The 72089-nt window shown below is 44.9% G+C and overlaps 1 long non-coding RNA gene across 1 annotated transcript; it reads left to right on the forward strand.

The window, feature by feature from the left end:
* The first annotated feature begins 23764 nt into the window (after positions 1-23764).
* Positions 23765-46747, forward strand: LOC138446542 (uncharacterized). Its single transcript, XR_011259389.1, has 3 exons — positions 23765-23935; positions 24068-24164; positions 46280-46747. It is a non-coding gene; the product is annotated as an uncharacterized lncRNA (long non-coding RNA).
* The last annotated feature ends 25342 nt before the right edge of the window (positions 46748-72089 follow it).

The raw sequence follows: 72089 nt of genomic DNA on the forward strand, positions 1-72089 counted from the left end.
AGGAAACTCAAAAGGGGAAGCTCTGGTTCCCACACTGAATTGCTTGCCAAGCCTTTGGTCAGTCTTGGCAGGCTGCCACCTCTGTCCTGCCCTGGTCTGACCCTTGGAGGCTGTGAGTGCTGGTACCCACTGAGTGCTAGATGGCGGGCATGGCCAGGGGCCAGGGCCATCTGAGACTTCAGTCAACTTGAGACACAAGGTGAATCTCTTTCACATGAATCAGCATGATTTCCAGTTGGTGCAGGTACTTTTTAGCAGAAACCCTTTGCTCTATAATACCTGTTGGTTCAAATCTTTAGAGTTCTCCAGGCAAGAATACTGGAGTGGGCTGCCATTTCCTCCGCCAGGGAATCTTCCTGACCCAGGGATTGAACCCATATCTCTCATGTCTCCTGCATTGCCCAGGCAGGATCTTCACCACTGGCGCCAACTGGGAATCCCCAGCTATGGTTCACAGACCTTTTTAATGTCTGAACTCTCCTTTTTTTCTTCTTAACTTTTTAGTAGATCTTGTCAGTCCTCAGCCTTGGACAGATTATGTTCATGGAGTTCTCTAGTGTGAGATGTTAACGTATTTTTCTCTTTTAAAAGATTGTTTTAATTTTTATACAATTTTAAAGGTTACTTTCTATTTATAGTCATTACAGAATATTCACTGTATCCTCCGTGTGGTACAAGCCTAACTCACACCCACTAGTTTGTACCTCCCACTTCTCCACCTCTATTTGCTCCTCTTACCCCTGCTGGTAACCACTAGTTTGTTCTCTTTGTGAGCCTGCTTCTTCTTTTTTTTGTTTTTGGTCATATTCACTAGTTTGTTGTATTTTTTTCAGGTATTTCATTTTTCTTGAATGTTGCATCCAGGTCTGGACACATTAACAAGAGAGACAGGAGTTTTTTTAAGATTTTCCCTCCTTGCAAAGGGAATGACATAGAGATAGAATCTCACAAATAGCTTGTGGTTTTCCAAATCCCCCAGGAGGAGGCCATTAGGGTTTTTATGAATGGAACCTGTCTTGCTCCAACTCATCCAAGATGATCAAAATGCTCACTCAGAAAAGCACAAGGGGCTTTCCTGGTGGTCCAATGGCTAAGGCTCCATGCTCCCAATGCAGGGGGTCAGGGTTTGATCCCTAGTCAGGAAACTAGATCCCACATGCCGCAGCTAAGAGTCTGCATGCTGTAACTAAAGATCCCATGGGCTGCAAGTAAAGACTTGGTGCAGCCGAATAAATAAATGTAAAAAAAGAGAAAAACACAAGGTCAGCTTGGGTGAGTCCCTACTTCAGTAAAAGGAGCATGGTTTCTTTTCTTCCTTCCTTTCTCTGTTCACAGCCTTCTTCTCTTCGAGCTTGGGTCTGATCTGATGTTCTCGTGGCTTTTAGGTCATTGTAGGAGCTAAGGTGAGAGGGGAAATTGGTAGCAAATAGTGATGGGCAACTGCCTTCTTTACATTTCTCCATAGGAAATTGGAGACTCCCATCAGAAGGAACTGTTGGGGTGACTTTTATCTGCAACGTTACCCCCTATGACTGTTTCCCTGCCCTCCCTGCAGGAGCATGGAGTATATCAATCCTTTCCAGAATGTGCTAGAAAGATGCCCCTGTCACACATCAGTGCAGAGATTACTAGCATGAGCCTTAGGGCAGGCAGCCCTGGGTCTGAGTCTCATGTCTACCCGATACTTGTCACCCAGTATCCCAAGGCAAGTCTCTGAGCCTCATGAAGCCTTAATATGTAATGTCTTTATAATGTGAATGATGACTCTCTTCTTATAGGTGGCTGTGAAGATTCAATGAAATGATTGCATATAGCACTTAGCACAGGGAAAACCCTAGGACATGCTAAGTACTTAACTGTGTGTAGCTCTCTGCTCCATGCAGTACAATTGTCTGGCTTCCCTTCTGCAAGTTAAAGTGGTTTCCTAAGCCTGATTTGCAAAATATTGAGTCCACTGTTTTGGGACCAGGAATATGTTTTTTTTTTTTTTTTTTCTGTTTGCTATTAGTCACTAGCAGTGGGAGATGTTGTTAACTGGCCAAAGGGAACTTTGGGCATAGATAATTCCAGTCTAACTCAAAGTGTAGTGGAATGACGAGTGAATAATTAAAATGTGGATTTAATTGCAATCATATTTTTAAAATTGTAACTATCCTAGAATAGTCATCTCTTAACATTTTTAATAAATTTGCTCAACTGTAGGTCCTGCAAAAATAGAATATATAGGAGGGTCTTAGGTTATCAATTTGTAGAAATAAGTGCAGTTCAAATGGGATTTCTTTTAGAAGATAATTCATGTTCATGCTCACAAATTTAACTGCTAATTTCAGCAAACGAATGTTAAGGAAACAGATTTTAATAAGCTTCTACAAAGTCAAAGAAAATCTATGGAGCCTATTTGCCTAAGGAGCAAAGGAGTTCTGAATAACTGGATTTATTTCTAAGGAGCAAAAAAAAAAAAATAGAAAGAGACTGCTTTCTTTGGATCCAGTGAAACTGAGCCAGGAGGAAGAAAACAAGCTCATGTAAGAAAAAGATGAAATAAAAACGTGAACATGGCAGAAAAAGGAAACTGGGTCAGACTCTTAAGCAACATGACTGTGGTGACAAAGCCTGGGAAAAATAAGGTCAGACTAGCCGAAGCTGCTCACGAGACCCCACTTGTAGAGGACAGGAGCAGGAAAGGGCCAGAGAAAACGCCACCTCTCTTCTTATTAGCCTGGGATGAAGAGCTAATAACAAGCCATCAAAAGAATGGAGATGTTTAATGCTCCTTTAAAAAAAAACCCTCCATATTTAAAAAGAAGAAGAACAAGAAATAGGAACAGAAGACACATAAATTTGGAGGGTGGAGGACAGCTGTGTGGTGGATGATGTTTTAAATGGGTTGAAGGTATTAAAGTCAGAATGCTTGGTGTGCTTGTATTCCAGGGCATGAAAATGAAGTTGCCAGCGTCATTTCAAGAATGAATTTGTGCAGTTAGGGAGGAACCCTCAAACTGTAAAGAGCTGTCACGCCTATACACACCCATACACATTGGCATATGCACACACACACACAGATTTAGGCAATGACCCCTAAAGAAGAGTCTCCAAATAAATAAACAAGCATATTGAATAAAATAATGCACAGGGTAAACTCTTTCATACTTAAAATGAGCATCTCCATCTGGTCAAGGCAGATGCAGAGGGACTGGCTTAGAGATCAAGAGGACTTACTGGGTACAATATCTTTGGCTTCAGAGAGACCCTGTAACTGTCCAAAATGATCAGGCAGCTAAGCAAGCTGACCAGCCCAGCTACCATCTGTGTTAGTTCTGAGCTGAACCATTTTCATGCATTCTGGACTCTGTGTCTGAGTTTCCCACTTTTTCCCAGTATAATTTTATAGAAGAATGTATTTGGAGACAAATAGGTTGGACAACAATTTACCTCTATTATGAAAGGTATTGGAATCTTTGGTGAGATTTGAAATGAATTTTGATTTGACAGTATTTTTATTGACTCTCAATAGTAACCTGAAAACCAGCCCTCAGTTTTTATAGGCTTGAAATAAAGTAGTACTTTTTACAGCTCAGTTGTGTTTATAGGTATCTATTCTTTGAAAAGACAAATAGGACCAAGTGTTTATAAGAATATTTAATAATGTATCCTGAGGGTTTTTAATGCTTTCATTGGGCATTTCATCAGATTTATTATGGAGAAACCCTGCTGTTAAATAATATTGTTATCACTCATGCTTATCAGTGAAAACTGTGTGATCTTTCCACTATGTGGAGGGATCAGGGAGAGCAAAATTGGCATGGTCTTCAGTTTTAGAAAGGCTGTGGGGGTGGAGCTTTCCCGCTGGTAGTCCAGTGGTTAAGAATCTGCCTGCCAATTCAGGGGACATGTGTTTGACCCTTGCTCTAGAAATATCCCCCATGCCCCAGGGCAACTAAGCCCGTGTGCCACAACTAATGAGCCTGTGCTGTAGAGCCCAGGAGCTGCAGATTCTGAAGACTGCAACCTAGAGGCTGTGCTCTGCACCAAGAGGAGCCACTGCAATGAGAATCCCATGCGCTGCAACTAGAGAGCAGCCCCCGCTTGTGCAACTAGAGAAAACCTGCACGGGCGGCAGCAAAGACCCAGCGCAACCGAAACTAACAATAAATAAGTAAATAAATAAATCTTTAATGGAAGGTCTGGGGGCCTCTTGACCTACAATATGAATACAGGATCAATCATGCATGCAGATATACATCAAATAATTTCTAAATTTCTGCTAAATGCAAGAGAATATGCACCCTTTTTCCCTCAAAAAGAGTGGGAACTCATTTACCATGGAGCCATGTTGTAATGCTAATACTGCGTATTGTGACCTGGATATCATGGTGCTTAGTACATGCTGGAGGACTTGAACACTTAGCATTTACTTGACACTATGTTAAGCTCTGGTTCCCACCCTTTTGATTTTCTGCAGAAGACTAAGAAGAAAGCTCAGATGGGGCGGGGACAGAGGAAGAGCTGCTAACAGAGTAGAGGAGACATTTACTTGAACCACATCTAACAAACCAGAAAAATAAAGGCAGTGTTTTCCTGCCTGAAGCTCCTCACTTTTATCTGCCCAAAGTTTATTCGAGAACATAGATATTTAACTCATTGTTCAGGCTGCTCAGCTCTTCAGTTTCTAAATGCCACCATACGCACCTGGACATTCAAAACAGCCAATGAACGGGCCTGAAGGGGGGGGGGCAGTTTTGTCTTCCTTGGTCACTGCCCAGCTTCACGCATGGAGAAAAGTGCTTAGAGCATTGTCGTTGGCATCATTAGGCCTTCTTCTTTCTCTCTGCTGCTGAAATGGCCTGTAAAGAGAAGTCTTGCTGGCCAAAGTGATATGGGCTGCAATGGGTCTCAGTTGTGGCAGGCGGGATCTTTAATCTTTGTTGTGGCATGTGGGAATCTTTAGTTGCAGCATGTAGGATTTTTTTTTTTTTTTTTTTAGTTGTGGCATGCAAACTCCTGGTTGTGGCATGTGGGATCTTGTTCCCAGACCAGAGATCAAACCTGGGCCCCCTGCATTGGCAGCATGGAATCTTAGCCAACTAGGGGAGTCCCCTACTTTACTTTTCTGAATCTGCCCTGGGACAGTGTCAATGCAGACAAATCAGTAAGACCTGAGATCCTCGATTTGTATACATTTTGGGCTTCTGTGAGAATACTCTCTCTCAATATGCTCATTCTCTGAGGAAGCTTGTATGAGCCAAATAGGAAAGGATTAGGAAGTCCCTTCTTTCCTCCCCACCCCATCATGGCTGATGGTTTAATACCCAGCTAAAGGTTCCAGTTTGCTAAGGGCCCCAGGGAAGATAAGAGTGAAAGTCATTCCCATAAGATGTCAAGAGTAGCTGAATCTGGCCTCATGTCAGTGTTCCTCAGAGTTAAATGTGCCAGGAATCATATTCGTAATTAGCATTGATGGAAAGCATCCCTTGGTCATGCTCTGGAAAAAGAGGTGAAATATATATTTTTAGTATGGGTTTCCCAGATGGTTCAGCAAGCAAAGAATCCACCTGCCAGTGCAAGAGACACGGGAGACATGAGTTCAATTCCTGGGTCAGGAAGATCCCCTGGAGGAGGGAATGCCAACCCACTCCAGTGTTCATGCCTGAAAAATCCCATAGACAGAGGAGCCTAGTGGGCTTCAGTCCAAAAGATAGCAAAGAGTCGAATGCAACTGAGCAGAGCACAGTCATATATTTTTAGTAGAGAAAGGAGGGCCTCACCAGCCACAGTTGGCACATGAACAGATCTGCTAGCAGCTGGAGCTGTGATCTGAATGTTACTCACTGAGACGAAAGGAAGTAAAATTCCAAGCCGCAGACACAGCCGTGCCCTCCCCAGGGGCTGCCTGTTTAAGAGCCATTTTTGGCTTCTTTCCTGACATTCAAGGATGAGTGGGTCTCTCTGGGCTCGCAGGTGTGAAACACTTTCTCTTTTCAAGTCCTTGGGCATTTTCTCCTTTGGGGAGTTACTTGGGTTGTGATGTATCTAGAGGGCTCAATTAGGTGGCTGAGCTGGGGAGTACACTTTTTCTGTTGAGAAGAACTCAGGCAGCTCAGGGCACTGACACTTGCAAATTTTTGACTCTACATTGACTAAGTATTGACTTTTGGAGATGGGTTAAGTTGCTCAGTGTCCTGAAAAGCATCCACTAAATGGACAGATGGCAAATTAATTTGTATCTCTTTTTGAATATTTAAATTATTTCCTACTTGTAGAGCCTGTTTTGATGCTAGACTCATATGGAGTTTTCTCTTCATGGCCTCAGGACTGGATTTTCAGTGTTTCCATGTTGACTTTATTTTGCCAATGCAGGTGGGCACAATTGAAAGTCTCCTTACTTCAGTTTTCATGTGCCTTAACTTTATGGAAACAGATGCTGAAATATTTCATCCAGGCTGCTTGTATCAACTTATAACCATGAAGTAAAGGATGAAAATTTCAATTCTTATTTTACTGATGCTAAAGAAAGATTAGAACATTCTTATTTGAAGACAAACTATCTGTTATTATTTAGTTGCTAAGTTGTGTCTGACTCTTTTGTGACCCCATGGACTGTAGCTTGCCAGGTTCCTCTGTGCATGAGATTCTCCAGGCAAGAATACTGGAGTGGGTTGCCATTTCCATCTCCGGGGGATCTTCCTGACCCAGGGATCAAACCCTCATCTCCTGCAATGGTGGGCAGATTCTTTATATACAACCACCTGGGAAGCACCAACTATCTGTTAGTGTACCATGAATGTGTACTTGTATCATTTGGTATAGGCCATCTGGAATTTTCCAAGAACTCAGGTATCTAGGTCAATGATCAAATTGCAGAGCTTGGTAGAATGCTGCTGGGTAAGGTTCTGCCCTATTCCTTTTGTATGTAAATAGATTGTTTACATAATAGTTTGTGGTCAACTCTGCTCTTTCCTTGTAGCTTTCTTGGGTCTCCAGACTGTAGGGGCAAAATTGACTTCACAGTTAAAGAATCTAGGACTAAGAGAAGCAAGTGATATGGGGTTTCTGACCAATGAGACACATTTTCAACACCCACAGGCCCACAGGAGTAGACATCATTGCTATGGTGTGCTAATGATGTCATTTGTCATACAGAGCTACGCGAGCCAGCTGAGAGCTCACAAAGTCAGCCTTAAGTGGGACAGAATGGGTGGAGTTGGCCAGGAATTCTCACGCTCAGCTCACTTCCATCCTCGGCTTCCCTGTTCTTCTAGAAACCAGAAGAAATCGCAGTGAGTCTTTTTCTTAACCCAGTTTCTGTGTGTGCATTCACACGTGTGCACATGTGCATGTAGGTGACAGCATGATGGCCAGGAGTGAATGACAAATCCAAGTTCAGTGACCTGGGGTTCGAGCGCTCAGCCAGCCTTGCTGTTCTCAGCGGTGCCAATGTCAGCTCTGCCTCTGTCCCCATCTGTCTCTCTCTGTCTTACGTACACGTGCACACACACCTGGAGAAACACGCAGCTCGACAGGAGGAAGTGAAGCGGGTCACCGTCTGCCACACACATACCTGCACAGTCACTGGGCTCTGACTGACTCTACTTTTTCAGTGGGGACGGCAGGCAACATACAATCCTGGACATTTCTGCAGACCTCAAGAGTTCTATGACAAACCACGGGCTTTCATCTCGGAGTGCCCGAGTGGTTCTGCAGAGCCCTGGCCTGGCTTCCCAGGCAGGTGTGGATGGGAACCCTGCCCTGTCCTCACTCCTCCTGTCTACTCAGGCTGGAGAACAGCGGAGGGTTTCTGCCCATCTGGTTTCCTTCAGGCTGAGGGCTTATGGGTAAGGTCCTTTCCCAAGCTTGTGTAACCGCACGGAAACCCCTAGGGAGCCTCTCAACGCAAACTCTTGCCATGTGGGCAGGGCACCTGCCATACCACAAATTCCTCATCTGCAGCCACCTTGCCATTCCCCACAATGAACAGTGTGTTCTGCAGCCTCACGCCATACCTAATTTGTTTTGCATTTAGAATATTCTTGGAAGTGTCCATATAATGAGAAGAAAACACTGTGTATCGAAGCAGAGTCTTGTCTCCACGCGCAACTCTTCCCCTGGCAGAAGTCACATGGATGCTAATGAAATCTGAGTGTTGATGTCCTGTGGTGAGGGATGGTCTCCTCTGTGCTGAGACACGGTTTCTTTTTGTTAGCTCCGCCATCTTTATTAATATTAATAGAAATAATGAGAATGAGGGAGGCTGGCTTCTGGCAGCATCCAGAATTAGAGGAATTAAGATTCATTGGGACAGTGAATGGACCACATCCTTCTGGGACCCTCTTAAAAGGTATTTTGTTCTAAATGAGGAATTTGGTGAATTTCTTCTACCCTGCAGTTTTATCACTAATGGGGAACTTCTCACAGCTGAAGCCCTAGTTTGCTAGAGACTCTAGCTTGTGATGGTTTTACAGCTGGTGTGTATTTGTGTGTGTATGTGTTTAGTTAGGTATTCGGATCTATGATCAACAGCCAGCTTAATCAGGATTTATTCACCATGAGAACATTTGCTGCAAGGATCCATTGTTAAATGCATATCTATAAGCGTTTCATAATCTTAATGTCTTAATGACTGTCTCACCCACCATATGAAATGCTTTAAAGGGAAATACAGTGAAGGGAAGTGGGGGCAGAGTCAGGGAACTTTCATTGCAGAAGAGAAATTTTCACGCTGAGGGAAAGTCAATCAAAAGTGGTAGATGATGTATCTCCTACTGATTTCATTCCCCTTGGAAGTTTCTCTAATTTTTGCTGCTTGTTCAAGCATTGAATGTCACTATGTCAAATCCCCCTACTGTTCCCAGGGATGTTTGTGACTCTGAGAGGGGATGAGACACCTGTCCCCAGGCAGGCGACCTTCAAAGGCAATCTGGGGGTGCGGCAGCCAGGGGTCCTGTACAATTTCTCAAGAACTGCCAGCTTTCAATTCCTTCAAGCAATTGCTGTGCCAGGGAGATTATGGCTGGTAGCAGGAGAGTCTCAGATGTGGTCCAATCAGCTGGAGGCCATGCCGCTTGTATTAATACTTAGAGGGTGTCTAACTAACACTTGGGCTTCCCAGGTGGCTCAGAGGTAAAGACTCCACCTGCAATACTAGGAGACTTGGGTTCGACCCCTGGGTCGGGAAGATTCCCCTAGAAAAGGGCATGGCAACCCATTCCAGTATTCTTCCCTGAGAAACGTTGTGGACAGAGGAGCCCAGTGGGCTATAATCCACAGGGTCTCAGAAGAGTCACACACGACTTAGTGACTGAACAAGGAACAACAACAACCAGCACTCACTGGGGCAAAGGGAAGGAGTGCATCTCAGGCTGAGCCCTGTGTCTTGTTCTGGATGGAGCTCCCCACCAGCAGAGCTGTGCTCACATCTCCCTCTCCAGTTAGGACAGGGCCAAGGGAGCCTCAGGGCTTCCCAGGTGGTGCGCTTGGTAAAGAACCTGCCTGCCAGTGCAGGAGATATAAGAGATGGTGCTTCGATCCCTAGGTTGGGAAGATCCCCTGGAGGAGGGCATGGCAACCCACTCCAGTATTCTTGCCTGGAGAATCCCCATAGACAGAGGAGCTTGGTGGGCTACAGTCCATGGTGTGGCAAAGAGTTGGACGTCTGAAATGTTTAGCGTGCGCACAAGCAAGGGAGCCTTGAGACTGCGTGGCGCAGGGCAGGGTGTCCCGGCTTACACGCTGGAAGACCCGGGCTTAGGTCCATGTGCTGACGTCATCAGTGGTGGGACCTGGCTGACAAAAAACATAGGGTGCTCTTAGGATGGGTGAACAGAGAGTACATCCAGCGCGGAGAGGGCGAGGGATCCCCGGGGAGGGCTCCGTCTGGAGAACTGAAATGGGTTCTGTGTGCTGCACTGGCAGAACACTAGAGACAGGTTGAAACACACCCAGGGGATGGTGTGCAAGGCTGGGAGGGGATGTGAAACCACATGACATCAGGAACTCATGGAGGACCGAGGCCCTGGCCTGAAGGCGTGATTTCGGGGCAGGCCCCCATCCCAGGCCTCTTCCTGACTCATAGCTCTTCCTTGACCCAGGTCCCATTCTTGATAGATCTGTGGGACCTCCACCCCACCCCTGGCACTTGTCCCTTTTGATTTGCTTGAAGATGGAGATATGGTGATATTGACGATCAGTGACGGGCCTCTGGGGTAGAGCTGGGGTGATAGTTGAAAACACTGATTCATGTTTTTGAATTCTGGAGTGGCTGGTTTTTTGTACCGTTACCCAAAAGCCTCAATTATCATATTATACTCCACATGTCAAGTGGATGATCTGAAGCGCTGTCATGAGGAAGAGGAATCAGTTTCTTTTGATGAGGCCCTTTTGGTGAGATCTGGGGTCTTGGCAGAAGCCACGGAGATATACATCTTAGGTTTCCTGGTAGCTCAGACGGTAAAGCGTCTGCCTACAATGCGGGATACCCGGGTTTGATCCCTGAGTCGGAAAGATGCCCTGGAGAAGGAAATGGCAAGCCACTCCAGTATTCTTGCCTGGAAAATCCCGTGGATGGAGCAGCCTGATAGGCTACAGTCCATGGGGTCGCAAAGAGTCGGACACGACTAAGCGACTTCACTTCGCCCATAGGGAAGATCTTTCTAACAGTTACAAAAATATCTAAAGTGACTTTCGTTGCTATTGTTCAGTCGCTCAGTCCAAATCTTTGCAAATCCATGGACTGCAGCACGCCAGGCTTCCCTGTCCTTCACCATCTCCTGGAGTTTGCTCAAGCTCATGTCCATTAGCTGTTATTGTCCACTGACCATCCAAGAGGCTTTAGATGATTGTTATCGGGGATAATCATATCAGATTCTGCAATCGACACAACCATCTTGATGTTATGGAGACTTTCATGCAGTGTTGCTGTGAATTGTCACCACGGCCATTGTGATAAGCCTTTTAGGAGAGAATCAACACTAATTGATTTTTTGGCAATAGTAGAACATAACTTGCCTAGAGAATCCCATGGACGGAGGAGCCTGGTAGGCTACAGTCCATGGGGTCTCTAAGAGTCGGACATGACTGAGCGACTTCACTTTCACTTTTCACTTTCATGCATTGGAGAAGGAAATGGCAACCCACTCCAGTGTTCTTGCCTAGAGAATCCCAGGGACGGGGGAGCCTGGTGGGCTGCCGTCTCTGGGGTCGCACAGAGTCAGACACGACTGAAGTGACTTAGCAGTAGCAGCAGCAGCAGAACGTAACAAGTGATTTTAATCCTACTTATTAGACTTTGATCTGTTTTGAACTGAGTGTGAAACAGATGCCTTTGGTCCATTCCCTCCCCGTCTCCGCCCCCATCCCAGGCCTTTTCCTGACTCATAGCTCTTTCTCATAGGTCTTCCCTGACCCAGGTCCCATTCTTGATAGATCTGTGGGACCCCCAGCCCACCCTTGGCACTTGTCCCTTTTGATTTGCTTAAAGATGGAGATATGGTGATATTGACGATCAGTGACAGGCCTCTGGGGTAGAGCTGGGGTGAGAGTTGAAAACACTGATTCACATTTTTGAATTCTGGAGTGGCTGGTTTTTTGTACCGTTACCCAAAAGCCTCAATTATAATATTATACTCCACATGTCAAGATGTCCATGTGTCAAAATGGTCTGATCGGAATGTTATTCTTACAGCTAGCTGGACACATGCTACTCAAGTATATTACACAGGGGACTCAAGCATCGTAGGGCTGGTTGAACATGGTTATTTGAAAGATATTTTGTCATTCTAAAATTGTTTGCTCTAACTCAAGAGTTCCCTGCCACACCAGCCTAGGACAAAGTTTTCACCATCTGCAGAAAAACGCAGAAAAAATAAGAACAATGGATTACATTTTGTCTAAGGCTAAACTTATTCAATTTTAAGGACTTTATTCTAAGATAAGGGTCTTTGTTTTCTTTTTGTTATTGTTGTTGTTATCCTTCTTTTGTTTTTAGATGGGGATAGGAGGTGGCATTTAAAAATGTCAATGGACAAGATAAATAGCCTGTCTCACCATTACATTTTTTTTTTTCTTTTACTGATACATAAAATCTCAAAGTCTGGGAGCCCTGATTTAAGTCCAGTCTTTGGAACCTTGTTTATTCAATTGTTAAATGGGCATAGATGCCTGGGTTCCCTATTAACGTTGTTGTAAAGTCTCATATTGGGTACTCTTCTTCCCAGACACAAGAGTCATATACTTTGTATGATATTGGGTTGGTCAAAAACTTTGTTCAAATGAACTATTTGGTCAACCCAATATAAATGCCCTGATCACTGAGTGTATGCAGTTGTGATATTGCCCCTCCTCTCCTAGTTTTTCCTTGGCTGGAGTTTCCTTCTCAGCTTCCAGTAGCGCAAATGAATGCAGTCCGGGAGTTTGCTGTGTTCTTTCAGGATCCCTGTGACAAAATTTCTGCCGGGGCACCCGAGGAAGACTGGAGCCCCTGGGGCAGCCAGCACGGGCCTTTCTCTTCGGTCCAACCTGGAATGGGTGGGGTGGGAGTGCCATGGGGGTGGGGAGGAGAGAGTTCCTGTCTGTCCCAAGGTGGACGTGGACCCGTGGCATGTTTACCAGGGCAGGGCTTCCAGCCAGCTGTGAGGAACCAATGGTGCCAATGAAACCTGCCCACACCAATGAAATCATTTCCAGTGATGCTAAACCTTTCCAGGCGGTTCTTATCTATGGCCAAGAGGGCTGTCCTCTCGGCTCTGAAACTTTGAGGAGATTAACCAGGTTATGGCTCATTTGTGCTGATATCTATCAAATGAAGCAAAGTCCCTTCAGTTTTCAAGGACTCATCAGTATAGGTAGGAGGGGTTTTCCTAAGTGCTTGCTCTAGGGCACCAGCTGGCTGTACCTGATCTCCATTTTTTGTCTTAATATTTCTCTAGGGAATTAGTAAATTCCCTGGTAGCTCAGAGGTAAAGAATCCACCCACCAATGCAGGAGATGCAGGTTCGATCCCTGGGTCAGGAAGATCCCCTGGAGAAGGGAATGGCTACCCACTGCAGTATTCTTGCCTGGAGAGCCCCATGGACAGAGGAGCCTGGCGGGCTACAGTGCATGGGGTTGCCAAGAGATGGACATGACTTAGCAACTGAGCATACATGCAGGGGATTAATAACATATTAAGGTGAAAAGTTCAGCTTCTGAAGAAATTCTTGCCTTGTTTAATGATGTTCAGAGCAGTAGTGTTACTGGTGGTGGGAAGGTAGAAACAGCTTAGTGTTCATCAGTGCGCTCCTCACCACCAACACATCTGCAGAGGCATGAGACAGAATACTGGGAATCCAATCTCTCAAGTCTTATCATATCACATGCAAAGTGTAATATGGTCTGAAAACAGGCAAGTTACAGAATAACTTTCCCCATAGGGAATGAGACAGTTTACTGCTGCTGCTAAGTCGCTTCAGTCGTGTCCGATTCTGTGCAACCCCATAGACAGCAGCCGGCCAGGCTCCCCCGTCCCTGGGATTCTCCAGGCAAGAATACTGGAGTGGGTTGCCATTTCCTTCTCCAATGCATGAAAGTGAAAAGCGAAAGTGAAGTCACTCAGTCGTGTCTGAGACAGTTTAGGTGGCTATTTAAAACACACAGTACAACTTTGTTACTTATTGTTACAGCTCTCTTACTCTTTCTGGATACCTACGCATGTGGTCCAATGAGAGCTGAAGCGTCACAGCAGGGCCATGTAGAGGTGATCTTTGGGGAAGGAGAGCAATGGAATTGGAGAGAAGTCCAAAGAGGCTATTTCCATAGTGTTTTGGTGCCTTTACAAAAAGTAACTGAAGCACATATGAAAATGATTATAAGAATTCCAGGTTGAGGGTACATGCGGATTTATACATTCTTTGTTCTTTATTGAAGTTATATCTTTTAATTTTTAAAATTTTTTTTAAAGATTAAAAAAAAAAAGTGGACCATTTAAAAAATCTTTATTGAATTTGTTACAATGCTGTTTCTGTTTAATGGTTTTTGGCCACCTGGCATGTGGGATCCTAGCTCCCTGACCAGGGATTGAACCTGTACCCTCTGCATTGGAAGGTGCAGTCAGTCTTAACCACTGGACTGCCAGGGAAGTCCCAGAAGTTATATGCTTTTTAAAATGCCACCATATAATGACTAGAAAAAACTTAGCCTCTAGATTAAGATGCCCTTGGCTTCAGGTCTTAAGATGGCATTAAGGCCCTTGGTCTTCCACTTGCTGTGCTTGTGACCTTTAGCTGTTAGACCTTTTGGGGCCCCACCTGTGAAATGAGGATGGCGCAGCGCCTGGGGCACAGTGAGAACACCAAGGGGGCTGGCCGTTGTTATCAGCATCCTCCAGCTGAGACGATGGGGACTGATTCTTCCTAGTCAGCCTTTGGAACCCGGCTCAGGCGTCATTTCCGTTTGGTCATTTCCCAACCACCTCAGCCAGGTGCTCCTATACTACTTCATTCTACCTGCAGGATATCCTACGTGCATCATCTTCTAATAACGATGATTCATATTTACTGAGTATTTACTACGTGCCAGGCACTCTTCTAAGCATCTTGCATGCTGGCAGATTCTCTCTCTTAATTCTCTCATCTCGAGTTTTATATCATTTCTAATTTCCATTTTACATTCTAGTGCTTTTTTGTTGTTGTTGCTGTTAATTTTTATTGGAGTAGAGCTGATTTACAGTGTTGTGTTAGTTTCTGGTGTTTGGCAAAGTGAATCAGTTACACATATACATATATCCACTCTCTTTTTAGATTCTTTCCCCATATAGATCGTTACAGAGTATTGAGTAGAGTTCCCCAAGCTATACAGTAGGTCCTTATTAGCTGTCTGTTTTGTACATAGCAGTGTGTATATGTATCAATCCCAGTCTCCCAGTTTATCCCTAATACTCCCTGGTAACCATAAGTTTGTTTACTACATCTATAACTATTTCTGTTTTGTAAATAAGTTCATTTTTAAAAAATGATTCCACATGTAAGTGACGTCACATGATCTTTGTTTCCCTCTGTCTGACTTCACTCAGTAACCACAATCTCTAGGTCCATCCACGTTGCTGCAAATGGCTTTATTTCATTCTTTTTTGTGACTCACAGTCCATTGATTATAGGTGCCACATCTTGTTTATCCATTCCTCTGCTGGTGGATATTTAGGTTGCTTCCATGTCCTGACTATTGTAAATAGAGCTGCATTGAACATTGGGGTGCATGTATCTTTTCCAATTATGGTTTTCTCTGGGTTAGGCCAGGGAGTGGGATTGCAGGGTCATCTGCTAGCTCTAGTTTCAGTATTTTAGGAAACCTCATACTGTTCTCCATATACATTCTAGTTTAGAATGGCCTGTTCGTGTGTCTCCCCTAATAGGTGGTGGGTTTCTGGAACCTAGGCGTTGTGAATGATGAAGCTTTGTGCCCTTCAAGCTTGGCACCATGATGGAGAATAAGAGGTCATTCCATATGCTTCCTGACCCATGTTGATTATAGCTCTTAGGTGGCTGTCTGTGGAATATGACTGCTTCCTGTTCCTCTCCACTGGAACAGCACCTGCTAGAAGGGAAGGACTATCTCTGTTGTGTCCTGGGGCCTCTGCTGGATGGGGCCTGGTGCTCAGTACATCTTTGATGAATGGATGGAGTCAGGAGAGGCTAGGAGTGGGAGGAGAGGGATATCGAAAGCCAACTCAATACTCAAATTCACAGCTGCTACTGATAAAGACCTTGACTAATGTCTTCAGGCCAATATTTTGGGGTCTTGTGAACCTCTGTAACTTGGAGCTTTGCACAGCTGATAAGTGACTCTTCTAGAAGGAATCTTGCTCCGTGGGCAAAACTTTCTGTGGCCAGCGTCAGTTCAGACCCTCTTCCCCATTAGGGTGGTTCACAACTTATACTCTTTCTCTGTCTCTTTTGTGTGTGTGTGTGTGTGTGTGTGTGTGTGTGTTTTATCCCCCATGCTGGATCTTAGTTTCCTGACCAAGGATTGAACCTGTGCCCCCTGCAATGTAAGTGCGGACTCTTAACCACTGGACGGCCAGCAAAGTTTCGACTTACTCGCTTGACTCATGATTTCCCAGGGGCATTAAAAATACAGACGTTATGCCCTCCCCTGCCCCCGCATTATAAATACACCCATGCATACCCTGAATCAGGATTTCTGGGCTGAAGCCCGGGAGGGCATGTGTCAGGACACTCAGTCGATTTCCGATGTCCTTAATTTATAGGTAGGGAGTTCCTACCTTTCAGGTGGAGAAAATGGATCAGGTACTGAAAGCAAAGAGATGGATTTTTTTTCCCCCCTGGTACAAAACCATACCCTTTCTCTCTCCCTTTTATTCTCGCTCATGTCCATTCTCTTTCTTGTTGTCTTTATAGAATCATTCTTACGTGAATCTTAAGAGACAAATGGACACAGCCTGAAACAGGCAGAGGTGAGCTTGGGACTGTGTTGTGGCCAGAGACGGCCCAGTGACTTGAGCTCAGCCCTGGGCATGCAAACGGGAGATCTGTGGCGTGCTGGGAACCGCTTATCATACAGCGGGGCCTCCCAAAAGCTCATTTACTAGCTTAATGGTCACATTTCCTTCTACTCCCCTTTTTAAGCTTAAAACAAAAAAAAGGACTCTGTCAAAACAACAGGAGGCGTCACAGATGCAAATCTTCAAGTCTTTCTGAGCAGGCAAACCATTCATTGGCTCTCAAGATGACTGCAAATAATTTCCTTCCACCTTCCTATAAGCATCAGCTCCTCCTTCCCCCTTGCACAGGGAGGGACTCTGTCCGCCTATACTGAGTGGACACGTGGTCGGACATCTTCATCCACACTCAGGCTGCAAGCTGCTTGCCCAAACATCACTTTGTTTTATTGTGGCTCAGCAGTAAAAAGAATCTGCTCCTGATGCAGGAGGGCTGGCTCAATCCCCTGGGTTGGGAAGATTCTCTGGAGAAAGGGAATAGCAACCCACTCAGTATTCTTGCCTGGAGAATCTGCATGGACAGAGGAGCTTGGTGGACTACAGTCCATGGGGTGCAAAGATTCGGATGCAATTGAGTGACTAACACTTTCCCTTTTCAAGGACACCAGGGGTTGTGTTCTTTTATTTATGAAACACCTATGAGATCTGAGAGGGTCAGTGATATGCAGGCTGGGAGCGGACACAGTTCCCAAGACCCAGTGTCCTGTCTTGGGGGCCAGGGCCCCCTTTACCACCTTCTCCCTCCTCACTGGTCTGGGTGGTACCACCTTCACTGTTCTCCCCCCTCCCAGTCAGGTGCAGGGAGGCACCTGCCAGGTGGCTGCTCTTCCTCTGTGGGACTCTCAGGCATTTCCTTTGGCCTCTGGTCGCTCTTGATAAATACCCCTGTCCTGCCTTTGAGGAAGAAGCCAAGCTGAGCCTGAATTAAACCTGAGTGGAGGTGTTTGGAATGAGAATGGGGTCTGAGATATTTGTTAAGGTCCATAGGAGGAATGGAGCTCAGCCTCTTAGGCTCTTAGCCTGTAAACCTCATTTTTATCTCACTTGATGTTCTGATATTGCCATTTATTAGCAGCTTCACTGGGGCTTCCCAGTTGGCTCAGTGGTAAAGAATCTGCCAGTCAGTACAGGAGACCCAGGAGACATGGGTTTGATCCCTGGGTTGGGAAGATCCCCTAGAGAAGGAAATGGCAACCCACTCCAGTATTCTTGCCTGGGAAATCCAATGGATAGAGGAACCTGGTGGGCTACGGTCCATGGGGTCGAATAGAGTTGGACACGACTGAATGACTAAGCACGCACAGCTGCTTCATGAACACACACGCCTTTGCTGAGGGCTTGCTGCATGCCGGGCACTGGTGTGGGGCTGGGGGCGAGGCAGTGTGGACGGCTCACGGTAAGAGCAGCGGGGCCTCTGAAAGGCCAGAAGGGCACGTGTGGTGCTCTCGAGACAGGAAGGAGGCTTGGGTTCGGTTGCGAAGGCAGGAGCTGGGAGGAGTGGTCGGATTCAGGGTTTGTTCTGGAGGCAGAGCTGATGGCATTTGCTGATGGCATTGAGTATGGGGTCGAGAAGAGATGAGTTTGGACTGGTAACAGCATGTCTATGCGTGTACACCTGGAAAGCTTCTGCGATCTTCGGCACCTGGGGAGATTCAAATGCAGGAGGCTCCTGGCAGGAGATGGGCCATCGGAATCAGGACCTTCTCTGGAGCCACTGCAGCAGCTTCCTGGCTGGTCTTTCTAAAGGAGGGTTGGGTACTTTCCTTTCCCCCAGACCCGCAGGTTGTCCCTGTGGCTTTTAGACCAAAGTTCAGACCAGCCCAGGGGCAGTCACGGCCTCATGCTAACTTCCCACCGCTTCTTCACCTGCATTTGCTGATGTTCCAGACACATCAAACTCCTCCCTCCTGCTCCCCCACCCATGACATCACAGTCACACCCCCTGCTTTCCCTTATTCTCTTCCCATGCCTCTGCCTTTCAGGAGCCTTTGCAAGCTTAGTCAGAATTCTGCACTTCCCAAGCTCATACCCCATATTCTTCCTGATGGAATTATTTCTGTAATGAAACTTGATTCGGACATTTAGTCACCATTTACTTTTCCTCTGTATTATGGTTGTATATCTTTAAACATGTATTATATAGTCTTCTCCAAGGGATCTTCCCGACCCAGGGATTGAACCCATGTCTCTTATGTCTTCTGCACTGGCAGGCGGGTTCTTTACAATTAGTGCTACCTGGGAAGCCCCTTGGATCCCAGCTCCCTGATCAGGAATCAAATCCACATCCCCTACATTGGAAGGTGAAAGCCTTAACCACTGGGCCGCCAGGGAAGTCCCTCTATTCTCAAGGGTGAAGCTGAGTCTTACTCTGTATTCCAGTCTAACCTAGATTTTTAGACCCTCAGTAAATGACCTGCATTGTATTGATTCAGTGAAGACAGAGAGGAGCTAAGAGGGCAGTTCAGAAGCATCAAGTGCCTTCTGTTTACAACTGTTGCTGGTATACATGGGTGACAGTGAAGAGCTTGTAAAAACCTGGAAATCAGGTAGCTTTCTATTTCAGAGGCAGCCAGCTCTCTCCAGATAATCCAGTGGCCTACCGCATTTCCCAGCCTCCTTTGCACTTAGATTGGTCACATGACTGGCTCTGGTCCATGAGATGTGGACAGGAAGTCAGGTGTCACTTTGAGGCTCTTAGGAATCAGCACTCTCCTCCATCTTTGTCTCTGGCTGCTGCAGTCAGCCCGTTCAGTCAGTCCAGTCACTTAGTCGTGTCCGACTCTTTGCGACCCCATGAAACGCAGCACGCCAGGTCTCCCTGTCCATCACCAACTCCCGAGTTGAGTTCACTCAGACTCACGTCCATCAAGTCCGTGATGCCATCCAGCCATCTCATCCTCTGTCGTCCCCTTCTCCTCCTCCCCCCAATGCCTCCCAGCATCAGAGTCTTTTCCAATGAGTCAACTCTTCACGTGAGGTGGCCAAAGTACTGGAGTTTCAGCTTTAGCATCATTCCTTCCAAAGAAATCCCAGGGTTGATCTCCTTCAGAATGGACTGGTTGGATCTCCTTGCAGTCCAGGGGACTCTCAAGAGTCTTCTCCAACGCCACAGTTCAAAAGCATCACTTCTTCAGCACTCAGCCTTCTTCACAGTCCAACTCTCACATCCATACATGACCACTGGAAAAACCATAGCCTTGACTAGATGGACCTTAGTCGGCAAAGTAATGTCTCTGCTTTTGAATATGCTATCTAGGTTGGTCATAACTTTCCTTCCAAGGAGTAAGCGTCTTTTAATTTCACGGCTGCAATCACCATCTGCAGTGATTTTGGAGCCCCCCAAATAAAATTTGACACTGTTTCCACTGTTTCCCCATCTATTTGCCATGAAGTGATGGGACCAGATGCCATGATCTTAATATGTAGAACACAGAATGGATGGAGCCTGGATCCAGACGCATCTGATGGAGATGGGTCCTGCCATCTCACATGAGACCTTGCAAGGATATGACACAAATGTTGTACTGAATCGATGAGGTTTGGATTTGCTTGTTACCTCAGCATAGCGTATTGTATCCTGACTATCATATCCTCTCAATGTGGAGCTAGTAAAATCTGCATATGATGGTTTGATTAGCGATCTGAGAAAATGAAGTCAGAAATGGTCTGTTTGTAAACTTGCAGGCATCAGACATCACACCCAGGATGATTCAGTGAATGAGCTCATGGAGGCAGAAATAGAATATGATTGTAAACAAACACACAAACAAACAGCTGAAGTTGAATCCACTGTGATGTACTGTGATTCAGAAAGGGGGCACAGAGAGGGCGATGGAGAACCAGAAGTCAGTCATGTCCTTGAGAGAGGATGTCTTGGCTGCTTGGAGGAACAGCATCTGGGCCTTTTGGACTATACTGCAGAGATGCAGGCATCAGCCTGTTGGGAACCAGATGTCATTTCACATTCAGGTTATGTAACTTCCTGCTTCTGATGTGAAACCATGCTTGAGTTTTTGTATGCTCAGTCGCTTCATTTGTGTCTGACTCTTTGAGACCCCATGGACTGTAGCCCACCAGGCTTCTCTGTCCATGGGATTCTCCAGGCAAGAATACTGGAATGGGTTGCTATGCCCTCCTCCAGGGGATTTTCCCAACTCAGGGATTGGTTCTGAGTCTCCTATGTCTCCTGCATTGCAGATGGATTCTTCACCCACTGAGCCACCTGGGAAGCCTGTGCTTGAAGTATAACTTTCAGATAATACTGAACTTGCCGTTAATTTGTTCAAAAGGAGAGGGGACCCTCTGTGCTATCACACATACTAGCTGATTTAATCGACAGATCATTTTCACTGCCAATGAATTCTCTAGCAGCCTAGTTATGTGCATCAGCCTCTGTAAGGCAGTAAGTTCATTCATGGAAATCAGAATGAGATGGAAATCAGAATCAGTCTGTTGAATCTGTTGAAATTAGACCCAATTTGCTGGTAAGCCACCTTGTGAGGTCTTTAGGCAGCCAGGTGGGCAGCCAGGCATCCAGGTCTCAGACCCCCTCTGGTTCTACCACTCAGCTTTGCTGTGGGAGTTGTGCTTGCTACAGTGTGTATCCTTCCCATGTAACCTTCAGGGTCTTCCCTGGTGGTCTGCTGGTAAAGAATCTGCCTTCCAACGTAGGGGATGCGGCTTCAATCCCTTGTTGGGAAACTAAGATCCCACTTGCCTCAGGGCAGCCTGTGTGCCACAGTTACCAAGCCTGTGTGCTCTGGAGCCCAAGCACTGTAATGAGGAGCCACATAAATGAATAAATCAAAAAAGAAAAAACATGTAACCTCCAGATGCTTCCAGAAATGGAGCTGACTGGGAAACACAGTTAGCTTTGTCTGTATGATATAATGAATCTTAAATGTACATTCAGTTCAGTTCAGTTCAGTCGCTTAGTCGTGTCCGACTCTTTGCGACCCCATGAATCGCAGCACGCCAGGCCTCCCTGTCCATCACCAACTCCCAGAGTTCACTCAGACTCACGTCCATCGAGTCAGTGATGCCATCCAGCCATCTCATCCTCTGTCGTCCCCTTCTCCTCCTGCCCCCAATCCCTCCCAGCATCAGAGTCTTTTCCAATGAGTCAGCTCTTCGCATGAGGTGGCCACAGTACTGGAGTTTCAGCTTTAGCATCAGTCCCTCCAAAGAAATCCCAGGGCTGATCTCCTTCAGAATGGATTGGTTGGATCTCCTTGCAGTCCAAGGGACCCTCAAGAGTCTTCTCCAACACCACAGTTCAAAAGCATCAATTCTTCGGCGCTCAGCCTTTTTCACAGTCCAACTCTCACATCCATACATGACCACTGGAAAAACCATAGCCTTGACTAGACGGACCTTTGTTGGCAAAGTAATGTCTCTGCTTTTGAATATGCCATCTAGGTTGGTCATAACTTTCCTTCCAAGGAGTAAGTATCTTTTAATTTCATGGCTGCAGTCACCATCTGCAGTGATTTTGGAGCCCCCCAAAATAAAATCTGACACTGTTTCCACTGTTTCCCCATCTATTTGCCATGAAGTGATGGGACCAGATGCCATGATCTTCGTTTTTTGAATGTTGAGCTTTAAGCCAACTTTTTCACTCTGGAGACCCCCAAACACCCCTTTAAAGAATCTCCTTGAAAATAAATTTGATTGCTGACTTGAAAATGATAGATCCAACCATGAACAGAATTGATTCTTATTTGCTTAAATAAATTTCAGGGAGAGGAGTCATACAAACATACTCTAACTCTGCCGTTTCCCCCAGAAATCTCAAAGACAGTTTTGGATCATCAACAATATATATATCTGCAGCTGTGTGTTTGAAAGCTACCAGCAAATTCTTATTCAAATAGTTTCTCACATAAGAATCATGTTTTGGAGATTTTCAGTTCCCTTTAGTCTCCTTTCTGGTTCTAGACTTGAAGTACTGGTTATGTCTCATATCCCAAACACCCAGCCCCAAACTAAAAATAGAACACAAATCTTTGTTAATTTTTTGGATTTATTAAAAAATTTTTTTTAAATTTATTTTTTGTTTTATTCATTAATTAATTTACTGGCCACAATGCCTGGCACGTGGGATCTTAGTTACTTGACCAGGCATTTAACCTGAGCCCCTGGCATTGGCAGTGTGGAGTCTTAACCACTGGACTGCCAGGGAAGACCCTGTTAAGTTTTTAGAAAAATTATTTCTTTTTGGCTGTGCTGGGTCTTCGTTGCCTGTGGGCTTTCCCTAGGGCAGCAGGGGCTACCCTAGTTACGGTTCTCAGGCTTCTCTCTGTGGCTACTCTTGTTGCAGAGCAGAGGCTCTAGAGGATACAGACTTCAGTAGTTGCACCTCCCGGGCTCTAGAGCACAGACTCAATAGTTGTGGCGCATGGGCTGAGTTGCTTTGCAGTATGTGGCATCTTCCCAGATCAGTTATCCAACTCATGTCTCCTGCCTTGGCAGGAAGATTCGTTACCACTAAGCCACCAAGGAAGCCCCCTTTTAATTTTTTTTTAATGGTAAAAATAGTCATATAAGAAGAATTTCTAGAAGTATAGAAATAATAAAAAATAGAAGGTAGGACCCTTCCTAGTTCCATCCCCCAAAAGCCACTGTGACTAGTTTGGTGGATATTATTCCAGATTTTCTCCCTACACATATACAACCATATGTTTTATTATTTACAAAAATGGAATAATTTTATGCATGCTGTCTTACAATATGTTTTTTTTTCCTCTCAGTAACATATCTTGGGCATATTTTTTATGTCAACGCACATTTGTATTTTTTAGTGGCTGTGGAATATTCCATTTTATATGTGTACTATAATTTATTTAACCAGTTCCTATTGCATTGCTCTCAATTTTTCACATTTATAAACAATCCTGAAATGAATGTCTTTATCTACAGATTTTTGAGTACCATATGGCCTTACTATAGTTAAGTTTCTAGATGAGAAAATATTAGGCCAAAAGATTTCTATATCTTAAATTTTGGCAGCTCTTGCCCAAAGGTCTGTACAGTTTACATATTCACCACCACCATGCTGACCTCTTGGTTGGATTTGCATTTTGATAGTCTTCGGTAATAGAAATCTCAGGGCTAGAGTCTCCTGTGCAAGGTAAAGGTATAATTTTTTTGAATTACTAAAATGCAAAAATTACCCCATACAGTGCCATTTTGGTTGTGGTTTCATAAGCACAAAAATGGTAACCATGACTCATGAGTGAAAGGAGAAGTGTAGCCCATTCTGACATTCTCAGTCGAGTTCCCGCCTTGTGGCTCCCCCACCCCCACAATGACAACCGTACACGTGTGACGAGGTTTGCTGGGCTAACAGGAGTAGGAAGTGCTCTGCTTTAAATCTGCCTTTTACAGAGAAGTCAGTGGGCTGAGATGGAAAAGTCCTTCACTCCCACATTTGCTGGCTGTGCACCCTTGGTGCGTCACGAATTCTCTCTGAACTGATTTCTTTATCTGGCTTATGGCATTTTGTGAGAACTAACTGAGAAAGTAGACGGAAGTTCCTAACCCAATGCCTGACATGTAGCATTTGCTTGTTTTCTCCATCAGCTGAGCATCCTCCCTCTGCGGAAAATAAAGCTTCTGTTCAAGGACCAAACTTCACCATGACAAACGACTCTGGTTTTAAACCATTTTCACAAGAAGGGTAAGTCTTACTTGTTGGGAAACTCTATTCCTCTTGATTTGTTTGCAGTATATTGGATGTTTAGATATGTCGTTGAACAGGATGCTTTTTTGCTTGTATTTTCAGAGCAACTTTCTCTAATGGTCTTGTTGTTGTTCAGCTGCTAAGTCGTGTCCGACTCTTTGCGACGCCATGGACCGTGGTCTTAGCCATATCCATTTGGTTTTGCCAAGTGCGTTATGAAATAGATCATATTGCTGTTTGGCCACATTATGTAGATACATACAGCTCATTATGTTTAAAGCTGCCTATTGCTCTGTTGACAGTGGTTCCAGTGGGAGTGACTTGAGCTCAGTGAGACTGGTTGGGTCTATGAGGCTTTTCACTCTGTGCACATGTGAACTTATTTCCTGGGTGAGCTGCTCTACCTAAGATTGGAAGAATCTGTCACTCATGGTAATTTCCTTCTACCTAGTGGCTTAGCTAAACCCTTGCTATGTTTCTAGCCACTCAGACTACTCCTGCTGCTGCTGCTGCTGCTAAGTCGCTTCCAGACTACTCCAGAGTGTTCTAAACTACATTGCTGTCCATCTGGAATATCCACAAGGTGGATATGTGGGAAATGCCTACAGGGGGGATCACTCCTGGAGAAATGAGAAGAGCCCAGAAAGCTGGTGGCAAAAATAAGCCCTGGATTGAAGAGAGGCAGCACAGCTTAATTCATTAGCTTGCTTTTATTTAACCACCATCAAAGGTGGGGCAGGTAGTGAATAGTAACCTTAATTTTCAGATGAGGAAATGGGAATTCACAAGTTTAATGACTATGTTTAATGAGATTTGTAAAGTTCCAGATTGAACTCAAGACCTGTGGTCCAGTTCTCTCTCTATTGGGGAAGACTGGGATGGTAGTAGCACCCCCCAAAACTGTCCCTGGGCTGCAGATCCGGGAGGCCCAGATCCAACATCCGCAGCAAAGTGTCAGGGTTCAGCCAGGTGAAACTCAACGGGGACATGACCTGGTGGTAAACTAGAGGGAAACTAAGGCAGACACCGAGTTCTATGAAGTGTGTTGCTGAAGCCAGAGATGGAAGGACCAAGGATGTCCAGGGGCTCACCTCCAAGATAATCAGTCACTTTCAAGATCCATCTGGGAGAGGCTGGAGGCCGTTAACTTATCCCAGTTCATCAGATTTCACTGGGTATGAACCCTGGCAGAGCTGAGGGGAAATGAGGCTTCATGATTTCTGGTCAGAGGGGCTGAGAACAGCAGAGAATGCATGCAGGGTCCACAGTTTAGCCCCCAGAATTGCCCTATTCTAGGTGCTTCTGCTGCCTTCCTTGCTTCCCCGCGGCACTGTTGATTGAGTGTGGCCAGCAATGCCAATGATGTCAGGCTATGCTGAACTCCATGCAAGTGTTCTGAGCCCTCTTGACCGCTTTCTCTCCTTTTCTGCTGGACTCATTCAGCTCTCCATTGACATGTGTGTTGTTCACGTGACAGATTTCTGTTTCTAAGGCCGAGTGAAGTTTAGGCTGCTGCATGGCTTCGGCTTCCTTCAAATTTATGCCTGTTCATAGCTCTATTTAGTTTGCATCACGGTCTAGTTACTCTAAATCTCTCCATACAGGTTCATGATCTCAGATCATGCTCATGACCAATCCATGGGGAGAGTTTCTATTACCCTCTCTTCCCTGCCCCTACTCCTGCAATACTCTAGCCTCAAATTAATATCTGACATCTTTTTTGAAGGCTGATAACAAAGTATTTTTGTAAAGAACAAAGGCTTTTTTTTTTTCTTTTCTTCTTTTTCTAAAGCTGACTTTTGGTTAACCACATTTGTTTTCTGTTGGGGCAGAGAATAACTACAGAAGGCCTGGATGCTCAAATTATTTCTCTTAAAATGAATGTTTTATTGCTCTAGAATAGAATATGCTGAGAGTGATAGAGTGGGAAGGTCCAGGCAGGGCCTGCTGTTTAGCTAATCTGTCCAGTTTTTGCAGTGCTTTGGAGAAAAAGAAAATCATGTGTTGAAGGGCAAGGGGATCTTTGCAGTGGATGCTGTGCCATTTTCAGTCCTGTTTATCTCCTGGTTCTTGTTTTTATTTTTAAGGAGTTAAAGATTAATAATTTATGCTGAAATACTTAAGGATAAATATTGGGTGGAGCTTCCCTTGTAGCTCAGTTGGTAAAGAATCTGCCTGCAGTGCGGGAGACCTGGGTTCCATTCCTGGGTCAGGAAGATACCCTGGAGCAGGAAATGGCAACCCACTCCAGTATTCTTGCCTTGAGAATTCCTTGGACAGAGGAAGCTGGCAGCAGTCTATGGAATTGCAAGTATTGGACACGACTTAGCGACTAAACTACCACCAAATATTGGGCAGGGTGTTTCCAGACACTTTTTTTTTCTGAGACTTTTTGATACTTTTGTGTAAGGAAATCAAATATATTTCCTATGTTATATGAACTTGAAGAAATTGAAAGCCAGGGGGGAAAATACAATCAGTAACGTTTGGATTAATCAAGCTTCTAGACCCAGTGATCAATTTTTAGGAAAACAAATTTATAGGGAAACAAGAAAGAGGAGTGTATTAAGAAACATCATGGGATGCAATTAGCAAAACTCAGATATAGGTACTTCTAAGAGCTTCTTGATGAGGGTGAAAGAGGAGAGTGAAAGGCTGGCTTAAAACTCAACATTAAAAAAACTAAGATCACAGCATCTGGTTCCATCACTTCATGGCAAACAGATGGCGAAAAAGTGGAAACAGTGATAGATTTTATTTTCTTGGGCTTCACTGTCATTGCAGGTGATAACTGCCTGCATGAAATTAAAACACGTTTGCTCTTAGGAAGGAAAGCTACAATAAATCTAATTAAAAAGCAGAGACATCACTTTGCTGACAAAGGTCCGTATAGTTAAAGCTATAGACTTTTCAGTAGTCGTGTACAGATGTTGGATCATAGAGAAGGCTGAGTGCCAAAGAACTGATGTTTTCTAACAGTCGTGCTGGAGAAGACTCTTGAGAGTCCCTTGGACTGCAAGGAGACCAAACCAGTCAATCCTAAAGGAAATCAACCTTGAATATTCATTGGAAGGACCGATGCTGAAACTGAAGCTCTGATACTTTGGCCACCAGATGCAAAGAGCCGACTCATTGGAAAAGACCCCGATGCTGGGAAAGATAGAGGGCAAGAGGAGAAGGGGATGCCAGAGGATGAGATGGTTGGATGGCATCACCGACTCAATGGACATGAGTTTGAGCAGGCTCCGGGAGATAATGAAGGACAGGGAAGCCTGGCGTGCTGCAGTCCATGGGGTAGCAGAGTCAGACACTACTTAGGGACTGAACAATGATTCAACAACAAAGAATAGATAATCTAATTTCTTTTTCTTCTTTGATAACAATAATGACAAGAAGACATGGGAAAAAATAAATGGAGTAACCCATAATTTAAAAGAGAATTAAGATCTATAACTAATAATAGTGTATAGACCTTACATGGATCCCAGTGCTAAATTCTACATCATAAAAAAATTTTTTTAAAGGATAGATAAATGTGAACACTTACTCAATGTTTAATTATATTGAGTTAATGTGATTTTTAAAGTTTGTGGTCATTTCAATTTATACATTTAAGAAGAAAAAATAGTTTCAGGGATTTACTTCATATCATAAATCATTGGTGTTTGTGTAGACAAAAATGAAATAAAAGTGGCCACTATTGTGTAAGTTTGAAAATTTCCTAAATTAAAGGTAATATACAAAAAGTAAGCTAGACTGTAATTGAAAATAAGCAAGGGCTGCAGCTTAGAATAATTAATGTAAAAAATGCCTTGTCTCCCTGACTAAGTTGGAAGAAAGCCAAGTGTTCATTTTTATTATTATTTTTCATGCTAAGATTTTGGATCATCAAAATCAAAACCTAAGCTCAAATGCACTTAAAGTAAAATTAATAGAAGTATATAAACCTGTTGACAGTGTTCTTTGTAGCAATCCTGTAATAAAACAAGGAATTTCTCAGCCCCACTCCCTCCCTCTATATCATTTGAAGGTCAGTAATGCTGTTGTGATTGACTAAGATTTCTAGTGTCATCTATATACACTGCATGCTAAATTAATTTCTGAAGTTAAACTTGATGTTTATCAGAGTTAGACTTTGAAATTCATACAAGAGAAATAGGTCAAATCACATATTACAAAAGAGAAAAGATAAGCACTCATTTGTTTAAGCTTTAAAATGTCCTGGAAGGGGCTTTTTTTTTTTTTTTTTTTATTAAAACACCAGGAGCTACAAAAAAAAAAAAAAAAAGACTTGATTATATAAGGTCTTCAATTGTAGATGCAGAAAAGTAGATGGAGGGAGTGGCAGGAAGACATTCAGCAAGGTCAGAGTCAGAATTTGTGGAGTTCAAATGTCTTATTCAGTCTCCATCCTACTCTGCTCTGGTTGGAGATGTTGGGAATCTAAAATTGATGCATGGCAGATGTTCTTGCGGTGAGGATTCTGAATGAGAATTATGTTCTTAAATTATATGCTCCTAGGCTTTGGATTTGGAAGGCAGAATGAGCTTTGGTTTTTCCAGTAGTCATGTACGGATGTGAGAGTTGGACCAAAAAGAAGGCTGAGTGCTGAAGAATTGATGCTTTTGAGCTGTGGTGCTGGAGAAGACCTTGAGAGTCCCTTGGACAGCAAGGAGATCCAACCAGTCCATCCTAAAGGAGATCAACCCTGAATATTCATTGGAAGGACTGAGGCTGAAACTGAAGCTCTAATACTTCGGCTACCTGATATGAAGAGCTGACTCTTTGGAAAAGACCCTGATGCTGGGAAGGATTGAAGGCAAGCGGAGAAGAGGGCAGCAGAGGATGAGATGGTTGGATGGCAACACTGACTCAATGGACATGATTTGAGCAAACCCTGGTGGAAAGTGGAGGACAGAGGAGCCTGGCGTGCTGCAGTCCATGGGGCCACAAAGAGTCGGCCATGACTGAGGGACTGAACAACGACAAAAGCTGGGGATTGTGACCTTCCTGCCTTTTGGTTAGTTAGTAGGAGGCAACCAAGGAAGAAGACCTGGGGAAAGGCTGTAAGGTACGAGTGAATAAAAGGAGACAAAGGGCAGTGGAGGTGAGCTGCTGGTGCTGGTGCTGTGGGTGGCAGAGAGGGCGGCGCCCTGGTGAGGCTCGCTGGGGCAGTGGCAATCCTGGCGGGCCTCACGGTGCTGGTCTGTCTGCTGCTCGTGCTCAGAAGTAAGGCAGGAGGTTGAAAGCTGCTGAAAGATTTGTTGTGACACAGCCTGAGCTGATTATTTCTGCTCACTCCTTTAATTCTATGATGAACCTCCCTCTGCAGTGAGTGAAGATGCTTCCTTCTGACCCAGCAAACCCCACACAGCTCAGCCAGGCTGCAAGGTTGAGGCCTGGACCCCTGTCCTTTCCCTGTGTGTAACTGACCCTCCAGTCATAGACTTGGGCCTCCTGTATTCTGTTCCGTAACTCTGCTGGCTCCAAAGAACCAACATGTGACTCCGTGGGTGCTGTGTTTCTACCCCTTCCCCCTCCCGACCCTCAACCAACGGGCCTGGGAACCAAAAAACACGGCTCCAAAGGCCGGTTCTGCAACCTTCTGTCTGTGATTTTGGCTCAGTTTTGTAACCTCTTTGAGCCTCTGTTTCCTCATCTCTGAAATGGGGGGAAATAGCACTACTTCACAAGGTTGGAATGTGGATAATAAAGTGAGTTATTATCTAGAATATGGCAGGTGTTTGTACACAGTATCCATTATATAAGTTGTACACACTCTGAATGGGGTCAATGCATCATCCCGCTTGCGGAAACTGATGAGAAAGCAGGTTGGTATCAAAGGGCATTTCTTCACTGATCACAGCAGATTTTCCATTGAGAAATTTCCTCTCACAGGTGTGCACAACAGTCCAGCTCCTCTCAAATGAAGTGTTGTTTTTTTGACTTGGCAAGGGCATGGTGTACTCTGAGCCACTTACTGTCTTGTGTCAACAACAAAACAAAACAACACAAACAATTGGTGTTTGGCCTTGGTGACTCTGATCTCGGGTTTCTGCCCACCAGCTGATCAAGTGCTGAAGTCTTACTTCATGCAATCCTTAGATAAATACAGTATTATTTCCTCTTAAGAGAGACCCATCAACCTAATGAATTATATGAAAGCAGTTTCTGCTTACACACTTGCTGAATGTTAGATGCTCATAAACTATAGTCTGAACAATGCAGGTGCCATTAGACTTCGAGTTGTTATAGCAATTTTATCATCTCTCCTAGTTCATAGATGTTTGTCTTTACTTAAAAATAATTTACACAGGGACTTCCCTGGTGGGCCAGTGGTTAAGACCCCTTGCTTCCACTGCAAGGGGCACAGGTTTGATCCTGGTTGGGGAACAAAGATCCCACATGCTGTGTGGTACTGCCAAAAAAATAGTAAAAACTTAAAATAAATTACACAGGGCTGAGAGCTTAAATTGTATATTTTCTAAAGGGAAGAAAAGCATGATCAATTGTGTATCTCCCCATTTCTATTTATAGACCATCTCACAAAATATCTAGATCTGAAACTCTACAAGATTGATGATATGAAAATAATCTATGCTATCGGAAGTTGAAACTAACGTGTTTAAGTGGGTGTTTTATATGAAGTGCTCTTACACTTTTTGATTCAAAGTTAACAACTGGTAAATATCAGTTCCTTTTGAATATTTACTAGAGTCTTAGATTGATGATTCTAACTCATACTATGAACAGAAATTGTGTTTTCTTCATTTTGAAAGGGATTTTTTTTTCCTTTGCCATCCACTGGATATTGAGACTGTGTCATGATGTAACTTAAACATGATGTAACCTGGTGGGGGAAGGAATTATGTGGTGTTAAAGAAGGTCGGGTCGAATGGAATGTTCCTAGTTCCTGAAGGAAAGGAGATATTGCCTTTTATTGGTCTACAAGTTATGTTTCAAGTGTTTTCTTTGAGGCTAGGAGTTAGGTCATCCCTTTGCTATACACTTAACAATTTGCTAATTCAGTCCCCAAGCTTCTAAGTAGTATTTAGACAATCTTATTTGTCTCCAGTCCCCATTATAAAGTGAGTTGTATGCTTACTCTCCAGGTGCATCATGGATATCAAGGCATACGTATTTGCTGGGGGCTTATTTTAGCAAGAAATACACACAATCATTAAGACATGGCCCCTACCTTCATAGACGTGACTATCGAGCCTTAGAGACAAAGTGAAAGAAAACATTATGAAATTTCTTTTTGTTGTTCTTTGGGGATTGGATATAGATACAGATGCAGCCGCTACTTCGGTGAGAACGTTGAGTGCACGTCCAGCTCCCTGCATAGTCTAGCCGGCCTCCTTCTCAGCCCAGACCTCTTGAAGCTGTATGTTGGGTTTGAGATGACAACCTTTCCAGATAAAGCAAGATCATTCTTTTTTGTCAGTATACATACAGCTGGCCTCCGAAACCAGAAGTTTCCAATAAGCACTCAAGATCCACTCAAGGTACAAGAATGTGAAGTGAAATCGGATCACAAGCTGCGGGTTGAGCTTTTGGGTCTTGAGTTGTGCTTAGTGATTAGTTTCTGAGAAACCTTCTGCTCCCCCAGCTATAGCCCATGTTGGTCTTCTCCGGGTCCCATCAGAGTTATGGTCTCCAATGAGGCAACTCAGTTTTTGATAAGGTAGTACGTGGTGGGTGGGGGTCAGGAAGCAAGGGCAGAGGATGTCCCCTTGAACTATGAGATAAGAAAACAAACAAACCCATGTGAGGCAGGAATGACATTTGTTCTGATGCCTAATTTTAGAAGCAGACGTGAAGAGATGATTTGGAACACACATGGGCAGCTGCAATAAAATGCTGAGGTGGGGTGTCCTTGCTCTTACTCTGAATGCTAGACTGTAGGACTGACATGCACAGGGTTTTGCAAAACAGGTAATTGCTGATATATTATTGTTTTCTACTAGAAGGTCTGAGATCATCTGGCTCGTTCTCTGTGAATAAGGATATAGACTTGATAGGAACTGAAGGAAATGGCAGCCCACTCCAGTGTTCTTGCCTGGAGAATCCCAGGGACGGGGGAACCTGGTGAGCTGCCGTCTATGGGGTCGCACAGAGTCGGACGTGACTGAAGCGACGCAGTAGCAGCAGCAGCAGCAGCAGCAGGAACTGAAAAGTAACTTTCCTGCATTAACCATGTAGGAAGCAACTAGGAGGGAAGTAGAAACTCCCCCCAGATTGAATCTTCATGGTGCTCTGTAATTAGGGGCCCTGAGGGGTTGTCTGAAAATTCAAAGGAAACTGGAAGGCTGAAGACGGTCTAGACAAGGATGGCAGATACATGGTATAAAGCCCACTCTCTTTTTTTCCCATGTCATGGCAGATCTCACCTGTGAACCATGGCATTTTTTTTTTTCCTGCTAAGAGTTTCAGTTCTTTTATGTTGAGATCTACAAAATTAGGAAGACCGTCTCACCCTGTGTGAGTTCTCATTTTATACTTCTGGTTGTAATAAATTAGAAGTCACAAGACATCAAGAAACTGATATAATTCAAAAGGTTTCACTTCTTCTTTATTTTAATTTATGGTGGTGATCATGAAGTCTCTTAAAGTGAAGTTGATGTTGGTGATTTATTCTGGTTGAGGGACTGGTCAGATTTTTTTTTGGTTGTTGTTTTTACATAATGAGATTAAGGTTAATATTCAGAAATAGACTCATACTAACCAAGATTTTAAAAATTACATGCATGCTCAATTGCTCAGTTATATCCAACTCTTTGTGACCCCCATGGACTGTAGCCCACCAGGCTCCTCTGTCCATGCAATTTCCCAGGCAAGAATGCTGGAGTAGGTTGCCATTTCCTCCTCCTGGGAATCTTCCCAACCCAGAGATTGAACCTGCATCTCCTGCATTGGCAGGTGGGTACTTTATCACTGAGCCACCTGGGAAGCCCACTTAGGAAACTAACATTGTGTTATAATAAGAAATATACTTGGTCTCTGCTCCCAGTTCTCGGCACCATTTGAATTTATGCCAATGCGGTGACTTAAGGCACATCCCCTGGATAGCCTGGGATGGGGCAGGTCATCGGAAAGACCGAGTGATTAGTGAGTTGAGACTTTCAGCTCCCCAGCCACAGCCTCTAGAAAGGGGAGCAGGATGGATGCTGGAGATTAAATCTCTATAAAAGCTCTCAAACAGTGAGATTTGATGAGCTTCCAGGTTGGTGAACACTCTGTGGTGCTGAGCGGGTGGTGCACCTGGAGAGACCCTGGAAACTCCATGCTCCTCCCCCCATGGCTTGCTCCAAGCATCTCTCCCAGTTGGCTCTTCCTGAGTTGTATTCTTCTAGAATAAATCAGTAAACGTAAGTAAATGTTTCCCTGAGTTCTGTTAGCTATTCTAGCAAATTATTGAACCAGAGAAGGAGGTCAGGGGAACCTGATTTATAGGTGGTTGGTCAGAAACGCAGGTGACAACCTGACTTGCAGTCGGCCTCTGCAAGGGGGTGGGTGTGGGTGGGAAGGGTGGCAGGGAGTCTTCTGAGACTGAGTCCTTAACCTGTGGGATCTGCTATAATCTCCAGGTAAGTAGTGGTGTCACAACTGAATTTGTAGGACATGTTTGTGTCTGCTGAGACTGAGGAAGTAGGGAAAGCCCCCACACAGGAGAGAAATAGTGTTTCCTTTATGGATAAATAAACAGAAATGTCACTCTATTTAAAATCAGTGAATACTATCTTTGCATTAGCCTGACCTGATTCTTACCTACCTGAGACGTAGAATCATAATGAGAAAGTTTCTCGAGAATTATGGAACCGAGGGCTTCCCTGGTGGCTCAGATGGTAAAGAATCCGCCTGCAATGCAGGAGACCTGGGTTCGATCCCTGGGTTGGGAAGATCCCCTGGAGGAGGGCATGGCAACCCACTCCATTATTCTTGCCTGGAGGATCCCGTGGACAGAGGAGCCTGGTGGGCTGCAGTCCCTGGGTTTGCAAAGAGTCGGACATGACTGAGCAACTAAGCACAGCATGGAATCAGAAGTAAAAGAATCCATTGCATGAATTCCTTTACTTGTTTAATGTTTTGATCATTCTACACTGAAGACAAAGTGTCTGCTCTCTTAGGGCCTACATGGGGAGAAGGTGGCTGATGATCAACAAGGATACGATCAATAAACATGGTCATTTCAAATCATACTTAATTGATACGAAGAGTATAAAACAGGATGTTGTGGTAGTAAATCAAATCGGTAATTGATTCCTGCTCTGTTAGTGGACTGGCCTTTCTGCAGCTGGGAAACTCCTGACACCAGAAGCAGAATGACTAAGACCTTGGGCGGGACGTGCCTTCTCCCTTGGACGGTACACTAACTGGACTGCCAAGACATGCCTCAGCAAGTCCACTGCTCATCGCCCCTTTAGACAGATCAGCAGCTCTTGATGCTGGGGAGCAGCACCAAGTCCTGATTAAGAGCAGGAACCCCGTGGTTGGAACAGACCTGTAGACATTTTGTGCCACTGGTAGACATTCGACAAATGTCCACTGAGCTTCTGTTATGTACCAAGTGCTGTGCTGGTGCTAAAGACAGGCCATGAACAAATATGAAACATGATACCTTTGGACACCCATGTTCACAGCAGTATTATTCACACCAGCCCAAAGGCGAAGCGCCGCAAGTGTCCACTGATGGATGAATGGCTACACCAAAGGTGCCGTAAACACAGCGGAATATTAGCCTTAAAAAGGAAGGAAATTCTGATACATGCTACTGTGTGGATGGAGCTTGAGAACACTCTGCTAAGTGAAATAAGCCAGCCCCAGAGGAACAAATACTGTGTGAATTCACTTATAGAAGGCACCTAGAACAACTCACATCAGGTTCACATAAGTTCACAGAGATAGAAAGAAGAAAGGTGCTTGCTGTAACCAGGAGAAGAGATGGGAGCTGGTGTTTAATGGGCACAGAGTCTCAGTTTTGCAAGATGAAAAGAATTCTGCGGATGGGTAGTGGTGATGGTGGCATGACAATGTGAATGTACTTGAAAAGTGAAAGTGTTTGTGTTCAGTTGTATCCAACTCTTCATGACCCTGATGGACTGTAGCCCGCTAGACTGAGCTATACACTTAAAAATCATTAAGATGGTAAATTTTCTATTATATGTATTTTATGACTGATGCTACTATAAAAACAACATAAATCCCAAAGGGGTGATGAACACTAAAAAGAATAAAGCAGGTACTAGGGATTGAGAGTGGCCTGGCGTGGTTGCCATTTTGGGAAGGATGGTTTAGGCACAGCCTCTCTTAGGACAAGACAGAAGAGACCCAAAGGAAATGAGGGGACAGGCCGTGAGGACGTTTGAGAGAACACTCTAGGTAGAGGGAAGAGCAGGTGCAGAGAGCCCGAGCTGGGAGCGTGCTTGGCGTGTTTGAGATTCAGCCGGGAGGTCCTAGACCAGAGTGGAGTGGGTGGGGTGAGCAGACAGGAAATGGAGTTTGAGAGGGAGACTGAGGCCAGAGCAGGTCGCATCCTGTTGCCGTGGTAAGGACCTCAGGTTGTTCTTCAAGTCGATTATGAAGTCACTGTGCTATGCTAAGTCACTTCAGTCATGTCCGGCTCTGTGCGACCCCATAGACGGCAGCCCACCAGGCTCCCCCGTCCCCGGGATTCTCCAGGCAAGAACACTGGAGTGGGTTGCCATTTCCTTCTCCAATGCATGAAAGTGAAAAGTGAAAGTGAAGTCGCTCAGTCGTGTCTGACCCTCAGCGACCCCATGGACTGCAGCCCACGAGGCTCCTCCATCCATGGGATTTTCCAGGCAAGAGTACTGGAGTGGGGTGCCATTGCCTTTTCTGATGAAGTCACTGGAGGGTTTTAAAACTGTTTCTTGGTTTATGTGTCTTATTTTCGCTTGTAGTTGTGGCTGCACTGGGTCTTCGCTGCCCAGTGGGCTTGCTCTAGTCTCTCACGGTGCACAGCCTTCCCATCGCACTGGCTTCCCTTGCTGTGGAGCACGGGCTCTAGGCGCTCGGGCCTCAGTAGTGGTGGCACATGGGCTCAGTAGTTGCGGTGTGTGGGCTTAGTTGCCCCACAGCATGTGGTATCTTCCTGGGCCAGGGATCAAACCTGGGTCCCCTGCATGGCAGGCGGATTCTTAACCCACTGGACCACCAGGCCAGTCTGCTGGAGGGTGTTGATTGCAGAGCTGACATGGCTTCAGTTATGTTAAAGGGATCGCCTGGGCGCCCTGGTGAGGAACAGACTTCAGGGGACCAAGAGTGGAGGCAGGATGACCAACACGGAAGCTGATACAGCTAGAAAGCAAGTCAAGGTGAGATGAAAGGGGCCTGGACTAGGGTGGCATTGGTGCAGGCAGCGGGAGGTGACTTGATTTTGCCTTTTCTATATTGAAGGTAGCCCCACAGTGGGATTGTAGTAATAAAGCAGCCTTTAGGCAGCACACTGATGGGCGTGTCTTCTGGCCTGTCTCCCCACTGTGATGTCTTCACTGACAATAAGATTGGTGCCCGCTCAGCTGCCTCTCACCACCTCTGTTTCTTATCACCCGAAGGCACAGGGAACTCCCAGTCCCTGACATACGGTGCAGCAGCCATGGAGATCTGGGGTGCTGCTGCCAACTGCCCAACAACCTGTCTCCCTGCCACGCTTGCTCCTGCTCCAGGGAGGCAAAGTCCAACTGCTGTCAAGGTCCCTAGAAGGTCCCGCCCACATCTGACCTGATGCCTCTTGAGCCCTGTCGCTTTGAGAGATGCTGGCCTTTGGGGTGTGGGGTTTGCAACCTGTAACCCCTTCTTCATCTTCCTTCTCTCATTCCTGGAGGGGACCTCCCTCAGGGGGAACTCCAGCCTTGCTGCTTGAAATGTTAAAGAAGAGGAGATAAAGGGATTTTGAAAAACCCTTTTCTCTCTTGACAAAGCCTTTGCATGGGTTTGATAATCTTATTATGGATGTTAAAGGGTGAGCTTGAATCTTCCTTTTCCTTGACATCCTTACTTGAACATCCTACTGTTCTCTGCGATACTTCCCAGCTCAACGAAGATGCAGGTCTTTTGGAGACAAAGGCCAAAAGGAAAAGCAGAGCGATAGATTTCAAGACACTACGCCTCTCATGTAATTGAACTTTAATAACCTGAAGCAGTTCCCCTAAGTTTCCTGGGGCGAAGTGGCCTGTGCCCACGAGCAGTCTCCAGGGCCGAGGGGAGTGACGGTGACTGCTCTCCTCTGCCCGGTGCTGGGTGGGCGCCAGGCCCAGCCCTTTCCCTGATGGTTTGGTTGAGGACATTTTTGGAAGCTCTCCAGAGAAAATTGTCAAGGCTAATCTGAAACAGGTTGTCACTGGCAGGCAGCAAAGCAGGAGGTGTGGAAACGGGCGGCCGTGCTATCAGATGCGGGATTATGGAAGTTTGAGGAAGCTGTGGTTATGAACACTGCCTGTAAGGTCAGGCCCTTGGGCACAGTACAGGGACACTGGGCGGGAAGAGAAGGACCCTGGCCTCCTGTTGGAACCAGGTCAGTCCCCATTTTCAGAACTGGATGGGCCTCTGGTCCCAGTGGGCTGGAAGTGAGTTCAGAGAGTGATGAGGTGCAGCCCTTGTGGGCTGTGGTATTTATTGCCCCTCATGAACTGTGTGGTTAAATTCTGAGGTACAGTTGCTTATAAACTCAAAAAAAAAAAATTGACTTATGGCTGCGCTGGGTCACCGTGGCTGCGCTCCAGCTTTCTCTAGTTGCGGCCGGTGGGGGCTGCTCTTCATTGGGGTGCACGGGCTTCTCACTGCGGCGGCTTCTGTTGCAGACCACAGGCTCTAGGCACACAGGGTTCAGTAGTTGCGGCTCAGGGACTTAGTTGCCCTGCGGCACGTGGAGTCTTCTCGGACTGGGGTTGAACTTGTGTCCTCTGCATTCGCAGGCAGATTCTTAACCGCTGGGCCACCAGGGAAGTTCAAGACTCAGTTTCTTTATCAGTAATATAGAAACAGTATCGTAATCACCTCTGTCCAGCCAGTTTCACAGAACTCCTGACCACTGAGGTTGGGACAAAGGAGGGATGGGGTGCAGAAACTACCCGGAAGGCAGAGACATCATGATTCAGTGTCCTGCTTGGGTTGATCGCCTGGGTCCAAGGGCTCAGTGGGCTGCTCACCCCTTACCAGGGGCAGGGGGACCTGGGAGAAGTAGAAAGCTCTGTGTAATGGTCCCTGGCGGGGTCGTCTGGGGCTGCTGACTGCTCTTGCTTAGTGAAAGGCGTTTCAAATGCACAATGCATGATTGTAGCCCCTAGGAATACAGCATTTTTGAGCAGCTGTGTACAGGATGCCAGCTGTAAAACATTGCCATGTTCATACTAGCACTCAGGACATGTGAAGAGAAGTGACTATATTATTGCTGGAATACTTCTCTACTGAGGAGAACCTTGCCATTCCCCTACGGAGCCTCTGGAAGAAATTAGGATCATTTTTAAGAGGCCTGCGTGAACACAGTGAAGCATTCATGCCTTTTATTTTATTCCTGACGCATTTACAATTGGAAAGTTTTATTATTCTGAAATTATTAAGTAGTTTGGGGGGAATGATTATTTATTTTTAAATTTATTTTTGAGAGCTCCTTTCTTTATTTCTTTTCATGTTTAAAAAATGTATTCTCTCAGCCTTTTTGTGTGTGTGTGTGTGTGTGCAAGTGTGTGTGTCTAAAAAACCTTGGCCTGAGCATGAGAGGCTGACCTTTAACTTCAGAGGAGGAGGAAGTGTGGTTCGGGGCAGCTGGGGAGGGTGAGAGGGGGGGCGGAATGAGTCAGAGGCTTTGCAACGCCCTCCCACCCTGCCCTCCACCCCCAGGCAAGAGCCAAGCCCGTCCATCCAATGCTCAATCGGAAAAAGGAATCCCGTGGAAGCGACCGCTGTGGTGATGACACTGTGAGTGGTTCCTCTTTTGAAGCCTTATTGCTCCCAGAGCCGTGGGAGCGACAGTCAGCCGTGAGGAGCTGGGTGTTTCCTCTCCAGGACGAAGGAGAAGGACAGTGAAGGAGCGTTGGCCTTAGCAGCAAAGCAGGGCGACCCTAAGAGGTCGAGGAATGGAAGGCGTTTCAGGGTGGGCCGTGGGTCACAGTGACCTGGAACCGTGACTTCAGCTGTTGGCAACTGCCTCTCCAGAAGCGGGGCACTGTGTTATCGTCTGAGCACCGTGGTGTCCTGTCTGAGCAGACTGGCCATGTCCTCTCGGCAGCCTGCAGTGGGCACGCTCTACCGGGGGACTAGGGCCTTGTCCACCTGTCACCTCCTCCGTGAAATGGTTCCTGTCCAGCTTGAAACCGACATGTGAGCTCCCTGCTCTTACAGTTCTGAACTCCCAAGTCACATACCCACTGTCTTTCCTTTTTGACTTCATAACAGTGATTTTATGCATTGGAGAAGGAAATGGCAACCCACTCCAGTGTTCTTGCCTGGAGAATCCCAGGGACGGCGGAGCCTGGTGGGCTGCTGTCAATGGGGTCGCACGGAGTCGGACACGACTGAAGCGACTTAGCAGCAGCAGAAGCAGCAACAGTGATTTGGGGCGACAGTTTCCTCGTCCTCTGCAATGGCAAGCCAGCAAATGAGGAGTGATTATGTGTAAGCTAGGTCCTAGGCACAACAGATGGAGAAAGGGAGAGAGAGAGGAAAAAGAGAAGGAGAGGGTGAGAGAGAGAGAAATCTTCCTTTAGGGTCTTAAAAAATATTTGGATTCTTTCCCCTCAATGCTACTGAAACTCTTCCCGCCTGGGTCACACACGACCTCCTAACCATCAGTTCCAGCAAACACTGCCCATCGCCTTCACTGATCTGGAAGAACCAACCTTGTATTTGGAGGTCTTCTCTAGAGCTCCCAGGACACCACTCCGCCTTGGCTCTGCTGTCCTCTCTCACCTGCGTCTTGGGGTCCACTGTTCTTTACCTCTGTCGCATGAATGAAGCTACTGTTTCTCAGAGTTCCACTTTTTTCATCTTCTTCTCACTCCTCCATTTTTTTTTTTCCCAGAGCATGTAATTCTACATTTTATCAAGCTTCCCAGGTATGCTGATTCCCAAGCTGTTTTGAGCTCAGAGGTTAAAGCATCTGCCTGCAATGCAGGAGACCTGGGTTCGATCCCTGGGTCGGGAAGATCCCCTGGAGAAGGAAATGGCAACCCACTCCAGTACTCTTGCCGTAAAATCCCATGAACGGAGGAGCCTGGTGGGCTACAGTTCATGGGGTTGCAAAGAGTCGGACACGACTGAGCAAGCGACTTCACTGGACTTCTTAATCCCTCTGGTTCTTAGCTTCCCCATCTGTAACACAGGGACAGTCATGGTACTTGCCTCCCTGGACTCTCATCAGCATGAAGTGGGTTCATATATGTAAAGCACTTAAGTGGTGCCATGCTCATAGTCAGGTGTTGGAGAAGACTCTTGAGTGTCCCTTGGACTGCAAGGAGATCCAACCAGTCCTTCCTAAAGGAGATCAGTCCTGTGTGTTCATTGGAAGGACTGATGTTGAAGCTGAAATGTCAATCCTTTGGCCACTTGATGCGAAGAGCTGACTCATTTGAAAAGACCCTGATGCTGGGAAAGATTGAAGGCAAGAGGAGAAGGGGATGGCAGAGGATGAGATAGTTGGATGGCATCACTGACTCAATGGACATGACTTTTGGTGAACTCCGGGAGTTGGTGATGGACAGGAAGGCCTGGTGTGCTGCAGTCCATGGGGTTGCAAAGAACTGGACACGAATGAGCGACTGAACTGAACTGAACATGTCAGTTGTTGTTTAGTTCAGGACCAGAAAGAAATCAGCAGAAGACAAAAGCCTCAGGAATATGTCCTTGTAGGACTCAGAGGAGGAACAGAAATCAATGCAAGCAGAAGAAACAATAGGAGAGATAGTAGGGAAATATGGGGAAGTTCTCTACCATGGAAAAGAGGAGGAGACGAGAGAGGCCAGGGGCTGTGGATGAGCTGAAACAAATGCGGCCTCAGGAAAAACTGTTGACTTTGAGGATTAAGAAGCCATCGGAGGGCATGTTTATAGAAGGACGGTTGGAAAAGCCAGATTCCTTCTTTAAAGCTCGGGGCTCAAGAATATATGAAGCTCATTTGTACAGCATCCAGCAAAATTTCTGGTGCATTACAGGCTATAAATAAATGCACTTTGATGCATTTTATGAATTGAAAGTACTTTGGGGATTACTTGACTGTGTCTAAAGAAATTGGGTCATTTACTGATCTTCAAAACTGTGTGGAGGCTGGAGCTACTTAATCTATGATGAGAGGAAGAGGATATTGGGGTGCTGGGGATTGTATATGGGGCAAGCATCTTGGCCCACTTGATTGAATTGCCATCCACTGATGAAGGAGTTAAGCCCATCTCGATTCAGGGACGTGTATGTGCCTCAGGTTGCCCTTTGATTTGTAGTTGCTGCTGCTACAGTCCAGTCTCGTTTGCTCTGTGGCTCAGTCCTGGCCCTTGCCTGCAACAATAATTTTGTCTTCGGCATTCTGTGTTGGTCTCTATGTACCCCAACTGTGGTGATGCTTTTCTGAAGTTCGATGTCCTGAGAGTTATGCATGAAAGTCCCTCAAAATATTTCTCCACTTCATGATTACCACCTCTTTTGGGAAAATGGGGGATGGTATATTGGAGGAAGAAGGAGAAATCAAACTTAAAGAATGCCCACTATTTTATTTTTTAATTAAAAAAAATTTTTTTTGCCACTGTGAGGGGCAGGTAATCACTAGACTGTCAGGGAAGTCCCAAATGCCCATTATTTTAAAAACTCATTTAGCAACTATTTATTGGGCATCTCTAGTTGCCAGGCCTTTCACACGCCATATCATTCTTCCAAAAACTTTCTGAGAAGTTATCATCCTGCCGATTTACAGATAAGCTCTTCTGTGTCCACTCATTGCCCTGCAGGTGATTTCTAGAACTTTATGATGGGTAGGGCTTTCTTTTTCTTTTTAAGCATCACATATGTTTGATTCAGAGTTGACCTGCGAATAACAAAGTTCTCCAAGGCTCTGGATATAACATCCTCAGTGAGTCCTAGAGCTATGACTACATCTGCGATTTGGGCATCATCTAGAGACCAAACCAAAAGCAGGACCATCTCCTTGTGGATCTGGCTTCCAGTCAAGGGCTCCAGCTGTTTCTACACCTGGTTTCTTGATGTAGGGATATAGGACTTGGAACACTGGCTCAAACTGTCACCCATTTTGTGTTCATTCATTCAACAAAAATGTGATAAACTCTCACTCTGCTGAACACCGGGACTGCAGAATTAAATAATCTTTCGTCCTTGCCCTCAAGGAGTTTGTTCATTGCAGAGCAAGCCGAAGATCAGAAAGTAGGTCATTCTCAGCCAAGTCAACATCAGTGATCAAATACCTAGTACTACTTTGTTGTGTAAGCTGTGGTTTCTGTGCAGTTATGTTCTGTGGTTATCCTTATATTTCCTCCATTTATTTCATATGACGTCATCTCCCACGAGGTGTAAGTGCCTTGAGAGCTGGGGCTCTTATCTCGTATGACTTTGTATCTGCACCAACTGGCACAGTCTCTGGCATATAATCTGTGTTCATCAGATGCTCGTTGAATTGATTGATGAGGAATAAGGACTTTTTGTTAATTAGCAGTAATATTCCTCTATATCAAACAGGAGGCTCTAAGACTGACTTAGTAAATTTAGAACATGCTACAATTCAGATTTTCTGTTAGTCTTATAAAATAATGTTCTCATTTCACTTTTGGCCTTTAGTGTACAGAGTTGAATTTAGTACACTTCTTGAGTCGTGTTTCACCAAAATCATCATTCTGTGCAAGGCCCCTCTCTTTGTTCTATTTTGTTCTTTCCCTCTTACTTTTCTCATTTCCTGTGCCTGCCCCTTGACACCCACTCTGGCTTGTTGTTTGAGTCCTTAGATATGCTTGTATTAATATTTTTGATGAGTAAATAGTGTCTAGATTATGCATGTGTGGTACTTAATTCCCAGCATTTAGAGATTTTCTATTATTGATTAAAGAATGTACATGGTAAGATTTCAATCCTTTCAAGTTTACTAAGGCTTGCTTTTTGAACTAGCGTATTTTGCTAAATTTCCCATGTATATTTCAAGAGTATGTATTCTGCAGCTGTTGGATTCAGTGTTTAATATTTCTCAATTAGGTCAAGTTTATTAATTGTGTCATTCATGTTTTGAATATTTTTATTGATTTTGTCTGCTTGAAGAAATGGGTTACAATCTACAAAGATTATGAAATTCTAGTTTTTTTGTTTTGTTTTGTTTTTTTCCTTTTGCTTTATATATTTTGAGACTATGATGTTACTTGCTTAGAAGTTTAGAATTGCTATATCTTCCTAGGAGGTGGAGCTTTTATGATCATGAAATAACTCTATTTCTCTAAGTGCTTCTAAATCTATATTCTCTAATATTGATGTAGTTACATTAGTTTTCTTGGGGTTAGTGTTTGCATAGTATGTATTTTTCATCATTTTACTCTTAACACTTCCATTTCTATATATTGAAAGTGAGTCTTTTGTAAGCAGCCTGTAATTGGGCTTTGTTTTGATTTCTCAGTATTTCAATTGAAGTGTTTAGTCATCTTGCATTTAATATAATTACAATGTACTTGAGATAAGAAATATCATCTTCCCATATTTCTCTTTCAGTGTGTTTTACCTTTTCTGTGTTTCTTATCTCTCCTTGTTTGCCTTCTCTTTCATAGAAGTTCTTTTTGAAGAAAATATTCCCTTCTTCTGTTAGCTTATACATGCTTTTACTAATATCAGTGCTTACTCTGGAGATAGCAACATTCTTGACTATGTAAAATCTAACCTAAGTTCACATTGTTACCATTCCCTAGACACAATAAACCTCAGAACATTTTAACTCCCATTAACCCCACTTTCAACTTATTTACTATTTGTCATGTATTTTAATTTTATATGTATTTTAAACCCCACAAGACCATTACCTAATGTTGTCACTGTTTATTAGATAGTTATGTTTGTTATGATTTATGTAAATTGTATTTATAGATTTACCATTTTTGCTGCTTTTTATTCTTCTCTGCGTTTCTAAACTTTTATCTAGGATCATTTTCCTTCGGTCTAAAGAGAAGATTTTAGTATTCTCATTAGATTTGATGTTCTGCTAATATTCTCAGTTTTTGTTTGAAAATATGTTTACTTAAAGCTTTATTTTTGAGGGATTTTTGCTGAATATAGAATTCTAGATTGGGAGTTATTTTCTTCCAGTACTTTGAAGATACTATTTCAAAGTCTTCGGGATTCCATTGTCTTCTGGATTCCATTGTTTCTACTGAGAAGTATTGTGTCAACAGATTATTCTTTCCCTCTGGCTGCTTTTAAGATATGTCTTTGGTTTTTAAGTAGTTTCCCTATGTGCAAAGATGTAATTTTCTTTGGTATTGGTTTCTGGTGTTTATAGTACTTACTGAGAGATTAGCTTGATATCTCGTCACTTTTGGGGAATTCTCAGCTATTCTGTCTTCCCTGGGATTCTGTCTACATTTAGGCCATTTTCTTGTCCATGTTTCCTACACATCTATACTTCTTTTCATTCTTTGTTTTCTTCCTTTTTCCCTTTCTTGCTTCGGTTTGGATATTTTCTTCTAATATCATCTAGTCCACAAATTCTCTTTTGAGATAATTTCAGTTATTGAACTTTTCATTTCATTTGATTCTTTTAAAAATAAACCTTCCGAGTTTTTGGCTGAGCTCTTGGCCCACATTCTCTCTCTCTTTTAAGCTCTGAAAACATACTAAGCATAGTTATTCTAAAGGCAGTGCTTGATAACTCCATTATCTGAATTTCCTCTTGGCCAGTTTCTATTTTTCAGTTTAGTTCATTGCCAAGCCCTTGATGTAGGCAGTGCTGCCCTGAGAGAGGCTGTTTCTGTCTAGATGAGAATTCTGTGTTCTTCATTTGCACTTAATGTCCTGGTCCAGATGCAGACAGGGAGTTGGTGAGCTTCCCAGAGAAGCCCCAACTCTGTCAGATTTAACAGTGCCTAAGAAGCACTAGGAACAGGAATTTAAGAATTCTTATTAAGTGTTATGGTTGGTGAGCAAAGCTGCAAGTTATACATAGAATCAAGAGTGAAGTGATTTTTAAGAAATTCCTTTATCTGCCCTTCATATCGTATTTTAGGTCTATAACAATAACAATGACAACTAACATTTATAAGAACTGAATTTGTACCAGAAAATGTGCTAAGTGTTTGTCTGCATTATCTCTTCAAGGCACACAAAAATCATGAGCTAGTCACAGTTATTAATCCTATTAGATGCATATCCAAGAATTAGTCCAAGACTGACTTGTCCTGGGGTCACACGGAAGCAAGTGGCCAAGTTAATCTGACTAACTCAGGATACCTGTGCTGAACAGCTATCCGTATTGTGGCTTAGACTTTGGGCCCTTTTGTTTTGAAGGGTAAACTTTTAGTATTCTCCGTGAGAAGAAGTGCTCTTGTACCTTTTCTGAGTTGCTTACTTAATGGGACTTTATTAGCATAAGCATCTGGTTCTTGAGGGATTTAATGTTAAAAAAGCAGCAAAGGTAATGGAGAGGGAGAGACATTTAACAGGCTTCCTTTCTTCTGCTGCCACTATTGGCATTTTGCTTCTGGGCCTGTTTCATTTTCCCTTGGCAATGAGCTCGAATACATCAGTGGGGACGGACTCCGCCAAAGTCCAGCTACCCCAGGTCAGTGGGTAAAATGGCCAGACCTTGGCGGCCATGGGGGACATATGGAGACACAGGTGACCTTCAGAAACTCAGCTGCACGATTGGCTTCTCTGAGCACCCCCAATGTGAGCAAAAATGCAAGTTTCACTTAGATTTTCTTTTGCCCTTTTAGTGTTTGGTATTTTCCTCATCCGGGTCTGATCCCAGGCTGGTGTTTTCTCTGCACTTTGCTGATTCATGCTATTTCTTTCTGAAGTAGATGAAGCACAGTGTTTCCAGCCAGGTTGGAAACACTGCCTTTCCATTTCTCTTAAGCCAGGTATGTTTATAGAAAGGTGGAATCATGTGCTTCTTATTCTCCTAGATTTACCTTCGTGGACTCCCCGGATATCTCAAGGAAGCTGGTGGGACCATTCCATGCATTTTCTCTTTGAACCGAGAAGTTATATTTAGTCCAAATGAGATGGCACAGTTGCTGGAGGCAGAGTGGGGCTGGATGAGTGAGTGGGGATATTCTGAAGATCATTCTGTAAAGCTGGCCTTAAACCTGAAGTTACCCCTGCTGACCCCTGGCGCTTACTTGGGAACATTTGAAGGACGCTCCATTCAGGGCCTGAACCCAGGCATGAGAACAGAGGAAAAGAGAAAATAAACCCCAACTTTATCACTTCAGACTTGGAACTCAGAAAAACTTTGACTCCAGTTTGGGATGAAGTCAGAATGGATTCTTTTGCTCATATCTGCACAACCTTCTTTCAAAGAAGAGAGGGGGGGAAAAAGTCCATTTGTATCTTTTTTTTCAGATTCTGTAAATAAACGTTATCATGTGCTATCTGTCTCTCTCTGTCTGACTTACTTCACTTATGATAATCTCCAGGTTCATTCCTGTTGCAGCAAATGGTGGTAATGAGAGGGGTGGGGCTGGGGAAAGTCAGGGGGAGGGAGAGATTGGGAGTCTGGGATATACAGGTACACACTGGTATATTTAAAATAAAGAACAAACAAGGACCTACTGTATAACACAAGGAACCTTATTCAATAGTCTGTAACAACCTAAATAGGAAAATAATTTGAAAAAGAATAGTCCATGTGTATGTATAACTGAATCACTTTGTTGATTGTACACCTGAAACTAATACAACATCACTGATCAACTACGCTCTAATGTGGTGGTGGTGTTTCTGTTTAGTCGCTAAGTCATGTCAGTCTCTTTTGTGACCCCATAGGCTGTAGCCTGTCAGGCTCCTCTGTCCGTGGGATTCTCCAGGCGAGAATACTGGAATGGGTTGCCATTTCCTTCCCCAGGGGATCTTTCTGGACCGGGTTTCAAACCCAGGTCTCTTGCATTGGCAGGTGGATTGTTTACCACCGAGCCACCTGGGAAACTCAATACTCCACTATGAAGTTTTTAAAAAATGAAAAAGCAAAGACAAGAAAAGATAAAAGAGCCTCAGTGAGGTGATGTCATCTTGATTCCCTTGGCAACTGAAAATCTCAGTCTTTTTTCGTGAACCAGGTGCCAACCTATCAAAACTCTGGAAGTGGCATGGTGACATCTCCTCTCAGCTACAGGGGTGAAGTTCGGGGAGACTCTGTTCATACCATTTCTTCTGATAGGTTTTCAAGTCACACACACCACTCGGGGTAATAAAGATAAGGCTTGAGTTCTGCCAGGCTGTTTTCTTGAAGTCGTTGACTTTCAGGTTGTGCTGGCCGAGCCTTGCCTACAGGTCAAGCTTGGCTGATTGTCTTGCTGGCTCACAAAAGAGAGAAAGTAGGTGTCTTGGTGGGAGCAGTGGACAGCCATCGTCTCCCAGGGTGTGAGTGCATGGGACGTGAATAGAAGTGGTTTTCTGTGGAATCCTTATGATTGGGTTTTTTGCTTTTATTCTTTGGTTTCCATGGGAAGTCTTTTCAGAACACTAAGATAGCAGGGCCTTTACAAGCCCGGGAGAGGAGTATGGACGAGGCATCAGCAGAGGCTGGAGAATTTACAAAGCAAGTTTGTGCACAGTACTTCACTGGGTCCTCACAAAGGCCCTGTGATGAAGGTAAGGATTGTTATTCCCATTTTGCAGAAGAGAAAACTGAGGCCCAAGGAGGGTAAGTGGCTTACTCCTGGCAACACAGTGAGAATGTCATTCATCAGGGGGAGTCAGGGTTTCCCACAGGGGCTTTCCCAGGGCGCTCGGCATCCCTCAGGCTCAGGGCCATCCTGTCAGGATCAACAGCGGCCCTCACTGGGCAGATCTGATTGTGCAACCGTGATTCGGTGCATTCTCAAGTGGGATGGGTACCTGCCGAGGGCATTTGGGAATGTGTGTGGGCTTTTTAGTTCCAGTCGCTTGGGGGTGGAGGGAGCCATTGATACGTAGAGACAGGAGCCAGGGCTGTCAAATGTCTTACCATGTGCAGGACCATCCTGCAAAATGAAGACTTGTGCCCACAGTTGCAATAGCGTCCCTCTTGAGAAACACAGAAGAGCATCTTTTTCTTCTTTTTAGAAAAATAATTATGGAGTTTCAGCCATAAAAAAAGAGTGAAATTCTGCCATTTGCAGCAACATGGATGGACCTAGAGATCGTCATACTGAATGAAGGAAGTCAGACTGAGAAGAAGAAACAGACTCACAGACTTAGAGAACCAACTTATGGTTGCGGGGGAAAGGATGGGGGGATGGGACAGTTAGGGAGTTTGGGACGGACACACTGCTATACTTAACATGGATAATCAACAAGGTCCTACTGTATAGCACAAGGAACTGTGCTCAGTGTTGTGTGGCAGCCTGGATGGGAGGGGAGTTTGGGGGAGAATGACTGCATGTATATGTATGGCTGGATCACTTTGCTGTGCACCTAGAAGTATCACATTATTAGTCAGCTATACTCCAATATGAAGTAAAAACTGAAAATATACATATGATTCTATCTGAGATGAAGAGATGTCCCCTGCTGAAAGGAACCTTTGAAAATGGCTGGCTGGCTGTCCTCTAGGGCACCTCCAGCTCAAATCGCCCACTACTCTCTGCATCCTTGTTTCTGGAATTCCTCAGAGTACCATGGAGAGGGGCCATGGCCTGCTCTTGCTGGTCTAAAATCCCCAGGTGGAACCATTTCAGCCTTTCCAGCCAAATACTGCAAAATGTTTGAGTGGCTTGAGCCCTGTGCAAAGGGATTGACCCTTGCTGAACTGAACTGCTCAGGTCAGGAACCCTAAGTCCTCCCCACCCATGAGAGGGAATCAAGCTGTCTAAAATCATGAGATCCAGCTGTCTGCCAGGTTAGAGATGAGGGCGCCAGCGCTCCTCGCTACCCTGCAGAGAAGACCTGGATTCCAGCATCCTCCATGGCCTTGGGAGCCGCTGTTTTGTGCAGCTTCAGATTTTCCCCATTGAAAGTGTCGAAGTTGGGGGTGGTAGCAAGAGGGTGTCGCAGGCACCCGTCTGTCACAGCCAGAAGCTGGTGAGAGCTGAGCTGTGACAGTTTTTTTTCACAAACCCCCAAGAGCGCTGCTGGCAGCATTTCAACCCTTCTCTGATCATCCTGGCTGCAGGGTTTCCTTACATCTGCCTCCCCACAGGAACTGGGGGCCACTGGAGAAGGCTGGTGACAGAAAGAGGCTTCAGTGTGGATAAGGGTGGAAAGAGAAAGCTCTTTGGCTGCGTCAGAATCCTAGTAGACATCATAGGCCCTACAGTAATGCTGGGCTCACAAGAGCCCTGAGGGTGGGCATGGTTATTTCCAGGTTACAGATGGGGAAAATAAGTCTTGAAATAAAGACTTAAATCATCAAGACCACAAAGCTTCAAGGCAGGACAACTAGATTACTCACTGAGGTCTTTACTCATTAATTTGTGGATTATTCTTTGCTTTCTAGTGCCCCAGGAGGGCAGATATTTTCATTTGTCGTGGCCCAACATGTTGTTAGATGCTCAATAAATATTTGATGCATGAAAGAATGAATGAAGACGGTGAATGGGTCTCACTGATGAGCAATCTAAAAGCCATGAGGAGGAGTTTTAATCTAAGGGACAGTAGCCACAGTCAGTTTCTGGGAAAAGAAATAACTCCCTAGCTCTGACGTATATGGGCAGACGCTGTGCTGGGTGCTGTCTATAGATACGTTTATCTCTGTGGATCCTCCCTACCGCCATTGTCGTCATGTTTTACAGATGAAGAAAGTGAGACATGAAGAGGTTAAGGGTCGTGTCCAAGTGCAGGGGCTTTGGATCGACACCTAGATCAGTCTGAGCCTCAGTGAGAACTCTTAATGTCTGCAGGATTGTTGGGGAAGGAAGTTAGAGACTGGAAGCTGGTGGAAAAGCAGAGAAGGGGTGTGTGAGATGAAGGAGGTGGGATGTGCTGCTGTGGAACACTCTTACGCCATCCACTGTCACCCCGCCACTGAGCCACCCTGTCTCCCTGTGATCAGGCCACAGATCTGGGGAGGACCATGTGGGCTTATTGCCAGTCAGTGGAAAGGAGGTTGGGACCAGTCTAGGAGTGGCTGGAGGACAACTCTGCTGGGGAAAAAAAAAAAACGTGTTCAGGACTTTTATAAAATGTGATTTTAATCAGATTAGCAGTGTCATCTTTTGTAATCACGAACAAACCTGTACTTGTTTATGGCTCCAGCTTATTCTCAAGGTTCTTGCTGGCAGCCCTCAGATCTAAGGAGGCCGTCTGGTCAATCTTAGGGAGCTCTTCGAGGGACAAGGGCATTATCGACTGGAAAGGGAGAACTCTTAGGAACTCAGAGAAACCTGGGCTGATGTCCTGATTCTGCAGACGTCACCGTTCTGAGTCCGAATCTTGAGGGCTCTGATGATTAACCCCTTTCTCCCAGGGTTTTATAAAGGTTAAAGGAGATGATTTATACAAAGCATCTAGTGTCTTACCTGGCACCAAGGAGGTACTACTTGGAGGTTCGTGTCCTCGACTTTTTGTCTTTTTTTTTTTTTAAGTTATTTGTAGACTGGTCAGTGGGAAGGTAGGAACACATGGAGGACGAGAGCTGGAAGTAGATGGACACCTAGGAAACACTGAGAAATAGGGCTCTAGATGATCCTCACTGGTGCCACTTGGTTATACAAGCACACACTTAAAACCGATACATGATGATAAAACAGTTTATAAAATGCTATTTCTCTAAGGAATTCAAAGCACTTTTATGCATGTGATCTCCACAATCCCAGCAGACTTCCTCAATAGGTGCTATCATGTCCATTTTCAAGAGGGGACAGGAATCCTGGAAGCACCAAAGACCCGTCTGGTCCCCGTATTTACTCTGCTCTGCACTCAGCCCTGTATTGAGGGCCACCCAGCCAGCAAGGGCCAGCAGGAAAGTGGTAATACCTTCAGAGTGCCTTCCTGTACCCAAATCCTCTTAATCTTAAGCACCTTAATAAAGCCATGCTTTCTTATGGGGAAAGTAGGTCTTTCCAGGAAAGTTTTCTTCAGGTTATTGGAAATTACTGAAATAGCAACTTCATCTTATTAGCTTGCTCTGATAAAGCCTATGAGGGGATTTGTTTCATTCCATAGATTGAGGAGGCAAGTTGAGACATGACCGGTCAGTGTTAGCGGTTTTTGACTAATCTGCAGAATCAAAATTATCTTGAACCATTGATTTTTTTTCTCTTCCCACTTCTTTTTTTCTTTTTTCCATTTTCTGGGGGCAGATTGTTGATCTAGGACCATTAAAAAGGGACAGCTCTTGGGAGGGAGTTTGATTATGAAGAGGCACAGAGTTCAGGGCACAAACTTTCTCTAAACTGCAACTTTAGGTAGACTCCGTGTGCTAAGTGGTGAAGATGACTATCCATTTGTCTTAACATTGACCCTAATTGCAGACAAATCCATCAGGAGGCCTCAGTATATCTTCTACTCGGGTTGGATGAGGATCAGGCCTGTGTGCTGAGGTGTGTTTGGCTTGACTTCATCAGCCTATGTCCTAAAAACCACAACCGTAGGAGGTGGATACTGATATGTGATCCCTATTGCACTGGACCGGCCACACTTCCTGCAGCCATTCAAGTCCTTCACCCTAAACCGAAACGTTCAGCAAGCAGTCAAATAATAAATCATATCATGGAGTTTAAAATTCATTCCCTCAAAAAACACTCCGATACCAGGTACTGAAGATTTCCCAGGTGACTCAGTGATAAAGAGTCTGCCTGCCAATGCAGGAGACACGGGTTGGATCCCTGGGTCAGGAAGATCTCCTGGAGGAGGGCATGGCCACCCACTCCAGTGTTCTTGCTTGGGAAATCCCATGGACAGAGGAGCCTGGCGGGCTACAGTCCACAGGGTCACAAAAAAGTTGGACACAACTTAGTGAATAAACGACAAGAACCACAACCAGGCACTGTAAGAGATGCACGTGATGTAAGGATGAGGGCAGCACAGAGCAGATGCACAGATTTTCTCTTAGTCCTCAGAGCAGTCTTAATGTGGATAAACATACATTGCTCCCACTTTGTAGGCGAGGTGACTGAAGCTCTGGGTGATGACTAACATTCACTCAAAATCTCACATAGAGGCAATAGACAGAAACCAAACTCATGTCTTCTGAAAAGCAATCATTCTAACAACTAATGTTATTTTAACATTTGCTATGTGCATAGTTGCTTTATATGTACAGGATTGCTTCTAACTCTTTAAAACAATCCTAGGAAGCAGGTGCTATGTTTATGATGCCCAGTTCACAGAAAAAAATCCTATTTGCTCAAACAGAGGCACAGAAAGTTAAGTGACTTATCAGAGGAAGGGAGAGATGGAGCCAGGAACACACCCAGCCAGCCTGGCTGAGTCTTTGCTCATAGCCCACTCTGCTGCCAGTTACAGAGGGGACCCCGTAGCCCTCTGTGAGTCAGGGGTGCCTTTGAGTTTCCCCTTGGGAGGAATGAATTGGATGTTATGTTCCAAGTCTCTCCGTTCCAGCATTTAATGGGAATCTGACACGTTCCAGGGGCACTTTTGGCCTGTCCACAGAAGTGGTCCTTTTCAGGCTGTGATCAGTGCCCAGCCTGTGGGAAAGAGGTGACCCCCAGAGGGAGGGGTGTGAACTGGTTTGGTCAGAACTGCCTGGTCCCACAGGAGCCCCATGCTACAGACTCAGTTTTCTTACGAATATTCAGTCCCAAGGGCTCTCCCCACACTGGGACTGTCCGCTCTGCCCGGAGCCCCTGCCGGCTCCTGATGGCCTTGAGCATAGGCTGTTCAGGGGTCTGGAGAAGCCCTTTCTGGAAGAACAACTCTGGGGATTTCTCTTGTGTGTGATCCTGCAGGGAGGCTCCCAGGGGAGGTGGCTGCTGGCTAGGGGAGGATGAGAGAGGGCAGGTGGGCATATGGGTGAGGGATGTCTGTGTCTCTCTCTGAGTGAGTAACTCAGTTTACTTATGATGCCACAATTAGCCCTTTTTTTTCTGGTTTTAGTCAAAGAAAGATATTATTCTGGGGGCTTGGGGAAAAGGCAGGGAGATCCAGATGGCTTATTTATCTGAAGCTAAAGGAGCACCCTTAATGTTTTGAATTTATGAGACCCAGGCTATAGGATTGATGGGGCTTCCCTGGTGGATCAGATAGTAAAGAATCCATCTGCAACGTGGGAGACCTGGGTTCAATCCCTGGATTGGGAAGATCCCTTGGAGAAGGGAAAGGCTACCCACTCCAGTATTCTGGCCTGGAGAATTCCATTGACTGTACAGTCCATGGGGTTGCAAAGAGTCAGACACTACTGAGCAACTGTTACCCCACATCTGTTGATTTGCCTTGGCCGAGATAACCAAGCACTGGAGACTGGGAGGCTTAGCCAGCAGAACTGCTGTTTCTCCTAATTCTGGAGGCTAGGATTCCAAGAGCAAGCTGTTGGTGGGGTGGTTTCTCCTGAGGCCTTTCTCCTTGATGTGCAGACGGCTGTCTTCTCCCTGCATTTTAAAACAGCCTTCCCTCTCTTTGTGTTTATGTTCAATTTTTCTCTTTTTAAAAGGACATCAGTATTATTGGGTTAAGACTTGTCCTTACAACCTCATTTTACCTTAATTTCTACTTTTAAGGCTTTGGAAAGAAAATGACATCTTACTGTGCTATGATGTTAGTATTTTGGGTACAATTTCTCCTCATTCACCCAATTTTCTATAATGTAGTTATATCTTTAACCACCCCCTACCCCACCCCACTACGAATTACTTCCTTAAAAACTCTACCCATCAATATAGGCACATTGTGAGGTCCTGGGGGTTAGGAATTCAATATGTGAATTTTGGGGGGATATGATTCAGCCCAGAGCTGTCCCTGGTGATTCTGATGGTAGAGAACCCACCGGCCAATACAGGAGATGTGGATTCGATCTCTGGGTTGGGAAGATCCCCTGGAGGAGGACATGGCAACCCACTCCAGTATTCTTGCCTGGGAAATCCCATGGACAGAGGAGCCTGGAGGGCTATGGTCTGTGGGGTTGCACAGAGTTGGATGTGCGGCTAAACAACAACAACAATTCAGCCCAGAGCAATAGTGGAGCAGCAGGTTTCCCTGCCAAGGAGCAGCTTTAGTTTCTCTGAGTCCTAATGAAATGAGAGAATGACAGGCAGTGGGCATGGCTGACTGACAGGTGGGGAGGTCAGGTCAAGCCCCTTCCCAGCTCTGGCCGCCTGAACACAGGCTGCCCAGCTAAGGCTGCAGAATCGATGGCCAGATCTGAATCATCCTTGGCTTCTCTGGTGTGCACTGCTGGGTGCCACCTGCCTTCATCCTCCCCCAGAGCCAAGTGCGACAGTGGGCACGGGGCTGGCCCTCGGAGCTGGTGCTATGGAGCCCCACTCCCATCTCCACACTGAGGCTGGTGCAGGGCTGGGCCGACGCAGCCTTTGTTTAGGCCCAAGGGGATTGCTGGTTTCCTGGGCAAAGATGGGGCAGCAACAGGGAAAGTTCCCTTTCCTCACTTGATGGGGTAAGAGCTGGCAGAACACACTGTCCCTGGGGAGGGTGCAGAGGATCCGGGGCAGAGGTGGATAGAGGTGCCAAGTCAGTGGGAGGGAAGCATGAGCTGACCAGCAGGGGAGAAGGGGAGAGGCAGGAGCCACTCCAACCTTGGCCACCGACCGCCAAGATGGGGATGGCCTTCAAGTGGCTTTCTCTAGCCTTTGTTCCGTAAAGAGCTGGAGCGCTTGCCACGTGGGGCACAGCACTGGCGCCTGTGATGCAGCTTAGGAGACACCGGAGAAGCTCGACAGGTTTGGTTTCCAAAGTGAAGACAGCCTTGGTTTTGAGCAATGCTTTTAAGAGTTGCTCATGAACTTGATGCTTCAGGCTGGACTTTTCTTATTACCTCATCCTTTATCTATTCCCAATTTATTTAAAACATATATATATGTATACACACACACACACATACACATATATATATACATATATATAGACCAATATAGATAATGATAATAAGTAGATATTTGGATTGTTTTTTCTGATTATAAAAATACATATTGTAAAAAATGTGAAATGTATATATACTCAAAGTCATAGAGGAGAGAATTTAAAATCACTCATGAAGTCAGAGATAATAATTTTAAAGAGTTGACATTTAGTTTGCTAGCATTATCCTTTTGTGTTTATATAAATACATATATGTACAAATACATATAAATAAATACATACCATATATAAGTTTATAAGGTTGTTATATAATTATTTTTACAAAAGGAGACATTCAGTACATACTTTTCAGTTGATATATATTGAACATTGCAGACAAGTTTGTATATCATGGTCTTTAAATAGCTTTTTAGTCATCCATTGAATGGATTTACCACAATTTATTTAATTCTCTATTGTAGGAGAATTTGTTTCCTCTTTTATAAACAAGACAACATCTCTGTAGAAATCTCCTCTTTTGTAACAGATGCAAACCTCAGCTTGAATGCCTTTAATTTTCTGAATCGTGTCTGGGAAGGAATGTGTATTGGGAGGCTTAGCTGGCTGATGGAAATCAGGATGGGATCCTGGAGCCTACGGCTTCGTGTGGCTATGTCCCAAATTGATTCAGGTTTATTCAGAATGAAGCGACACAGTGTCCAGAGCATAAAGCGTCAGACTGTACCTGGGGAATTGTGCAAAAGCCTAATCTTACATATAACAATGAAAATGGCAAATGGGAGCTTGTTTATAGAAGGCCTCAGAGTGTTAAGAGATCCCTGCAAGCAGTTATAAGTTTATAGACTGAGGCTGTTCCTTTGACCATAGAAAGTGTGGACTTGATTTTTTTTGGCTCGTAACGGGCCAAAACATGGGAGAAGGAATGCCATGGGGCTTAAGTTCAGTGACTTTCTGTAAAAGAAGTCTGGATGGCAGATTAGGTGGCTCCATCTTCATCAGATGCCTAGATTCTCCCTTGTCTACTACTTAGTGTCTGGCTGCCATCTTGAAGATGGTACTTCATGGTCCTGAATGGCAATTGGAGCTCCAACCGTTACATCTTCATTTTAGGCAGGGCTAATATTTACTAAGAAGTTATAGGGGTGACCAACTCATTGTTAAAATATCCACGTATTTCTGAATGAATGGGCAGATAGCTTCTGCCTCTTGGTATCTCCAGACTGTCCCCCAAATCCAGCAGCTAAAGAGTTAATACAAGTTGCAGAAGTATCCTGTAAGACTCTGCTCAGGCTAAGGTTGATGTCCATTGGAATGGTTGAACATGTTCAAAATGGCCCCCAATTCTAGTGGGGGGAGGGGCAAGCAAAAGGGCTCACTTCCCAGGTACGCTGGCTTCCTTTACACAGTGTTTCTCACAAGCCCTGTACGTCAGCTTCCACTTACAGCTCATTGGCCGCCTCTTCCTGCAGTGCAGGCTGGGAAATGTAGTTCTTTAGTTGTCAAGATGTCATCCTTCCAACACTATAAAGTTCTCTTTCTAAGGAAGCAACAGTGTTGATTAGGAAACGCTACTCAGAACAACAAAGTCTCTGATGGCCACAGTGGAGAAGGCTTAATCTTTTTAAACTTTAGTATGAATCATGTCCTAAATCAAGTCAGCAGCATTTTAGAGGCAGATAATTCTTCTCCACTATTATTACTGTTGCTTTGTGTGTGTGTCTGTGTGTGTGTGAATATGTGAGATGTGGGGAGGAAAGGGATGAAAGATAAGAGGAGAAGGGCTTATGCAGCCAGGATGTTGGATCTCTAGGAAAAAAAAAGGAACAGCATTTGTAGCTGTTTCTGTTTGTCAGGGGAAAACATGACTCTTTCCTCTGCCTAGACTAACTGCCTGAGAAAACCCCTCCTACAGGTTTTGAAAACAAAAACAAATAAATAAAACAAAACAAAACCTCCCCCCAAAGCTGGTGGGAGTGTAAATTAGGTGACAATTAGGCAGTGTTCAGCAAAACAAAAAATTCACACCCCATTTGACCCAGCAAATTCACTTCCTGGAATCTCATCTAAGAAATATTCATCTGCTTGTAAGAAAATGTCTGGACAAAGATGTTGATTGTGGTTTGGCCTCCAAAGGGGGAAGATTGGAAACTTCTTGCACATCTATCAATAGGGGATTTGTTAAACCAAATTAGGGTATATCTATTCTGAAGGATTAAAAAAAGAAGTAGATGTACCATCATAGAAAAATCTCCATAATATGTTTGGAGAGGAATAAACAAACTGCATAATAATTTGAATGCAAGTCTAGCATGATAACACTTCTGGAAAAAAAAAAGTATACATACATGTCTGTGTCAAAGGGAACTGAGGGAGGGGTTCTAAGTTGACAGTTAAGAGGGGGTGAGGAGTGAGTGTTGAGGAACTTTTATGTTTTGTCCCATTGGTAGACAAACTTCAGAGATACTTTGGGTTGGGTTCAAACCACCACAATAAAGCTAATAATTATATCACAATAGAGATAAAGCTAGTCACACAGCTTTTTTGATTTCCCCCTGTGTATAAAAGTTATCATCACACTATACTGTAGTCTATTAAGTGTGCAATAGTGGTCGCTCAGAGTCGGACACGACTGAAGCGACTTAGCAGCAGCAGCAGCAGCAGCAGCAGCATTACGTCTCCACAATGTGCATACCTTAATTAAAGGTGTGCTTCATTGCTAAAAAACGCTGACCATCATCTGAGCCTTTCAGGAGTTGTACTCTTTTCACAGTAGTAGCATCAAAGATCACTGATCACAGATCACCGTAACAAATACAGTAAGAGTGAAAACGTTTGAAATATCACGAGAAGTGCCAAAATGTGACCCAGAGACATAAAATGAGCAAACACCGTTGGAAAAAGTTGGTGCCAACAGACACAGTGTGGCTGAAACATAATCACAGAGAGAGTCGGCTGGCTGCTCCCCTAACCTGTAGGTAGCCCGAGGGGAAGGCTCAGTGACCGGGGAAGAAGGGAGACGGCTGGGAACTCTGCTGCAGCCCCTCCAGCCACACTGGCCCCGGGGCCCTTTTTCTAAAGCATCAGGGTCCGGCTTGTTGTTTCCTCTGACTGAACATCTTTCTCTCAGCTCCTTAGGTCTTTACTCCATGGTTCCAGGGAGGCCTTCTGTGTCACCCTCTAAAATGACACCAGTTGCTTGTGCCCCTTAGCACTTGGCATTGGTCAACATAGGAAATGCTTTACTTCTTCCTCTGGGTTCCGGAGCACTGAGGCATGGGCACTGGACCATTCACTGGGGCAGAAGCACTGGGTGATGCCCTGAGGCATGAGCTCCAGGGCTGAGGCCACTCATGTTCCCTGCTCTATCCCTGGCACCACGTGAGTCTTGCCACATGAGTAGGACTTCCGGTTGCCGCTGGTCGATGGACTGAGAGGGCAGGTGGGAAGGGCGGCCTGGGAGGGGTGGGGAGCCGAGTGGAGAGCCTTGGGTTAGGGACCACAGGGCAGGGCTGAAGAGGGTGTGAGGAACCCTCTACACACGTGTTCTAAATACGTTTTCACTGCAGGCCCGTGGCCCCGGGCCCTCCCCCAGGCCTTACCCTGTTGAGGGGATAGTGGGTGGCCTGGCTTCTCTCTCTGTGTGGGAGCCACAGAGCCCTCGAGAAGGCCGTGGGTGCTGGGCCAGCTCCCCGCAGCCTGGCCCCCAGGGTCCAGGGAAGGCCGGGCACACAGCAAGCTCTCTGTCACTCGGCGTGTGGGCTAAGCGTTGTCCCCTCTGGCCGCTGGTGGGAGAGGGTAATTGGCGTTTCCTGCTCCCTCGCGGCCCTTGGCTCTCCAGGGTCCTGCTCCGGTCTCTGACCCCTGAGACAGGGACATCCTTTCCCATCAGGGCTCCAGAGACCCTCTGGCTTCGGGTCACCACGTGTCCCCTTGTCTTCTGCGACTGCTGCTGGGCTCCCTTTCCTGGCCCCAGGGTGTCCGGTCCCTTAGAAAATCCCCAAGAGCCACCCTTTGTCTGTCGCTTAGCCAGGCCCTGAGTGTATTACCCTTCCCAACCCTCGGACGCCCTTGTGAGGCTGATGCTGTGATTTCCCTTTTGACAGGTTGATAGGAATGGTTTTCATCATTTCTGGAGACTTCTTCCAGTGCCAGGCAATGTCCCAAGCACTTCATCTTTGGAAAAGATTCTGTTCTTGTTCCTGAGTGCTCGCTGCCCCTCCCAAGGGGACAGTCATGTTCCCTACCCTGAGAATGACGTGCAGGCCTGGGTCAGTCAACGAGGCGGGATTGGAAGCAACAGACTTCAGCATCGAAGTTCCAGGAGCCGTTGTCATCGGGTTCTGCTTCTCTTCCCTCCGAGCCAGCCTCCCCGGGCCCAGAAAGGGTGGGTCCAGGTTGTGTCTGGTTCCCAGAATAAAGACACGCGGCCAGACCACAAAGAACATGTAACAGGAACAAGAAATCAACCTTTGTTGTTGTAAGCCTCTGAGATTTTGGGTTGTTTGCAGCATAATCTAGTGAAAGCTGGTGGTTACGCCATGCATCACCACATTTAATCCAAAGACTAGCCCTGGGGGGTAGGTATTCATATACTCATTTTCATCATTAATACTCTAACCCCTTGAAATCCTACAGAAGTAGTCTGAACGGCTCCGACTCCAAACCGAGTCAACTTTAAAGAAATGTGGGACGAGAGCCAAACGAATTAAAAGGGAATTTTATTCTTGTTCCTTTAGGGAAAAACTGGAAAGGGGTCCACATGAAACTCTCAGTTGAATCCCTTCTCCTTCCTGCCCTCTATCCCCCCACTCCCAGCTGCTCCCCAGCCTGTCACAGGTTCCTCAGATTCTCCCCCACCTTTCTTCTCCTCTGCTCTCCTCTCTCCCTGCCAAAGCAGGCTAATTTTTTTCCCCCATTAGAAAAAGATATGGGAAACCCCATTGTGTGGGGAACGCCAAATCTCTGCTTTTTCAGGATGGATCCTTTTTGCACACCCTGGAGATGATTGATCAAGAAGCCTTCCTTCCACCCCCATTGGCCCAACTCCATCATCCAGGAGAGACTGGATGACTCATTTAGCTTCAGCCTCAGACAATGAGCCTCTTTTTCTTGCAAAAGGGAGAAAGAAAGCGGAAAACCAGCACAATTCTCTTGGATGGGCAGGGGGAGGAGCAAAAGTTGTGGTCATACAAAGCTAATAATATTCATTAATAATAATAATAATAATAATAATTCTTAATAATAATAGTAGTAACAGCATTACATATTTATTAAGAGTTTACTACATCCCCAAACCTGTGCTAACCATTTTATGTACATGCATCTCATTCATTCTGTATTATAACACTGTAAAGTTCACGAAACTCTCATTTTATGAAAGAAAACTAAAGCCTAGACCAGTCGAGAAACTTGCCCAAGGACTTAAGCTTAAAAGTGAAAGAATGGAGGTTCAGAACCGGTTCTGAATCTACAATCTTTTTTGGTTCCTGGTGCCATGCTAGGTCGATGTGGCTCACTGCTTACAGACCTCAGAGCTGCTGGACCCTGGACATGCGCCCAGCCCTGAGCACGCCCGGAGGTTCTGCAGCCCTGTCCCTACCTCCTTCAGCAGGTTCGTCTTCATCTTCCTCATCTTCATTTCCCCGTCTCATCCCTCACAGCATCTCTCCAGTTTCTCTGCATCCCAGGGGCACATCCCAGGCCCTAGATGGAGTGCGTGCTCAGTAAATATTTGTTTCATGAATGGCTGATTGATGTTTATTTATTCAGTTTACATGGAGTGGATGGTTTGGTTGCTTTTACTGTTTGGTGAAAGTTCCAGGCCACATCTGGATTTGATAATCTGTCATCTGTGGCCCGAAAGCCCCTTGATGAGCAACGTCTTCCTTCCTGCCCGGGACTCGACTTTTTCATATTTGCCACATGACATGTTCCACCTTTGCCACTTCCAGAGCAGACTAATTTTTTTTTTCCATTAAAAGAAAATCTTGAAGATCCCTTGTCGGAAGAACTCGATCATGTTTTTTGTTTGTTTGTTTTTAGGATGGACTCCGTCCACACACTCAGAAATGACTTGTCAAAGAGCTCTCTGCTCATAGCCAATGACCCAGGGTCCAGCCCCTGTCTTCTCACATGAATGATGGGAAGGGTTCATGGGCCCGAGAATGATTGACTGGCATCCCAGATTTGTCATGTAACATTTTTTCCAGACCTCAAACATCCATGGCAGCAACAGGGATATTGTTCTCATGAAGGGATAAAAGAAAATTCTTTCACAGCTTGCAGCCAAAGCAAAAGAGCCAAATTACCAAAAGAAATGGCACATTGGAGGACTCACCTGCGGGCCTTTCAGATTTCCAATGCAAGGAAGGAAAAAGCAGGCAGGCATACAGTAAGCCCCCTACATACGAACAAGTTCCCTTCCAAGAGTGGGTTCATAAGTCCAATTTGTTTGAAAGTCCAACCAAGTTAGTGTAGGTACCCAACTAACACCATCGGCTATATAGTACTGTGCTGGAATAGGTGTATAATACTTTTCACACAAATAATACATACATAAAAAATACAAATAATAAAGAAAACATTTTTATTCTTACAGTGTAGTACCTTGAAAGCTACAGTGAGTGCATGCTGCTCACTCGCTTCAGTAGTGTCTGACTCTTTGAGACCCCATGGACTGTACCGCCAGGCTCCTCTGTCCATGGGGTTCTCCAGGCAAGAATACTAGAGTGGGTTGCCATGCCCTCCTCCAGGGGACCTTCCCAACCCCAGGGATCGAACCTGTGTCTCCTGTATTGCAGGAGGATTCTTTACCACTGAGCCATCGAGGAAGCCTGAATCACCAAGACGGCTGGTTAAGACAGATTGCAGGACCCCATCCCTAGGGTTTCTGATTCAGTCATTCTGGGGCAGAGGCCAGGGATGTACATGTCCAACAGGTTCCAGGTGAGGTTGATGCTGTTGGGCCAGGGAGCACACGTTGAAAATCACTGCCGAGTGTGCATTCTTATTCTGTCCTCGCAAGACTTGAAGCCCGTGAAGGTGAAGCATCTAATTCAAGGTGCCATTGCCGGTAGCCTGCAGAGTGGGGAGTCTAGCCCACTCCCAGCTCTTTCTAGAGCTAGTTCTCTTTTCCACGGCCCTTCCGTCTTCCCATCACACTTATTTGCCCTGGGAACCTTGCCCCAAGACAAACCAACACACCATAAAAACAAAATTACAAACACTTAAAGGGCCTGTTCCTTGGGGAGCCCACTGCTATTTTATTTCTGTGATAGTGAGAAGCTTGAGAGATTTAGAGGTACAACAAGCAAGTAACAATCCATGACCACAAATGAAATGCATGACAGAGTTGGGGCTTGAGAGTGCGATTTCTGCCTGGTGGGGAGGTCCCAAGGTCACAGCGTATTTTAATCGATGTGCAGAGTGATCAGGACGTAGTTCTGAATCAGTCTTTGCAGAGTGGTGGCACGGCAGTCTTCCATATTTTCAGCACTCCAGTAAGCATCTCTCAGCATGGCAGGAAATAGACACACAGTTCTTGCTCTGAAGTGGCCTCGAGTACGGCCTTATATGAAGCCTTGGCATCCTAGAAACTTGCTTACAAGCTGCTGAATTTGTAAATTTGCCAGACAACTGGGCATCTCCAGCTCTAACCCAATGGACCAACAGTGAGAGGTGTGGAAAGTGGACTTTTGGGGTAACTTCACAAGGCTGAGGGAACAGCATGCCCCAGTTGGCCTTGCAGATGGTTTCTACACAATGCAGGCATCATACTGAGAAAGGTGTAGGGGCACACAAACGTCTTTTGAGGTCACTGTGGAACCCATGGTCACCTACCCTGTCAGTCAGATCACCTTCCATTTCTGGAGCAAAGGTTGTTACATCAGCACTCTGCTGCTTTGGACCCAGCATTCTGCATGAGGACCAGGGATTGGCACCCCGACTCAAAGATGCTCTGAGTACCTTTATTTACCAAAAAAGATGAAAATATTTCTAGTGCACAAGAGGTCTTCTTACCTAGAGACAACAACTACAAGCTATCAGAGGGGTTTGGTTCACTTTTTTAAGTGATCAAGAGAGTTTTATGATGTGTCTTGATTTCCTTTGCAAAGATGTTCTTCTCAAAAAATGACAGTAAGAGTAAAAATGATAATGACCAAAAAGGCAAGCTAAATTCTATGAAGGAACAAAACTAGCATCTTGGTTGGACATTGAAAATAATCCTGAAACATACTCAAATCTTTCAAAGCTTATAGACCGCATAAAAGCTTGAAGAACTCTTGGGAGAAACTTCTCCAAATAGGTTTAAGAGCTCTGCTGAGCTGAGTGATGGGAGGATGTAGACATAGATACATGTTTTTTTCAATGGGAGGAGAAAAATGTACCACTATTCTGGGTTCCAGTAGAAACTCTTTTCCTTAGTTGGAAGTTACCATTTTCCCTGGGCTTCTGGGGCCTTCTTTTCCTTGAGCTTTCTCTGGGGTGAACCCTGACAATTCAGAAATACTGGCTTTTGATTTGAAAAGCCAGTAATGAGTGATAAATAAGGAGATGGACAAAATCACATGTGTAGATTCAGCACATCTCTTTCATGAAGCGTGTGGAAAGGACCAGGAGTTGCATCACCATCCACTTAGACAATCGTGAGTTCACAGCATGCCCCACTGTCGTGGCTCCAGACAAGCATTGTCCAGTTGCTAGTTTATTTTTTTGAGCATCGAATTTTTTCTCTTGGTCTTATTGGCTGGGTATCTTTCTAAGAGACCACATTACTGGTCTGCCTTTTGTTTCTGTTCCTTGTGTGTGTGTATGCTAAGTTGCTTCAGTTGTGCCCACCAGGCTATTCTGTCCATGGGATTCTCCAGGCAAGAACACTGGAGTGGGTTGCCATGCCCTCCTCCAGAGATCAAACTAGCGTCTCTTCAATCTCCTGCATTGGCAGGTGGGTTCTTTACCGCTAGCACCACGTGGGAAGCCCTTGCGTTCCTTACGAGCAGAAATTATTTATAGTTCAGGGGTTATCCACAGAGCCCTGGCTTGTCCATCTCTGCTGGTTGGTTTGACTTTTGCCTAGTCTACTGCTGTGAATTTTTCCTAAAGGAAGGAACCTCTGACCGATCTTCCTTGTTCCTATGTGGGAGGGTATAAGGGTGTGGAGGTGATAAGGTAATTTCAGGACTAGGATTTATTTGCCGACTCATATGATGATTCGTCACCCGTCACAATGTGAGTCAGGCAACACTTAACCGCTCTAGAAGAAAAAACTCAAGAGACTCATTGTTGTTGAGGGCTAGCACTTCTAAAGATGATTTTGCTTAGGAATTTGAGGGGGGGAAAGCTCTTTTTGATTTTCTGTCCTTAAATGTCTGTGGTCCATCAGATGGTTACAGAGTGGAGCAGAGCTGAGTGTCCGCCATCACCATTTACTCACCTGGAGCCGGGACCCCTAGCAGTGGTCTTGGAGGTGGCTGGCCTTCATTTCTGAGGCAAGAATGAGGGTTAGGTGTGGCAGGCCTTCCCTGAGGGCCAGGAGTTGAGAAGGCGGCCATCCTGTCTTCCCGAGTCTTCCTGGTCAGTTGCCTTCCCTATGCTTCCTCGGAGGCCACGATTTCCTGACCCTCCCTCCACTTGTTTGCCAGCTCAGGATTTTCAGCCTTCAGCAGCTCAAGTCTGAGTCTTAACAGCAGCTCTGTGAGATGTTGCTTTCCCAGCGTTGTTCTTCCTTCCTTGGCAGTGATGGTCATGTAAAGCCATTTTCTGACTTCATATGTGTTCCCTGTAGACTCTTGTGCTGTGTGACAGTCCTCTTCAGAGTGGTCTCTAAAGAGCGTGTGAGTTCATCTTTAGAATGGGAGTTATTCATACAGCAGGCACCCAGGGACGGGGAAGGGGAGGATTCTCTCCAAGTCTTACAGTCCGTGGAAGATGAGCGATCTGAATTCAAATGACTCAACGGAGAATCGCATAATTTCTGACCATAAATAGCCTGTGGAAAGCCTTTATTTTACAGATAAGGGCACAGAAGTCGGGAGAGAGAAATTGATTTGCCTGGTGCCATATAGCCTGTGGGTGACCAGGGCTGGGGGTGTAAGCTGGCTTTTCTCATCCCAGGTGGCAGTTTTTCCTGCCCCCTCCCTATCTAATTTTCTTTTTTCTAATTTTCCTTTGGTCCCTGGGGTACTTTCATTTCCAGTGGAATAATTTCTTAACTACTGTGGCCTACCCATTTGGGAGGAATGAAAAACATACCAGCATGAACATCAGTGGTGGAAGGGTTTTCAAAAAATATAAAACATAATGAAATGTCCTGAAATATTCTTAACTTTTCACTTCCCATCCCTCTGCTATGCAAAGCTTATTAAAGACTTAAACAGTTTGAAAGAAGTACTTAGCTTTTTACCATGGAAACTATTTGGCAGTTCCAAAACCGTGATTGTTTTTAACTTCAAAGAGTATTATAAATCAGACAAAAAGTGTTTTACCTGTTCTCAAGTTAGAGGGAATAAAAAGGATGAAAGAAAATGTGTGTTGAGGGTTGGTTACCCTAAACTAGGCAGCAAGAAGTTCAGGGTCAGTCGTGTTTCTTCATTGTGAAAGAGCGGGTCTGAACCTTGAGCCCAGATTACAGATGAACCTTGGCCCCTGATCTTAATAACTAATTTCTCCTAAGTTAACTTTCCCTCCATGTATTCCTGTAGTACTAGCAGAGCATTTTTTAACATACAGTTTATGCAGGGATTTCTTTAGGTGGATAGGGACATTCTAGCTCAACATTCAGAGAAAAGCTAGGGTTTAATTTGATCCCTGGTTTCGTTAATTTCCCATAACACTCACAATTTTATTAATTCACCTGACTAGTGATGTTTGTTTCTGATCAGTTTTTCCTTTCTTAACATAAAACTTAGTAGGGATATTAAATTATAAGTCATGCTTTTTAGTTACGGTTATTAAATAATGCATGAGATATATTTATACTTAAAAATTATTTCTTGTTGACATGAAATTCAAACTTAACTGATTATCCTGTATTTTCATGTGCTAAATCTGGTCATCTTATTCGAACTATGTAATAGATACGCTCCTGAAATTTTGCATTTGGATACAGTTGTTGTTGTTTTTTTTTTTGAATAAAATCAGACATTTAAGTATTTTAGGGAGCTAAATGTCTATTTTTTGATAAAGATATGCATAATAAATCTGGATTTTTATATATCTGGCTTGCTTTCAGTGTGATATACCCATATGTGTGTTATAAATTCAGTTTTTAAAATGTTCATTTTGTATATCAGCCACTGCTCACTCTCCCTCCTCCAAGCACACATTATATACTATCTCATCATTTATAGACTCCAAGGCACAGTTCAGAAGTATATCAATTTCCACTCATTTCGATGCCTACATTTCATGGTTTTTGAGATCTGTTTCAGGAAAGAGACTAGCCTGTTTTGAATGCTGTGAGTTTTTTTTTTTTTTTTTTTTAGCTCTGAGCCATTAACCCAAAAGAGTTCCACCAAGGACTTTGGTATCCACAGCAAAGTGGAAGTCACTCAGCCATGTCTGACTCTTTGTGACCCCATGGACTATACAGTCCATGGAATTCTTCAGGCCAGAATACTGGCGTGGGTAGCCTTTCCCTTCTCCAGAGGATCTTCCCACCCAAGGACTGAACTCAGGTCTCCTGCATTGCAGGTGGATTCTTTACCAGCTGAGCCACCAGGCAAGCCCAAGAATCCTGGAGTGGGTAGCCTATCCCTTCTCCAGTGGATCTTCCTGACCCAGGAACCAAACTGGGGTCTCCTGCATTGCAGCTGGATTCTTTACCAACTGAACTATCAGGGAAGTCCTATCCACAGTAACAACATTTATTACATGCTTACTGTATACTGTATATATGTGCTTTCTGTATGCATTGTTTTATTCAGTTTAAATGACCTTATGAACTAGGGACTGTTAGCATTAATATCTCCATTTTATAGACAAGGAATCAAAAGTACCAATAATTTGCCTCTGGTTTCACAACCAATAAGCTAAAGTGCTAGGATTCAGACCCAGATCTCATGCTTTTAACTCTTACCTTAAACAGAACACTTCCCACTGGAGGACACAGTGGTTGTGGGGCTTGCTGTGGGCCTTGTGAAATATGGAAAATGCAGAGGTTTACTGAGAAAAGGGAGGAGCTAGGATGGTTCATGGCGTTCCACTGGCCAAGTCTGGTTTTGTAACAGCTGACAAAGAGTGGAGTTGGTTGTCTCTGCTCTCTTAAGAGATGGGTTTGCAATCCAAAGCCCAGAATTTGAAACCAAGTATTTACAAACACTTTGAAATTAGAGTGTCTGTTACTTTCAAGTATATAGTAATAGAACCGGCAGAAGAGCTTGTATAAAGAGTGCTGAGCCCACTCTCAGAGATTCTGATGAAGTTCTATTATGGTGGTTCTGCATCAGTTCAGTTCAGTCGCTCAGTTGTGTCTGACTCTTTGTGACCCCATGAATCACAGCACGCCAGGCCTCCCTGTCCATCACCATCTCCTGGAGTTCACTCAGACTCAACGTCCATCGAGTCCATGATGCCATCCAGCCATCTCAAACTCGGTCGTCCCCTTCTTCTCCTGCCCCCAATCCCTCCCAGCATCAGAGTCTTTTCCAATGAGTCAGCTCTTCGCATGAGGTGGCCAAAGTACTGGAGCTTCAGCTTTAGCATCATTCCTTCCAAAGAAATCCCAGGGCTGATCTCCTTCAGAATGGACTGGTTGGATCTCCTTGCAGTCCAAGGGACTCTCAAGAGTCTTCTGCAACACCACAGTTCAAAAGCATCAATTCTTTGGTGCTCAGCCTTCTTCACAGTCCAACTCTCACATCCCTACATGACCACTGGAAAAACCATAGTCTTGACTAGACGGACCTTAGCAAAGTAATGTCTCTGTTTTTGAATATACTGTCTAGGTTGGTCATACATAACTTTTCTTCCAAGGAGTAAGCATCTTTTAATTTCATGGCTGCAGTCACCATCTGCAGTGATTTTGGAGCCCCAAAAATGAAGTCTGACACTGTTTCCACTGTTTCCCCATCTATTTCCCATGAAGTGATGGGACCAGATGCCATGATCTTCATTTTCTGAATGTTGAGCTTTAAGCCAACTTTTTCACTCTCCACTTTCACTTTCATCAAGAGGCTTTTTAGCTCCTGTTCACTTTCTGCCATAAGAGTGGTATCATCTGCATATCTGAGGTGACTGATATTTCTCCTGGCAATCTTGATTCCAGCTTGTGCTTCTTCCAGCCCAGCGTTTCTCATGATGTACTCTGCATAGAAGTTAAATAAGCAGGGTGACAATATACAGCCTTGATGCACTCCTTTTCCTATTTGGAACAGTCTGTTGTTCCATGTCCAGTTCTAACTGTTGCTTCCTGACCTGCATATAGGTTTCTCAAGAGGCAGGTCAGGTGGTCTGGTATTCCCATCTCTTTCAGAATTTTCCACACTTTATTGTGATCCACAGAGTCAAAGGCTTTGGCATAGTCAATAAAGCAGAAATAGATGTTTTTCTGGAACTCTCTTGCTTTTTCCATGAGCCAGCGGATGTTGGCAATTTGATCTCTGGTTCCTCTGCCTTTTCTAAAAGCAGCTTGAACATCTGGAAGTTCGCGGTTCATGTATTGCTGAAGCCTGGCTTGGAGAATTTTGAGCATTACTTACTAGCATGTGAGATGAGTGCAATTGTGCGGTAGTTTGAGCATTCTTTGGCATTGCCTTTCTTTGGGATTGGAATGAAAACTGACCTTTTCCAGTCCATGGCCACTGCTGAGTTTTCCAAATTTGCTGGCATATTGAGTGCAGCATTTTCACAGCATCATCTTTCAGGATTTGAAACAGCTCAACTGGAATTCTATCACCTCCACTAGCTTGTTCATAGTGATGCTTTCTAAGAAAACTCAACTTGCTGGCTGATATTTGCAGCAACCTCCTAGGAGCCAGGTGTTCCAAGTGGGTGCCAATGGGTACACACTTTGAGAAGCCCTGCTTGAGCTGGTGAGTTCCCAGAGGGCAGGACTATGTCTCAACTATCTTTGCATCTTCAAACCTAGATTAGAGCCAGATTCAAATCCCTTATCGGCTGAGATAGTATCACAGGGAATGCCGAAAGGGAGTGGTTTCTGTTGACATTTCAGGCTGCTGAAAGCAACCAATTATAATTCTAATCATAATGAAAGAACTTTCTTCCAGCCTTTATAAGTGCAAAGTGTTGACTTTGATCTCCAGGGTCTACATTTCTAAGGGGTTGGTGAGGGGCAGATGGTGGGGGTGAGCATATATTTATGAACAGCAAAATCCTTATTATGCTTTATCAGTGAAGCCAGAGCACACGTGTCTTTGTATGTGAATATGCATCCATGCCTTCGTTCCTTCCACAGCTGACACTGGAGATTAGACTCAAGCTTTAAGCTCGTAAAAAGCCTTTGAGGGAAACCCTTAATGAGGAACTGATCCTTTTCAACTCAAGTCTAATTACTTTTACAGCAACGTTTCTATTTTGGTTGCTTCCCATGAATAAAGTCTCTTTTATGCCACTGATGCCAGGCTTGCCCCTCAGTTCCAGCAGAAAGAACACCCAGCACGTGGCCTGACTGAGAGACCCCAATGAGAAAGCCAGCGACTCTTTTCTGCTTCAGCAGCTGGCTGGATTTCAAAGACCACCAGGAGAGAAAAACTTGGATTCCATGTTTATAAGCCCTTGAAAATGTTTCTATCTTTTCTTTGTGGTTTAGCCATGTGCCTCCTCTTCTCATGGCAGGTGACAGGCATCCTGAGGTCATGAGCCTTTTAGAATGATCTCTTATGGAACCAAAGAAGATTGGAGGGGTTATTCTGGTCATTTCAGCCACATGGATACTTGCTTTTTCAGTGTTCAGCATTTAATGGAAGTCATATGGTGGCTTCCCTGGTGGCTCAGCAGGAAGGGATCTGCCCACAGTGCAGGAGACTTGAGTTCGATCCCTGGGTGGGGAAGATCCCCTGGAGAATGAAATGGTAACCCACTCCAGTATTGTTGCCTGGGAGATCCCATGGACAGAGGAACCTGGCGGGCTACAGCGCACGGGGTCACAAAAGAGCTGGACACGATTTAGTGACTAAACAACATATGAGGTCACCCTGACAATTGCGCTTTTACAAACTGGACTTGGGGACATCACTCTAAGGAGATCTTGGCAGATGGTTCCCTCACCATTGTGTATGTAAAAAGACTAAGAAGCCTCCAGGTTGGTATAGGGGAAGTTAGATCTGAGTTTGTCTCTACCGACACACCCTGGCAACACAGTTCCAACTAATTTATTTCTTCCCACAGAAAGTTCATTTTTGCCTAGAGATAGCAAGGTCAGGTGAGAAGTGTACTAGATTAGGAATTAGGAGGCTTTCACTAATTTACCGAGCTCACCTGAGCTTCGTAATGACCAAACCTCCATGACTTACAAAATTTCGATGAATGTGAGGTGTTGTAATCATGGCATGAGTGACAGAGTGTAGGCTGAGGTGTGGGTGGGTAGATGTCACAGGGATGAATTCCTGTATCCTGGGAAAAACCTGCTCCCTGCAGTCCCACCAAGCCCCTGGGGTAGACAGGAATGTCACCTTGACCACCCTTTGTTTGGAGTTCTGGAGGAAACATGGCCAGAACCCTTCAGCTTGTAAGGTGGCTGAGGGCAGGGAGCACAGGCTTGAGCTCAGATGGGGGCCCCAATAAAACAGACCCCAGATCTGCCACGTGTGGCCGTGTGACTGTGGGCGAGTCAGTGACTCTCTCTGAATTCCCATTTGCTCATCTGCAAGCGCCATGTTGCAGGGCACCTGGTGCTAGGAAGCACCTTGCCCATTGCAGGTGCTCATCAAGTCAGGGTTGCTATGAATTACGAGCTGTGGTTCTTGGGGTTGAGCTTTGTCTTGGGGTTCCAGCTGCCACAGTCTTTGTCCAGTGATTCCAGCCATTGTTTAGTTAAATTAAGTCAAGCTCTTTTTAATGCCCTATCCCTTAGCTCTTCCAAACTGTAAAGGTGGTCCACTGGGACACTGAGATCTTTCTCCCATTCTTAGCATCAGGATTGTTCTCATCTGTATTGTTGAATAGTCATTAAGGTGGTTGAAGAAAAATGAGAGAAAGGCCAATAAGAGGATTAAGACGTTAAAAGTTAATCAGTAAGTCTGGTGTCAGACTGCCCAAATGTTGATACCATCAGTTACTTACTGGATGACCCTAGGCAAGTTACACAACCTCTTTAAGATGTACTCATTCATAAAATGGACATAATAATGTTTATAGAGTGTAGGAGATGCTCACAGTGATAAGAATTAAATGAAAACATGTGTACAAAGTGCGTAGCATAGTGCTTGAAATATAGCTACTCTTTGATAAATGTGATCCTCTGTGAGAAAAGGGTTAAAAATCTAGAGATAAAAACCTAAAAGCCTCTCAAAGACTATCTTCAAGTAGCGTGTAGAGAACGTTAGAAAATAAGGCACAATCATGACAAGGACGATTTAGGTCATCATTAAGAATAGCATGATGTTAAGGGTGATTAAACACTTGGGTATAATTTCTTTCTTTTCATTTTTAAGGAAACTTTTCATTTTGTATTAGAGGATAGCCAGTTAACAATGTGATAGTTTCAGGTGAACAGCGGAAGGACTCAGCTGCGCATACGTATGTATCTGTTTTCCCTCAAACTCCCCTCCCGACACTGGGATAGAATTTTATCCTTCTTAGAGTTCTCTCCTTCTGGTTCTTAGCTCTCCCGGAGCTGCATATTAA

This window comes from Ovis canadensis, chromosome 10, assembly GCF_042477335.2.
Source record: "Ovis canadensis isolate MfBH-ARS-UI-01 breed Bighorn chromosome 10, ARS-UI_OviCan_v2, whole genome shotgun sequence".
In the NCBI taxonomy this organism is placed as follows: Eukaryota; Metazoa; Chordata; class Mammalia; order Artiodactyla; family Bovidae; genus Ovis; species Ovis canadensis.